At 36.8% G+C, this 72089-nt stretch overlaps 2 long non-coding RNA genes across 2 annotated transcripts; both read right to left on the minus strand.

The window, feature by feature from the left end:
• Positions 1-2029: 2029 nt before the first annotated feature.
• Positions 2030-7828, minus strand: LOC147917296 (uncharacterized). The gene is made up of 4 exons (XR_015552085.1): positions 7701-7828; positions 5853-6027; positions 3127-3211; positions 2030-2141 (listed from the first exon to the last, which is right to left on the minus strand). It is a non-coding gene; the product is annotated as an uncharacterized LOC147917296 (long non-coding RNA).
• A 5717-nt stretch (positions 7829-13545) lies between these two features.
• LOC147917297 (uncharacterized) lies at positions 13546-15898 on the minus strand. The gene is made up of 3 exons (XR_015552086.1): positions 15856-15898; positions 15665-15732; positions 13546-13731 (listed from the first exon to the last, which is right to left on the minus strand). It is a non-coding gene; the product is annotated as an uncharacterized LOC147917297 (long non-coding RNA).
• Between the last annotated feature and the right edge of the window lie 56191 nt (positions 15899-72089).

Consider the following 72089-nt stretch of genomic DNA (forward strand, 5'->3'; position numbering starts at 1 on the left):
GTTAAAAAAACATGAATTGGAGTAAAAAAGGGATCTAACAAAAATGAAAAAATAAAAATGATCCGTTATACAAATTCATCATGAACAGGGAGATTGAATGAGAGGGAAACCTTGGTTTAGAGATACAAAAGAATAGGAACTGAAAAGAATAGGAAAGATTTGCTTTACTGTCCTCAGCATAAATCACGGGCCTAGCTAAAAAATTGTGACAGTTTATCCATAACATACTATTATAAGGCTTTGCCTTGTTTTGACAAACAAGTAATTGCGACGTACCATATGTACGGCAATAATCAGTTCCTATAAATTAAAGTGAAATATTTGGCTTTAAACATTTTTTTAGATCGGTATGCATTAATGTTCATATATTTACTTTAAAAAACAATTTTCCAGATTAGTAGTTTTAACTCGGTTTCTCTAATATGTAAAAAACTTTAAGAAAAATTGGAAAAAATCCTAGCTAGATCTTTATTTTGTTTATATTTCTTCCCAGTCTAACGAATCAAAAAACCAAACAATAACAAGAAAACTCAAAGCTAATTGAAGATGTATGCCTGGGTTCTTATAAGTCTTATCTGGGAAAAACAATTCTGAGATTCCTTGACAACTCTGCAATGCCAGTTTAATAGAAAAACCTACAGTATCGGTTTCCTGTCCTAATGCTGCAGTATTTTTATTAAACTCTCTGGTGTACCTATTTGGGACCACTGAGTCACTATAACATATTATGTGAAGATTGTGTGCTTTTAAAGCACCTTAAAATCTATCCATTGGGGTTCATAATGTGCTTTGCAGCCAGTCTCCGAATACTTCTGGGTGCACAGCTTTCACAAGCTGTTGCCATCCACCATGTGCATTATTCTGACTGATCTTTGTTTTACTTACAGTTACCCCAACTTGTACTTTGCCTTGAATTTTTTTAAGCACAACAGAATTACCAATATGATTTCTGACTTTAATTTTTCCCTTTTCCTGCGGACCTAAATCAAATACCATGTTGTTTTTAACGTACTTAACAAAAGAGGCTTTCGAAGCTCAGAATAATGTATGGCAAATTATCTGTAACCAAAAAACTATTTTCCACATCTTTCTCCCCTTTCCTGCAAGGGGCATCCCCCCCTTGCGAGCACTCCTAATATCAGGACTTGAAAATCCTCCCACCATATGTCAGAGATATTTGATCTTTTTTTGTCTAAGCCTGTGGTAGGGCTTATAGTTCACGCTGTCTGCTATGTCTGATTCTTCCTCAGGGGAGTCTGATTTCACATTCTAACTGCCCTAAATAGACTTTAGAAATAGTTCCTCCTTGCTAGACTCAGAAAAGAACCACCATGAAGGAAAAGAAATATACAAGCAGTGTCCCCATAACTAAAAGACACAGACCTCAGCGTGGTCAGTCAGCTCTGCTATCTGACTGTCTGCAGCTCTGGCAGCCACCTGCTTCAGCTGTGTGATAACCAATCTTGAATACAAGCAGAAGTACAGTATCAGACTTGCCAAGCACAGACAGATGGGGCACAGAAGCAGGTATTTCCAGCCCTCTGCTCATTGTAGACAGAAATTTATCTGAAGCCTAAAATGCGAAGCTTTCCCAGCAAACGTAATAGGAAAAATGTTTTTAAGAATGTAATATAGTATGAAAAAACAGATTCCTTGAGTTTTGTAAATAGTGTGATCAGATTCAAAAGAAAGAAACTGTTCGTGCAACATGTCGCTTTCAAACACGGTGACAGTTTCCATTTTCCTCGCCACTTGCTCCTGAGTGCTGTCTCCTCCAGGAGGAACTGGCGGGGGGTACCCGTCCTGTTGCTACTTACAATGAATGACCTTGTGATGGCAGATGAGATCTTTGTGGATCCTGGCATGAGTTTTCTTGTTTTTAACCCTAGAAAAGGCTAATTTAACCACATATTGCCATCTTGAAATTGCAGGCAACTGGGACGTCTAGTGAATAAAATTCCTTTCATGCCAATTAGGCGGCCCAAATACCTCCCTGTGCAAATTGTGAAGAGTATATTTTAATCCCCAGGCAATAGAAACAGACTCACCAACAAGACTCACCAAACTCACTCACCAAGGCTATTCAGGAGGGAGCACTGATGTGGGAGAGAAAAGGACTCCGTTCAGACCAGGATTGCTTTCTGCCAGGATGGGGACGAGATCACGTCAGAGATATTAAAGAAAATAGCTGAATCTTAAGGACCCCCAGCTGAGTATAGTTGTGTTGGAGGGAAAACTAGAGAGGCTCGTCGGACCTGCGGTCAGTGAGGCTTTTGGAGTCAGGGGCGCTTTTCACCCTCCCTCCCTTTCCCCTCCGCCAGTCACCCCTTAAACTTCCAGCACTGTCAGGTGCGACATATAAGACCCAGCCTTTTTACAGAGAACAAGCTTCTGTTGTCCTACCAGAAAGAAAAGAGGACGAGTAAGAAAGTACACAATTGACCCTCACTCACAGAACATTTGCATGACGTATTTTTGACCAGTGTCTTAGAATTTATACATTTTTTAAAAATAATTTTTTCACAATAAACAAGAAGAAATGAAAAATTAACTGACTCTATGGCAAAGCGCACCTCCCTATTCACCCCGAGTGTGGCCTCTTGGGAGGAAAACATAACAAGAGTCCCACCAGTGTTCAGCGTTTTCTATTTGAATTGGTGTTTAACCTTCTACATTTGTCCAAGTTATTTCTCTTGGAGAAGTGATGGACATCAGAGTGTTTGTGAAGTTCCCTTAGAAACTGGGGTAAAAAGCTTCCTGGAAAATAAGAAATGATTTAGAAAAGCATAGGGAGAGAAAGAGGAAACAGAAAAGTAAGAGATTATATGCCTATTCTGTGCCACATGTATAAATAGACGAAACAAACCTTTACAGGGACTTCTCCAGAGGGATAAACCTTAAACCAGAATGCATTTGCATTATGGTCTGGCCTTTTTGTTTAACACATTTCTACCCTATGCCCTACTCAACCAGGTAGGGGAAGCGTAGTGATAATGAAGGGAATTTTGGTGGGGAAAAAAGATCACCTTATTGGGGCCGGACCGGTGGCGCAACGGTTAGGTTTGTGCTTTCCGCTTTGACACCCCTGGCTTTGCCAGTACGGATACTGGTCGTGGACCTACTTACCGCTCATCAAGCCATGCTGAGGCGATGTCCCACATAGAAGAACTAGAAGGACCTTCAACTAGGATATACAGCCACGTACTGGGGGCTTTGGGGAGAAAACAGAAAAAAAGAGGAAGATTACCAACAGATGTTAGCTCAGGGCCAATCTTCCTCCAAAAAAAACGATCACCTTATCATGTAACTTCACGTTTCCCAGTCAGCAACTGAAAATTATAAAGCAATAAATTGGCATTTTTAATGTGATGTGGATTCCCAAAGATCTCTAAGGAGAGAATGGGCTGTCCCATAACTGGAGTATTCTGGTTCCTCTGATAGTTTTATCTGTCATTATGTGTTAATCAGCTGAACCTGTTATGCACTAAACTCAAACTTTGGATAATGTAATGAAAATACTGATTTACACAATGTTATAAACCAACGTTACCACAATACACAAAAAATTTACAAAAAAAAGATAAAATTTACAAAAAAGATAAAAAAATAAATTATTAAATCTACATAACATGTAATTGTAAAAAAAAAAAGAAAATACTGAAGATCTATTTGCTCTCAGTTTGCTAGAAAATATTGTAGGACTCTGAGATTTCAAAGATAGAACCAAGTCATTTCAACCAAGTGGTCACTGTGCAGTCTCTTAGAAAACTTCCATCTGATCTTTCCCTTGGTAATCATTCCCTGTGAATGATTGTGATGGAACACGAGCATTCCTATATTCATATTTTTTGGCCTATTATTTGTCAAGTGTTTTCTTAATTATAGTCTTAATATGGAAAGTCCAAACAACGCTGAGACACAGAGCAAAGCTCAAACCAAAATGCCTTTGGAGGCCAGGCAGGCAACATAAATGTGTGAAGCAAGCCAGTTGATAAGGGCCTTTCCGTCCCTTGGAGAACATGCTCAGCCTCAGGCTTGGGATTTCAATTCACAAAGCTAAACAACAACAACGTCACTTCTGACTAAAGTGCGTCTAAGAACCCACAAGCTGTCAATTTCAGCAAAGTACAGTCATGCGTCGCTCAACTGCGGGGAAACATTCTGAGAAATGCGACATTAGGTGATTTCATTGTTGTGCGATCATAGAGTATACACAAACCTAGATGGTGTAGCCTACCACACACCTAGGCTATATGGTACTAATCTTATGGGACCACAGTCGTATATGTGATCTGTCATTGACCAAAACATCGTTATGCAGTGTGCAACTATAATGGAGGCCTTCTTCACATCCCTGCCCAGAATTGCACATTAAATCATTTAAGAACATTATTTATCCACTCTCCTGCATAGGTACATGTGTTTTGTGTGTCTATGCTAGTGTCTGTGTTTGCTAGGATGGTATCATACCATTTAAAAGGTATCAAGTATTAAAAAATAAATAGTGAGAGAGTATACAAGAAAATATATTCATGTGGCCACTGCGTGTTTCCTCGGATGCCTTGAAAAGGAGAGAGTGGACTGAATAAGATTTGTGTAGGCTTGCAAATATCACAGTGACTCAGTGCATTAAATATGGAAGTACGTAGGAACTAGAGCCTAAAGCAGAAGACTAGAAGATTAGATATGTGCCCCCAAAGGCAGTAGGAAATTGTTGGGGAAGATGGCTTAGATTCTGATGTGAGTATCAGAGGGGCAGAGAAATTCAAGTAGAGTTAGGTCAGTGAAAATGAATTGCCCCCATTTGTAAGAGAAAATCATAATGGCACAGAGGTCCATAAGATGAGATAGCATCACTGATTTTTTTTTTTTCAAGACAGTCCATCAAAGTACGAGAAGGAAAAAGCAAAGCAAATTCTGATGTTAAATGAAGAAGACAGAATTGAATTTATGAGCAAAAAAGATTGGAAACTTTAGAAGTGGAGGCTTTCAGAAAAGAAGTAAATCCTAAGGAACCACCAATTATTCTATAGCAGAAGAGCTGGGGGTTTCAGATAATCTTAGCTACTCTTTAAATCATATTCCTTATGAATATTCAGATATATATACTCCAATCCTGTATAAAAATGTTGAATCTTTTCATTCCCACAGTAAGTTCTTTTGCCCCTTTTCCTCCTAAAGAAATGCATGCTAATATCAACTAATAAAAAGAGTTAACTGTTCCCTAGGCATGGCAGCTATGAAGTCACAAGGCTGAATAGAGATCTTCCTAGTTGTTCCTTATTAGAAGGAAATAAATCACATAGGAAGATCTGAATCTGTCTCTTGGCACTGAGGAAATCCACTTAGCTCTTTTAAATGGTGTGCTCATTGTAACCCTCCCACCCGAGCTTTAGTCCTCCTATGGATTTGTGGAAATAAATATCATCTTCTAATTCACTTTTGTTCTAACACTCACAAGGTTAACCTGCCAAAATCTCCCCTGAAGCACAGCGCTGAGAAGGTTTTGTCTTCTTCAGTTCTTCCCGAGCAAGGCTGTTTCTGGTACACCTTAAAACTCAGGTTAATCTGTACTTTAGTCCATAGCCTTTCTGTAACTTTACAGGTTGGGCTGCCTTTAAAGTGATCCATGAATCCATGTTTAAACCATAAACTTTGAATGTTGTACATCTGCATTCTAATCTACAGCAGCCTTAAACACAGCAGCTGGCAGCAGGCTGCAGCTCACATTGCCTGCCAACGAATCTAGTCATTGGTAGGTGTGTTCACAGCCATGGAATTATTGCTGCTGTAACAACCGAATTCACGTTGGTTCTAACTTCAAGCTGATTGGTTTACTTGGATGCACTTACATTTATTTCTTTCGTAGGTTTTATTACATTTATTTGACAGCCTCTTATTTGGCATTTTCTCCAAGGAAGCAGCAAGCCAACATACATAATTTCATGGGCTCCTTTTGACTTTCTGTAGAGCATCAATACTCGAGGAAACTGCATCTGGGTAGTATACAGAGCTGTGATATGTCACCTAAGGACAGGAAGTTAAGTTACAGTAATCATTTAGTTCTAACATGCTTTGTTGTACTTAGAAATAGAAGCATATGATACTAGACTTTTTGGTCTTCACAACTGTCTCGCTCTTTATCTCTCCTTCTCATTACCTTATAATCAGTTAACCATGATTAACTTCATTCCATGTTTTCCTATTAGGCAAAACATCTTATAGATCTGTTCTTCTCTCTGTGTACAAATAGCTCCTTCCCTGCATTGTTGCTTCTCTAATCTATCCTACACAATTCTGTTAAATTAATTTTCCTGTACTCTGTTTTGAAATCCTGTACGTAAGAACTTCCATGGGGTCCTGACTTGTCACAAAAGAAGCTCCCTCCACAAACTTCCCAATCCAACCAAACAGGTATAATTACTCTCCCAAAACACTCCAGTCACAGCCTGACTCTGATTCTTTGCACTTTCTCCTCAATTCTTTTTTTGCTAAATAAATTCAGCCTTACTTCAAGGATAAGCTCAACTCATCTTATTTGGCAAAGCCTCCTCTGTCACCCCAGATCCTCAGAGATAAGCATATGAGCCAAGAGTCTGGCTCCTGTTCATGCTCAATAGTGTTATCTAAGCACATTATACACATTATCTCATATAATTCTCACAAAATATCCACAAGGGAAGCATTATCAGTCATCCCACTATACGGATGAGGAAACTGAGTCATCTGTATGATTAAGTCCCTTGTCCATTGATATACGACTGTTAAGTCATGGAGCCAGTTTTCAAGTCTAATCACATCATTGTAGCACCTCCTCCTCAGGACTTCTTGGAGATGCCCCTAAAGTTCACTAATTTAGCCAGCTTATATTTGCATATTATTTGCATATAATTTCCTTGTACAAGTCATAAGCCCTTTAAAGGCAGATACCACTTCCCAGTACCTTATATGCAATAAGCAAGTGGGATAATTAATTGTACCATACTCTCTGTCACATATTTCTAGTTTCCTTGAGCACACAGGACAATTGTACCTCACAGCGCCTGTGTATTTCGGCATGACCACATGGCTAGTTGTGACCAATGAAATATGAGCAGACGTGACTTTTTTTCCCAGATGAATGCTTTAAGAGGCAGATTGCAATTTGCCACTGTCTCTCCTTCCCTTTGCTATGGCTTTCCAACAAGATCCAGACAAATGACATTCTAGAGCTTGGGTCCTAGAGTGAAGCCCACATAGAGCAGAGTGCCCAGCAGACCTATGCTAGGCCTGAGAGAAAACATTCTTATGATTTCATCACTTAGATTTTTGTGGAGTTGTTTGTTACTGCAGTACAACTAGCTTATCTAACTAATAACCATGTATAACAGATATCTGTAGAGGATCATGATTGTGACTCACATGCATAAGCAAAAATCAGAAGAACTCACCAATTACATTTAAAATGACCAGAAAATATCTGCAAGAAAGGTAGTAAAGCAAAGAAGTTTTTCACCCAGGAGAATTTGATCCTTAAGAATTTTCAGCTCAAATGTGCTCACAGACAGGTGCTGAATCGTAAGAGGAGATTCCAGCAAGGCCAGTTTTGATTTCAAATTCCTTGGAGAAGTTTTGTGTGTATCACAATTCTCCTATTTAGAGCACCTATTACTTTTCTATTTTCCCTTCATTCAAACAACTATTCTCCAGTCCATTCTTACCCTCATTCTTTTTTCCTTTGATGTATTTTCGTCTTCAGTTTTTAAGAGTCTCCAAGTGTATACAATAAACTTTCTCATCATAGAAACTATACCCAGAGCAGCCTCCTCTATATATCACAGTTCAATTTCCAGTCTCTCCAGCTGTAAAAAAGATAGAAAAAGTGCAGGGTACTCAGCCCCATTTTAACCAAAGAGAGTAGGATGCTCTAGGTAACTGAATTTTCTCACTTACAGATGGAGATGACCTGCTCTCATTTCAACTTATGTTGAAAATACGTTGTTTTACTTCCATAGTTTGGCTTATAGTTTGTAGTTAATATAATGTAACCATTGTTTTCATGTGAAAGGTCTCCAGATCACTACTGTACATCACTGAATATGGCATGGTACTACAGCTATTGCTGAAAATAGTGTAGGAAATTATCTGAATATATATTTATTTCACGGCATTCCTAAAAGAATGAAGATAAAACCTTAAACATTAAATATTTATTATTTGTAATTTACAGATTAGAGAATGTGTAGAATCCATTATAAAAATATGATTGCAGAAGAGCTTTAATTTTAAAGTTCTAATAAATTGAGCTATCTTGTATTAGATAGGCATTCCCTAAACACAGGCCAATCAGAATGTTTATGGAACTCTTCCTATTAATGACTTACAAGGCCCCTCTAAAGGAAATGTGTATGCTGATTAGACATTTCAGAAGACCAGACAAATTCGTTCCATCATTAAACTGTTGCAGATTGCCAGTCTATGGGTGAGTGGCATGGTGAAGGAGGAGGGAGCCAGGAGAGATTCCTGGGGGAAAACAACAAATGACATTGAAAGTGCACTCCAGAGGCAAGAAGATGAGGGCCTTTGTCTTTCTATCGCTAAGGCCCACAGCTGATTTGAAACCTTCTGAGCTAAGGGTCACTACAAACTAGAAACAGTTGCACTTGCTACTAACCAATTTAATTTGGACCATCTCAGCCAGCCTTATTGAATTCTCTCCGAGCCCCCAGAGGCAAACAGGTACTGCTGTACTTAGTTGTTCAATAAAGCTTACTTGTAGGCGTCACTGCTGCAGCCTGGTTTTACCTTCAGCATCATCGAGTTTAAACATATTGAGCAATCAATTTAAACTTGTTATTGTCATTGGGGTTTGAAAATTTAATAAGCAATTACCTGAACACATTCCTTCATGTTTTTAATTTCTACTGAGATGTTGTTCCATTTTCAGGCTTAAAGCAATCATGCCCTCCGGAATGTCTAATTGAATGAGTCCATAATGCAAGCCTTTTTCTTGACTGTATTTTCCTAGTGTGATTTATGAATCTGAATGAATCAGTGTCTTCATAAAGAGGGAGCCACGAATAAGTGAAAATTTCAACAATGTGACATGGATGAATGATACAACTCATCTTTTTGATGTGGAAGGAAACAGCAGACCATCCTTAATACAGGAATGCCTTTCCTATAGGGTAAATCTGAAATGCTTTACCCTCCTCCTGTTTTCAGGGGCATTGCTGCAGAATCACATATATGTAGATACACAGACATATATATACACACACATATATATACACATTCATGATTACATATGTATTTATATTTATGTACGTATTACATCTATATATATTTTATTGTGTTGCAGATATATATTTATTTCTTGTGTGTATATATTTATATACACTTGTTTATACTTTTTTTATATATTTGTTTATATATATATATATGTGTATATATATATATATATTTGTTGTTGATCTTACCATACATGAAGTGGTGTTCTTTCATTTGTAGTAGTCTTTGCTCACAGAAGTATTATCGAAAATAATTCTGAAAATTTAAGTAGAAGGTTCATTTTATCTACTATTTGTTTTTCCTCTTGTTTTTATATCTAAAACAGGGGTCGGCATACTTTTTCTGCAAAAGGCCAGATGGTAAATATTTTAGGATTTGCAGCTACACAGTCCCTGTCTCAATTACTCGGCTCTGCTGTTTTAGTGCAAGAGCAGCCAGAGACAATACATAAACGAATGGGTGTGGCTTTGTTCCAATAAAACTCTATTTACAAAAACAGATGGCAGGCCAGATAGAGCTCACTGGGCATAGTTTGCTAACCTCTGGCCTAGAATATTTAATAGAACAGACATTTTTCTCTGCGTGGTTTTGTTTGTTTATTTCAGTAGTTGGTTGGTTTGGGTTTTTTGTTTTGTGTTTTTGCCAAAAACATGAAGTTCTTTCCAGGCTTCCTTAGCAGGTCTTCCTCCTTTATCTGCCCCACAAATGCTGATATGTCAAAGGATTTTTTGCCTTTGGCCTACTTTTTTGGGGATAAATTTTTTAACCCATCCCCATGACTTCAACTTATTTAAGAAATGTCTCTCAAAATTTACCTTTAGTCCAGATCTTTCTCCTAAATGCCAGAGCACCATACCCAGCTCTATACAATCTTCTACCCAATGGCCCATGTATAGACATCTTAAGGGTACATCAACCTAAATATGTCCAAATTGGAAATTGTTTTCTTTCCTACCAATTTGCCACATCTTCTATTTAACTATAGGAATATAGCTACTCCCTGAGGTATCCTAATTCTTTCCTTTCCTTCCTATCCCATGTCAACTTTTGGTGATTCCATCTTCTAAATGGCTCTCAACTCTTTAGCTTCTTCTCCATCTCCACCATCTCTACGCAAATTTTTCAAGTCTCATTGTCTCCTTCCCGAAATATTGTGAGAATATATTCATTGATCCCCCACTCTTCAGTGTTTTTCCTTCTACAGAAGTACATCATACCGCCCTCAGCTATTTTCCTAAAATGTTACCTTTCAACTGAAGATCGGCAATTACTTCCTTTTCCTACAAAAAGATCATTGTAGAATAAAAAACCTTCCCAGTAGCAATCTACCCACCCTGCCTTAATTCCCTTTGCCTCTATTCACTCCTACCCTACCTTCCCCGGAATTCTATGTTGGGATCATATTGGCTAGCACCTCTCCTTTCCCAGACAGCCCAACAACCATTTGATATTTTTGTATATTAGATTGCATCTTTCCTATTTTCCACAAGCTATGCCATATTCTGGGCATATAAACATGAAAAAGACAAAAAGCTTACAAGTCTACAGTATAACTGGGACAACCAAATCAAATAAATTATTATAAAGAGATTATTTGAGAAGCAGCACAGTATAGTAATTTAAACATGGACTATAGAATGACATTATCTGAATCGTGGTTGTGCCACTTAGCTGAGTGACCACTGGCAGGTTAGCTAGTCTCTCTGTGTTTCAGTAACCTCATCAGTAAAATAGTGATATAAAGCAATCTACCTTAGAGGATTGTTGAAAGGATTAAATGAGTGAATAGCTTATAAATCACTTAGAACAATATCTGGCATAGGAAGGACTATAAAATATATATGAATACATATATACACACATACATATATACCCATAAATATGTAAGCGTGTATGTATATATCAATATATAATTATTAATCAATTAAATCTGCAATAAGAAAACTGATGCGTAGGCCAATAATTATACATGCAGAAGTGAGAGAAAGTTAACGAAAGAAAGAAGACATTTCCATGGAACTTGGGAAATGAACTGATGATTAAGAAGCAGAACCAGGCTTTAAACTCAAGTTGGACTGTCTCCAAAGCCCGTGTTCTGTGCCAGTTGCTCTAAGGATCATCTTTATATTAAGGAGTAAATTATCTTTTATCACAGAATCCTTCTATATAAAAGGTCCATTGCAATGTTTCTTGGTTTCTATGTAACATCTAGACTTAAATGACTATAAGAATTCATGAAAACACATCTCTGGGCCTTTATGTTGTTACCCTTCCCTTTAAGCCATTCTTACATTGCAAGCGCCTCTGATGGAGAGGAAAGGAGGTTAGTCAGAAGTCTTGGGCTGCAGGTCCAAGTTTCTCTATGGTGTGGGGCAAGTTATTTTAACTCTGGTGAGAGTTTTCTCAAACGTACAATGGAGGTGGGAGTGCTTTCCTCACAGCACACAGGAGAGGATTAAAACAGACACTGCCTGTAAAACCAGCTGTAAAGTCTAAAGAGTTGTACGCACAGATGGTGTTGTTATTGGTCTCCAAATCCCACCTATCCTTTAAGACCCACCACAAGCTCCATAGCTTCCACAGAGCCTTTACTGCTCACTCAGTCTCAGGGATCACCTGTCATAAACTCTAACAGTTTACTGTCTGTACCACTGAGGCAATTCTTAATAATAAGCCTTTGATTTTCATTATATCACTGCTTTATTATTTAACAGTTTATGTGTGTATAATTGTTTACCCAAGTGGACTAAAACACCTATATGATATATATTATATGTATGTGTGTATTTGGGGTGGTGGGCGTGTCCCACTGTTTCAAAGACTGTGCCAAGCACATATTAAGGTTAATAAGTATTGATTAATAACAAATAAAAGGACTAATGGAGGACAGTCAGAATAGAACCAAATGTAACCTTAAAATAAATAATGGAACAGGTGTATCATGCCAAATTAATTTTTGATCTGCTCTTCATTATTGCAATACATATAACAAGCTAAATGATTTCCCTGTTTATAGAAACCATTAGTCACTGGGTTAATTCTAGAATAAAAACTGGATGAGCACCTACTGGGTGCCACTGCTTAGGCTTACAGAAGAGTACAAGACGATAGGCTATGGAAATCAGGAAGAAAATGCCTAGGATGACTCTAGCCTTAGTCCAAAGCTCATCTTTTTAAATTAAATATGCTATCTATAGGCAAGATTGAGGATCTGGAAGCCTAAAGAAATGCCTAAGACATAACAGATACTTGGCTAATAAAGGTGTTTAATAAAATATACATGTAGAAAAAGGACAATTACAAGTTTGAGGACAATAAAAGAATTACTGGATATAGAGTCTAAAGTTGAGTTGTGTAGGAAATTAAACTTAAGCAATATACTTTTAAAGAGTATGACGCAGAGAAAGGATATTGACACTGAAAAGACAGAAAAAATCAAAAGTGCAGAGCTAGGCAAGACTTTTCTAGCAAAAGTTTTCACCAAATGTTTTCCATGGCATTTCTCAAGTTGTACTTAAATACTATGACTATGCATTCAAGTTTTAGCTAAGCACACCCTCTCCTCCTTAACACTTCCTTATAAAACCAAGTCTTATTCTCACATTAGTATTTTGATAAAATAGGAATTTTCATTTTCTTCCCCTTGATGCACTCTAATTTTAATGAAAATAGAAACCACATGCCTTAATAGAAAATGTGAATATGTCGTGTCTTTAGAAGAAAAGAAGGGAAATGAAGATTTATTTGGTGTAATTATGAACCTAGTAAGTACACACTCTATTTGGGTAGACTGTTTATAGATGGGCTTTTAATTCATTCCATACATGGCTACATAGTCCACAAACTGACAGGTGACTAGGTTTCAGGGATCTTAAAACAGTGGTATTCTTTTGACATTAAGAATGCCAATACGACTTAAATATACAAAGAGCTTTAAAAATCTCAGGATCCTTTTCGTGTTAAAAAACAAGCAAGCCCTGTATGCTACTTATTTTTGAAATATTCACTAAAGAAATTTAAAATCTAAAATAAAATTAACTAAACTCTTCTTTTGCTCTTTACTCATTTGAGGCAGCAAACTGATCCTGATTGAGTTGAACATCTTTCATTTTCTGTAAGCAATACGAGTGTAAATGCTTCACAGTCTAAAGAAGTTCAATTTTATTGCTTGATTTTGTGGGGATGAGAAGGAATGGGAGATGGGATGTAAGCATCACAACAAAAAGTTGTGCAACGCATTCCTTATGCAAACAGACTTTATTTACTTACCTTCTTATAATTATAAAGCAACTACAATAAACTGTGTCTATGCAAATGCAGTGAAAATCCCAAAGGAGAAAGTTCCATGTTGATGCATGTCAGGTACTATACTTCTTTATTTCGCACAATTCTGTCTCTCTCCGAGTTAAAGAAACATGTGCTGAGAAGTCCTATGAGGAGGAAAGTATGGTATCTCCCAGACTTCAAAAGTAGAGAGAGAAAAAAAAAGCAATGAGTTGTCTTGAAGAAAACCTTTAATATCAACCCTTCTATCATTTTTTTAAATCTAAAAGTGTATGTTGCTTTAAAAAGCAAGTATCTTATTCACTGACTGATTTCAACAAGTGCAACAGCCCTACTAATCTTTCTCAGCTCTGTGTTCCTTCCATTACTTCACTGCTTTAGATATTTGTACTATGGAGGGGTGATCAATTAGATGAAAAGGTCCCATTACTTTCTGGTTAATAAAAGATTTTGTATTCTGAGATACACACAAAAATCAGTCAGAGTCAGCAGTGGATTTATGGGATGAGGAGCAGAAGGAAAATTGTTTATCTAACAGGTCACAGTCTTGAAAAAGCTTTTATAGTCTTGGCAGGCTTGATTCCATTGCCTTCTCCTCCTAAGCCAGAGAGAGAACCTGTCCAGGTTACAGATGTGAAAGACAAAAAGTACTTACAACCTAGGTCCACCTCCTCCCTGCAATGCTATTTTCGACAAGCTGGCATTCTGGAAATGTCTGTTTCAATTACAAGCAAGATGTTATCTGGAAAATAGAAGCTCCACTTAAAGCCATCTTTGTTTTCCTCGAGTTCTGAGTGATGTCGGGCAAGCAAATCTAGGCTCACCCACTGTTGGCTCCACCTATAGTCCATCTCCATGCCTGATTACCCATAATAAATCCTTTTCCTTCAACACAAAGCTCCAAAAAGACTGAAAGCCAATCTTTTTACTACTCCTTATGTGGTATTTATTTTTCTCAACTTGCCAGTTGAAATGGTTCTAATATACCCCAGAGGGCACTGTTCCCATTAAGCTCAGAGATGCATCAGTTCTGAAGCAGGCAGGTGAGCTCAGGAGCCCTGGAGACTCAGAGAGACCTGTAATGCAAGGGAGAGAGCCAAGCACACTTGGGAGGCAATTCTATTCAGAGGGAGCTAAAAAGCTTGAACTAACAGCAGAGGAACGAAGGAGGTGATCCAAAGGCAAAGATGGCAGCCAGGCTATGTGGCTGTACAATAGAGAGAAGATTCTCAGCACCCAACAAATTGCCTCCATTTGGAGACAAGGATGTGGTGAAGACACTCCCTGACTTACTCTTGCAATAACGTGGATTTGAATAAACATGACTTTTTGTTCAATAGCACTGGAGAAAATCTAAAGAGCAAATTCCTGTCCTGACTCTTGCAACACTTGTTCCAATTGCTTTCCAGGTAGTCCAAATTATACACTTGCACATCATAAAATATCTGCCTGCTGGTTTCCTCTCCAGACATGCCTTGTGATTGGGCTAATGATGCACATATAGTGGCATCCATTTAGAAGAATTATAATTCCTTTCATCTCCCCGCCCCCGACAGAAAAATCTTTTCTGACAAGAAACCAGAAAAAAAGCTCGAGGTCTCTCTGACTTGTGAGGACAAGCAGTACAGGGGGAGGCCAAGCATCTTTGTGTAGAGAGAACTTCCTGTAGTTAGAGCGAGGACCTCCCAAATGGGAAATCTCAAAACTAATTTAAAAAAGGAAAGAAAGGAAAAGAAAAGAGGGGAAAAAAATATGGTTATAGGGGGAAATACAGGAAAAAAGAAAACTTCCAGGAGCAGCCTCCAGACTGGTACTCTTTAAGGGCTTTTGAAGTTGTTCATTAGCTTTAAATGGCATGGATCTGTCAAGAAACAAAATAGGGTTTGGCTTTTTAGGCAATCAAAGTGTCACATGCATCCACATCCATCCGTGTCATTACATGAGTAAAGTCAGCAGATGAATCCAACTGTCTTGTAGTTAGTAGCATTTTATACTTGTCCACACAGGTCTCACCAGCTCAACCGACAATTAGCAGGTTCAAGTCTGTGAGGTGGCAATCAACTTCTTGTCAAAAGTATGCCACAAAACTAATGTCATACTTTCTACTTACATTTAATGCCTTCAGATCCCAGCATGTCTGTGGTAGTTTGCATGACTCATGTAAACATTCTTTCTGATCTGTTAAAGTAAACAGAAGTTACAAAGGGATAGAATTCCACAAATCTGTACTTCCTCTCAGTAATCTAATAGGCAGGTACTTTATCACTGCATGAATCCTCCAAAAGTAAAGTATTTCCTTACTGTGTACTCCTTTAAATGAATAACCATGAAGCAGTCCTTCATTCTGAAATATAACCAAAATAAATACCATAGTTAATGTTCACATATTAACATTCCACACTATCAGTCTTAACCATCTCTCATAGTTGAATGCTAAGCTGCTCCATTAAAATGTATCTAGCCCCGGGATTTTGTTTTGCAAGATTCTGAGCTGAGCCATGAAAAACTTTCTGGGAACATCAATATTTTCTTCTTCCTGTATAACTTCCAGCACTATGGGGAACTAACTGTAAATAACAAAAGAGGAAGCTTGCAGCCCATGGCACCTTCTCTCTGGGGCCTGGGATCCATATCTGTGAAAAAAATTAAGATAAGAAGGGGTGTCAAGTAAAAAGTTAATGACAAAAGGCAAGTAAGTCTTTATGAACAGTCTTTAGTGGCACAAACTCTCCTCCCTCTGGTTACTCTGGCCCTGAGTCTTTGAAGTATACTACAAGATTGCAAAAATGAGCAAAACACTTGCGGGAGTTCAAAAGGAATAAACTAAGCTAGACTCATCGCATTTTTCATCTTTTTCGTATACGTTAACAAGGACATTGTAGACATTATTAAGTAGTAGAAGGACTAAGGAGAATAAATTGATGCTCTGCTGCTCTAGCCCAGAACTGGAAAGAAATGAGAAATAAAAGAGATGGAGAGAGGTAAGGGGCTAATTCTGGCTCACCATAGAAACATGTTTTCTGACTACCATGGCCAACTATCCAAGAGTGAAATTAGCAACTTGGGGGAACTTGTCAGTAGAAAGTTTGATGCAGAGGCAGATGTCTGTCATTCAGGAATACCCTTGGAGAGATTCCTACCACAGTAAAGTGGGACAACCATAAGGTCTTGTGGGCTCGAAGCCAGAGTAGCAGAAGCCCCCCTGCCTCCCCTATATACCTTCAAAATGGCCTCCATTCCACCAGTCCAGCACCCACTCCCAAAACTCTTATAGTCATAGAATTACCTAAACTTATTCTGGTTTCCTCAGAATGTATATGTGAATCAGGAATGCAACATAACGACAACAGTTTCACTTATGTGAATGGGGAAAGAATAGCCAGCTCATGATATAACCTTGGATGTGGTGCTTTCCATTGAATAATATAAAAATATTTTTCTAAAGAAAAATTTGAGAAAGTAGAGCAGCCCTCCAGTTTGGAAATCAGTGGTAATGATGTGATACACTCAGAGCACCAGATGTCTCAGTGTGGTCTGGTTAATTGAAAGCCATAGACCCCATATCTACAATCAGCCTCACACATGGCCTGTTAATTTGATTGTCATATAAGTTTGTCCATTCATGTTCCTGGAGCTTTGTATATTCCCTTTTTCTTCACTCCAACTCTGCCTCTCCTTCAGTAATTAAACCAGATCTTTTTTTTCCTGTCTTAAAGGGCATGCAAACCTATAGTAAGCTGGGTCTTTGAATAAAGACTGACCTGAAAAGTCCCAGAATTTTCCATATTTAAGTTTCTTTAATTTGTGAAAGATGGAGCAGACTTGACGAATAATTGATATCATTTTATTGAGAATAGGTTCTTCCCACTTATAGAAGGTCATATTTCTAGCAACTTCAACGCAATCATTTATTTAAAAGTGCCTAGAAGAACAGAAAACACACACATATACACATATGCATGTGCACATTCACATACACACATGCACACGCATAGAGCTCTGAGTACCTGGAGTTTCTGTCATGAGGACTCACAAATAAGCCATTAATGTGATGCCACGGAAGAAAACTTATTCTCTCATCTAAATCATTGAAACTCCTAAACATACAATTCCAACACACTGGTTTATCCGGTTTCCCAACCCTAAGCAAATTAGAAGAAACAAACTAAGGAGGGTGGGATGACTTAGGAGAGACATTGGAGGCAAATAGGAAAAGAAAGAGAACAGAGAGAAGACAACTGATGCTGCCTGACTGAGCAGAAGAAAGAAAATCTGAACAGCAGGAGTAGAATTACAAGAATATTATAGTGCAGAAGAATCATGAATGTTCAACAACATTATAATAATTTTTTTGACAAGGATGACATTATTGAGCTTGTAAACCAACATTCTGTTCATCACAGTTGCCCCCTTGGCAACACTACCTTTTAAATCAATGACACCCATTGCTTCAAGGAGCAGCCATACTCAGCCAAGTTCAGGAGAGTCATTGCTTGGCTCGAAGTTTCAAAATAAAATTTTTAGGCCAATACGAGGCATAAGGTTGAAAAAAGCATTTATTGTTTTGCTTGAGCTAGGCTTTATTGAAAGAGAAAATCATTTTCTTAAAAATACAGAAATAGGTTTTTTGAAAATATGGTATCATGCCACAGGGGATTTAAAATCACAGAATTTCTTCTGTAAGTCATAGAATAAGGAAGAAGAAAGATGTGATAGAAGGACAGTTCCCTAAGAACAAATGTAAAAGCCCTTCTGATGCTGGGATAAACTGAAGAAGAGTAAGGAAAGGGCAAAGGGTTTGATATGAGTAATGTTGGCTGACTCTTGCCTCTCTCCAAACTCAGAGTTGAACTTCAGGGGGTGGGGAAATCCTAGAAACATCCAGATTGGTTTGGGGGAATCTAAAAACATTGTGTGATGGTATGTTGTTTCCCTGGGCTTCTTCAAGTCTCTCAGAGGATCTGCCGTGGCTATTCTCGGTGCCCCACTCAGATACTCTCAGATTCCTTTTACCACTGTATGTATCCCCCAGATTGTATGTGCTTTGCTGCAGTCAGTGGCCATTTGTCCTTCATAAGGCTGCCCAAATGGAGAACTAGAAGTGCCTGGAAGTTCACAATCCCTTCAAAATGGCTAGGAGCCAATGATGACAGTGGAGAAGTACTCAAGCCCAGTTCTCCTGCCTCAAGATAAAACAAACTCCAAGGTAAAATGTATACACCTCATGAGATCAGGCTGAACCTAGAACTTCACCCAAAATTGTAACCTGTCTTATCTGCTTCTCCTTCCATATTCTAATTCTCCCACTCTCTTATCGCTGTCTCCAGGGAACATTTTTTTAAATAAATAACTTGCATTCCAATCCTTTGTTCAGGATCTGCTTCTTGGAAAATTAAAACCCTTGGTACATAAAGTGGAATGAGAATGTTGACTCTACGGATGAGAGTCTAGAATTGGGTCACATACAGACCACATATCAATGAGGATCACATCACAGTGGTATGTGGAACGTTGATGAGCCCCAGCATGCTGCAATTATGTTGCTATTGTATAGGCACCTTTGGTGAACTAGGAAAGGGTATATACAGGTAGAAGGAGATATACTGGCTTTTGTAATATCCTTGGCATTTGAAAGGTATAAGGGAAATAGTACTCATAAGGACTTTGAAATTAGTTGGTTGTTGCTATGTGGTGCTGATGCATCGAAGAGAGAAAATGACAGGCTAAACATAGCCAATTACCAACTTAAAGCAAAATGTGACAGTCAGAGAGCCTCCAAGGCAGTATTTAAAGAAACCTGTATCCCCTATAGTCAAAGGAGAAACCAAACTGATGGCCAGGTACAGGACTTAACTGTAAAGTAGCAGAACTTCAGAGAAGAATAAATTTTCAAGCTGGCTAGTCTCCTATGCCAAAGTCAAGTGCCCAGTAGGGAAATAATGGGAGCTTGAGACTTGGGATAAGAATACCTGGTGGATACACATGACGTCCTAGTACCCACAGATTCACTGGAACCTTGTGGACGTGTTAGAGGATAGAACAAACTCCCTGAACCCCCATGCTTAAAGACCATGCAGATGCCTCAACCAAGACATAAATCTTGCAGGAAAATGCTATTCTTCTCAAAATCTGTACCCATTGCCCACCATGGACACCAAATCAAGAAATAAGGGCAAGGATGACCCAACTGGGGAAAGTTATCCAGTTAAAGGAGGAAAGGGATTATAAACTCAATGACCTTCAGGTGGTATTATGTATCAGCATAAACTGGAAAGATATGTCTTGGAATGAATCTGGAGGGTCTTAGATGGGGAAAGAGGGATAGTTAGAATATAGCGTTGGATAAGGGAAAGTTTGCTGATATGTGGGCAACCTCCTCTGACTCAGAATTTAACTTCCTAGAAAATCTGAAACTGGATCCAATATGTAGCTTGAATTGCTCTTGCAGGGTTGTAAAAAACAATAGGCCTCGAGCTAACACAATAAGACAAGAAGATAAAATATAACATACACAGATTGGGAAAAAAGAAAGAAAACTGTTTTTGTTTGCAGGTGACATGATTGTGTATGTAGAAAATCTGAAATAATTGACAAAAAACCCTCATAGAACAAATAAGTGATTGTAGCAAGGTTGCAAGATACAAGGTTAACATACAAAAGTCAATCGCTTTCCTGTATACCAGCAATGACCAAGAGGAACCTGAAATTAAAAACACAATGGCATTTACATTAGCATGCCAAAAATGAAATACTTAGATGTAAATCTAACAAAATATGTACAAAATCTATATAAGGAAAACTGTAAAATTCTGATGACCAAAATCAAAGAAGAATAAATAAATGGAGAGATATTCTATGTTCATGGCTAGGAAGACTCAGTATTGTCCAGACGTCAGTTCTTCCCAACTTGATCTACAGATTAATTGCAATCCCAATCAAAATCACAGCAAGTTATTTTGTGGATATAAACAAACTAATTCTCAAGTTAATATGGAGAGGCAAAAGATTCAGAATAGCCAACACCATATAGAAAAAGAACAAAGTTGGAGGACTGACACTGACTTCAAGACTTACTATAAAGCTACAGTAATCACGACAGTGTGGTATTGGCAAAAGAATAGATAAAGAGATCAATGCAATAGAATATAGAGCCCAGAAATAGATTCATATAAATATAGTCTATTAATCATTGACAAAGGAGGAAAGGCAATACAATGGAGCAAATGGAGTCTTTTCAACAAATGGCGTGGGAACAACTGGACATCCACATGCAAAAAATGACTACAGACCTTACAGTCCTCACGAAAATGAACTTGAAATGGTTCACAGACCTAAATGTAATATGCAAAACTATAAAATTCCTAGAAGATAACATAGGAGAAAACCTAAATGACCTTGGATATAGTGATGACTTTTTAGATATAACACCAAAGCATGACCCATGAAAGAAATCATTGATAAGCAGAACTTCATTAAAATTAAAAACTTCTGCTTTGTTAAACAGAACGTCAAGAAAATGAAAAGACAAGCCGCAGAATGGGAGAAAATATTTGCAAAAGACACATCTGAGAAAGGACTGCTATCTAAAATATACAAAGAACTCTTAAAGCTCAACAGTAAGAAAATAAAGAACCTGGTTAAAAAATGGGCCAAAGACCTTAAGAGACACCTCACCAAAGAATATATACAGATGGCAAATATGCATACGAAAAGATGCTCCACATCATATATCAGGGAAATGCAAATAAGAATAATGAGATCCCATTACACACTTATTACCATGGTTGAAATTGGGAACACTGACAACACCAAATGCTGGCGAGAACGTGGAGTAACAGGAACTTTCGTTCATTGCTGGTGGGAATGCAAAATGGTACAGCCACTTTCAAACACAGTTTGGCGTTTTTTTATAAAACTAAATTTGCTGTTACCATACAATCTAGCACATTCCTTAGTATTTACCCAAAGGAGTTGAAAACTTATGTCCACACAAACACCTGCATATGGATGTTTACAGCAGCTTTATTCATAATTGCCAAAACTTGGAGACAACCAAGATGTTCTTCAGTGGGTGAATAGATAAATAAACTGTAGTACATCCAGACAATGGAATATTATTCAGCACTAAAAATCAACCATCAGAGGCAAAGTAAATGGAATTACCATAATGGGTAGTAAGGTCAAAATGATAACCAGAAGCCCTAGCTCTCAGGGATTTATGTCAATGACTAACAGATAAGGTGTATCTAGGGCTTATAGTGACGATTAACTAAGAAGGATATATATACACAAAGAGATCAAGAATGCTGGTATTGACCACCACAATTAAAAGTTATCTTCGCTTGCTCAGTTTCCACACCTGAGTCAATTTTCACATCTAGAATCCAAAGATTAAAATAAATTAGGCCCCTGAGGAAGGAAGATGCAATGCCACAACATGTTTTAAAAGTAGTGATTCTGTGTCCTTTCCCAATTGGACCTGCAGCCATTTACCTCAGTAATTGTATATTCAAGACAGAAGATTATGCAGATCTTTAAGGGAGTTTGGGTCTGAACTGATCCATGAAAGGAAAGCATTATCCTGATTTCCCTATTAGAGTATGGGCATGTGGATATCCAGTCATAAATAGAGCCCTGGCCTATGTTCAACAGATAGCGTGTCCCAAGGATCTACAGACTCATCCAATGGTCATTATTCCAGTTCTTGAATGTATAAATGGAGTGTACACACTGAGGATCTGATAAAACCCTAACAATGTTTCTTTGATCTATGGAATAAGAGCAATCATAGTAGAAAAAAATATTTGTATCGCACTTTAACACTCACCATAGAGCACCCACTGCAGAAGTGGTCCTAAATAATTAGGTGACCATGATGACTCATCAAATTGATGTCAGTTGGCATTTGTCCTTGATTACTCAGTGCTTGCCCAATGGATTCATAAACAGAATAGCCATGGTGTCAGGGATAGAAAGTGTTCATGGGCTTCTCTCTCCTCAAGGATGATCTAGCTTTTGACACTAAATACTTTTGTCTAATATGCCAGCAAAAAAGATCAAGGTGGAGTCATTGATACACTACCATCTCTTGAAAAGAAGACATGCTACTTTGTGGCAAGTTGATTATAGTGGACTGCTTTCATCCTGGAAAGGGAAGCAATTTTTCTTTATCAGAATTGAAAGAGGAAAGGGATTGCCTCCCCTGACCACAGTGCCTTGGCATGAACCATATCTAAGGGCTCAGAAAATGTCTTATTTACTGACACAGGATCCTGAAAAATATCCCCTTGGACTAAAGGACCCACTCTATTGTGATGGTCGTACAGCAGTAGACATATGATCACAGAATCCCTTGGTCTTACCACATACCACACAATCCAGACACTGCTGCCCTGACAGGGTATTGGAATAACCTCTTAAAGGCACTGAGATATCGTCTTAGAGATGATCTCCTATGAAGGTAGGGGACTGTCCCTCAAGATACAATATAAACCTTAAAATGACAGCCATTATACAGCATGGGGTTCTCAACCAGTATAATACATGGGTCCCAGAACCAAGGGGTAGAGCCAGAGTTTCCCTGCTTACTGTTACATCCAATGATATATTTGTAGAATCTATGCTTCCCAACTTTGCATCTTAAACTCTGTGGGTCTAAAGGCTCTAGTTCACAGAGAGGAATGATTCCAGTAAGGCATACTAAGAGCTCTTTTAAATGTAAAGTTTTGGTTGCCACTGGGTCTCTTGAACTCTTCACCAATGCACCAGTAGGTAAAGGAAAAGATTTCCATCTTAACAGGGATAATTAATGCCTATCATCATAAAGATTTAGTGTTACTATTACATATTCAAGCTAGGGTTTGGTTCTCAGCATCTCTTAGTGTTCCAATGACCAGCTTTACTTCAGATATTGTACTGTAATCCTAGAATTTCCATTTGATCATTAGAGTTTCTAACCCTCTGCTGAGATTCCCTGTTTTTAATTCATCATGAGCATATTTTCCTATCATTATTATAATAGCTGCTGTAAAATTTTGTCTGCTAATTCCAAAATCTGTTTCATCTCAGGGTCAGTCTCCATTGATTTTCTTTTTTCTTGAGAATGGGTCACATTTTCCTGTTTTTCCATATGCCAAGTTGTTTTGGATTGTATCATGGACATTTTGAACATTATGCCGTGGACACTCTGAATTCTGTTATATTGTTCCAAAGAATGTTGATCTTCATTGTTTGTTTGTTTGTTTTATGAAGTAATTAACTTGATTGGACTAAGATTGGAAACTCTGTCTCCTGGGAAGCAGCTCAAATATTAATTCAGGTGTTTTTTGTCCCTAACATGGTAGCACATTCTTCTTCAAACATATATGGTTCAGGAGTTATCCAGAAATTTTTAGAGTTTATACACAAAATTTGCAGGGAACTTAGGGTTTCCTCTCTCTGGCTCCCCGCTTTCTGTGACTCCTCCATATATTACCAGTTGTTGTAGTTGCCTCAAACTTGGTCATATGGCTCTTCAGTCCAGAGAAAATGCAGGTTTTCCTATGGCAGTTTTCTATGCTTTACATAGTACATAAGCTAGAAGCTATGACAATGAGAAAACCCTTTCATCTATACTATTCCCTTCACCCCACTGCTGACTCCTCTCAAAAATCTTCCATCTTTCAAGTTTCCTCCAATGCCTTCAGGTAGTTGTTTTTTTGTTATTTTGTCTAAAGTATATACCTGTTACCTGTGGGGGTGTCACCTAATATCAGCTTACTTGGTTATAGAGGAAGTACATGGCAGTGACCCACATGACAAGTTTTAACTGTGAATGAACATTTACAGCAACCTTCAGTGCAGGTAACCAGAGCTCAGACTCCTCAAATAATGGTCTGGTTCACCCCACTAGGCTGTCTGCTAGAACAGCAGAAGTACTAGTTTAGGGTGAGTTTGAAATGTTTGATAGAGGAGGGAGATTCTGAAAGTCAGTTTTGGTCTTGGGACCAACTATAGCAGTGGGGATTAAAGCTTGTCACCAAGCCCTCTTATACATTTTTCTACAGATATTGTAACCAATCAGATTTTTAAAAAACTGTGAACTTAATGGAAAAATAGTACAAGGTAGACTGTAACAGACACTGCTGGCCCCCTGCGCAACTACCCTCAGACCCCAGCTCTATGCATCCACCCCTCAGCTTCTGCCGTTCTGCTAAACAGTTGCACCCATGATCTTTTACAGAGGATTGCCTCTGGGTTACAGAAGCAAGCTTGCTGGAAGTGCGAGTTTACCACCCCCTCCCACCCCGGCCTTACAGCTAATGAATAACTGATGCAGGAGTGAAAAAGCCCAGCTCCCTTGGTGCAAGATGAAACAAGACGTGAGGTATAATTTATGCTGCAGACTTGAGCTGATGCTAGAATTTCACCTGACCTCGTACCCTGCTTGCCTTTCCCCCTTCCATATCCTGCTTCCTCTACTTCTCTATCAGTTTCTTCTGGGAATACTTCCTTAAGAATTCACAGGCACTCAAATCTCTGGCTCCAGGTTTGGTTCTGAGACCTTGCCCTAAAACACTCCATATTCGGTGTGTTGCTGCCTCTAATAGGACATGAGCACAGTAGAGTACCAAAGGTTGAGGGAGGACCTGACGACAGCCCCACAGAGTCCTGCCCCTGCACCACAACAGGGGACATGTGCCAGCGTAATGCCCCAAATGACAAAGCGGGACCAGCCACACCTCAGCAGATACAGAAATCTGTCCAGCCCAGCAGACAGAGAAATCTGCCCAACTGTGGCAGAGACTAGCAATGAATGGTATGAAGTACAACTCAGAGAGGAAAGGTCCCTGACCAACTGCTCACTCTGCTCCAGAAGCTTCTTATTCAAGACACCCCTGGAAAAGAAAAGTAAAAAAGAGAAGGGGAGCAAACCCTGACAGTTGAGAATTTTCCCGAACGTGACTATGTTTTGAACTGCACAGTAGTATAATATATAAATATGAGTAGAAAATAGGCAGATCAGACTGAATACACTGGAAAGCAACAAAGAAGTTATTTATTCTTGGAAGATTTAACTCTTAAAAGCAAAGGCAAGTTCAGTTATATAAAATAGATTCATATTTTAGATTTTTGCACATCCATATCTTAGGGTTTACATTTTTGATCCACTTAAACTTCCATTAGAGTAAAATTTAAAATTTTCAAAGTAATTTCTCCTACCTAATGGGAAAGGCAGGAATTTGTATCCCATTAATAGAGGAGAAAAAAATGAGACTTAAACTGTTAAATGACTTGCCAAGGTCACAAATAAACTAGTTAGTGCAGAACAAATATTCAAAATAATTTTCTGACCTTTAAGTCCAATTCAGCTTATTCTCAAACCTGGGAAGCAGTGTAAGACATAGTAACTGAAGCCTAGGCAAGACAGTTCATCATTTTGACTCCCACACTTCTTTTATGTTTGTAGCTTGGTCCCCACAGTGTACAAACCCACACTATTCCTAGCAACGTTTAAAACCAAATTTTATTATCTGGATGGCCGTGGACACATTCATGAAAGGCACTGCTTGCTTCTTCAGAGAAATAACTTTAAAAAGTTACCTAATATACCTGAGAGGTCTGGATGCTCCAAACCAGTTTTTAACAAACTTCTCTGTGCATCAGAATTACCTAGAGGTTTTTAAAAACACCAACAACTGAAACTCATCTCATCCTGGAGGTTCAGATTTAGTGGATCAGAGGTAGGGTCTTGGCATCTGTATTTTTAACATTTTCTCTAAACGATTCTCGTGCAAAACAAAGTTTGAAAAATCCTGCTCCTACCTGACTTTGCCTCGTCCTGAACTCCTGTCTCACATTTTTCTCTTCTCTTCTTTGACCCTGGGAACCTTGTGTGGCGTCTCCCTCCCTTGACTCCCAGGATCCTGCCCCAGTTCATCACTGGATTTGACTCAGCAACTCCTCAGTGAGTCTTCCTTTTTAGTGCGATACCATGTGTGACTATGCACGCAATGTATGTTTCTCTTACTCCTTTTATCTACAAGCAACATACTCTTTCTATATTTGCGTAATGAAGGAAATGCTAAGCTATGCTCATAAATGAGTCGTAGAGTAAATCAAAAGTCCTTGCATATCCCCACTAGGAAGATGGCATCTGTGCAGGAGCCCTGACTCTGTTGTGGACCCTGGAAAAAGCACATCAATAGGCCCATAGTAGTAATTTCATTCCTGGTGTCAAATTTAAGCTACCAATGGCTGTAAAAGATTACCTCCAAAGTACATTTAAACAGTTCTTCATAAAAGATTCCCAAAACCATATGCAGATGAAATGAAGACGAATAGGCTCAGAATAACAACACTCAGTTTCTAGATGTAGTGATCAATGTCACAGATCTAGTAAAACTAGTAGTTCTAGCTAATTGAACAGAATTTGTTGAAGAGATCTACATGTACCCTTAAATTAGTCTAGATTCAAAGATTGAAAAAGAACTTCATAAATGCAGAGATCACTATCATAATTTTATCATAAGAAGCAGAAAAAGATAATTTAACAGACCTATTCCCCCTAGGAGGCCAGAAGCACGATACTACTAAATTGAAGCACAGTGTTAGAAATATTTTATTTTCAGACTTTATAAATTTCATTAAAAGTGACTTTCCAAAGAAGCAAGTTTAATGATTTTAGTTCCTGAAGTGCTCATTTTTAAAGGTGTTGGCTGGGCAGGTCATCTGACTAAACAATAGTGGATAGGGTCAGAGGTACCTGTACAGACAATTAAGGGAAGAGTCATTGGCTTTTGGAAGGATATCAGGGTATTTCACAGTTCTTCTCAGAAAACAGTTGTTCTGCCAGACTACCATTTCCAAATGAAGTGGGTTATGCTACAAGGTAGCTCTGTGACCTAGAGTCTTATGAGAATGATTTCAGAACATATCATTTACCTACTTCCTCTTCACTAGAAATGGAAAAATGTTACATCTCAAATGATGTTAAAAGCTCAATGTTACGTGAAATCTAAAATTGCCCCAAATACAATTCAGTAACGTTCCCATGTAATTGTACTACATCAAAGATAATTTGGGATCAAGTCAGGTTCTTTATAATTTTATCCAAGAAAATCCAGTCTTCACCATGTACCTTGTGGTATGATGAGAATGAGTCACAGAAACACACGTCTAGCTTGTCTGCTATAAATAGAGCTCAATGGGTTCTAAAAGGATGGTTGTCAATAACTAGGCCACTTGATGGTCAGGTGTTTATGACTTCCTATTTTGCACTTAACATTTTGAACTTGGAATAGCTCAAAAGACTAAGTACAGTTTTCTGGTCTAATTTGTTCATTCATGTTGCCTTGTGTCAAAATGCTTGGTAGTGTCTTTTAAAGAGGTAAGTTTTACCCAGTAGAGTCTCTGTGACATATTAGAAAGAAGTGGCAAAGTAATGACCTCTCATTCTGTGTCAAGATCTGTCTTTAGTTCTACAGTTTCAATGTTCCACTTCTTGTCTGACTCACTTGATAATATTAGCAACAAAGAATTCTGAGCAAGACAGCATAATGTGAAACTAAGCCAGCTCAGGAAAATCAAGTTGACAATTTACTCACTTTGAAGTTCCTGGTTCATATCTGTTGTGACATAGATTAGTGTCTGGATATACAGCTAGGAGGCAGACCTGAGAAGAAATAAAATTTTATAAAGAGAAAGATGCCTCTATTAGAATATTAAAGGGATCACTTAGACGTCTGAAAATTAAAATAAAGAATAAAAGTCGTCCAGGGGATTCTAAAGCTACCATTAGCACTCCAGGGTGGAAGAATTAAATGGGACGTGGGCAGTATGAAGAAGGATGAAGCATACAGTTCGAAGGACATCACTACCCAACTCAGTCTCCACATCCAAACAGAAATTTAGGATGTAGAATACCAGTCCACCAAACCAGGAGTTAAAGAAATAAAACTTTTGAAATTGCTCTATTAATACTTTCTATTTTTATGCCCCCATTACACCAAATAGCATAAATCAATCTATTTTGAGTTTCCTCGCCCATTTTTTCTGGGCTTTTGTCAAATTTCTTGGAGGACTTTGAGGTACCAAGGTATGAGGTCGGATGGGAGGACTTGTCCTCTTTTTCTCTTGTCTTTACAAGTACTACTCAAGACATATCTCACCTCTGTCCATAGAGCACCTTCAGGTCCTGTGGCTCTCTCTGCTACTTATCAATGCAACGGTTGCATTCTTTCCTCCCATACCATCCTAAAATCAGGAATTTCAATGAAGTTCTCTCTGTACTGTCTAGTCAGCTGACACAAAAACAGATGGTTGGCACCTCCTTCAAGTTTTGCTGCTGCCCTAAGAACAACCTGGAGTGCAAGCTCAATGCAGAGTTCAAGATGAATGTAGAAGACAATGCCTGGGGCAGATCTTGAAAGCCAGTGAGAATTGGCCAAGGGAAGAAGGAGACATGGAGAGCAGAGGCATTCTAAGCAGAGGGAACAACACAAGCACAGGCATGGGAGAGTAATGGAGGTTGGTGTGCATGGAGGAACTGTAAAAAGAAACGGGAGGTGAAGCTGAAAGATGAAGCAAAATCAACTCATGTGGAGCCCTGAAAGCCATCTAAGGAGTTTATACTTGCTTATCAACAGGGCACTGGGTACCTCAAGAATGGTGCACACAGTGGAGAGCAGGCTGACCATAAATGAGGAGGAGGCATGGCAAATCCAGGGGAATTGATTCCACTGTCTTCCCGTCATTGTCCTCAACACTAGCTGTGGCCATATAGCCAGAGTATTGCCTATGCAGCCTTAAGCTCTCTATTGGCGGCATTGCCCATGAGGACAGAGAAGGAAAATTTTCATAAAGCTTCTTCCTGCTTCTGCAGGGAAAATGAGCATATTCATCATCAATTTTTATAGTTGCCTTGCAACAATATCTTAAGTAACCATGGTCTACAATAGCCTCAGTAGCCTCTAAAAAGATTCCATTATATATTTTTTTACTAAATAAAAGCCACTTTGAGTATCCGAATATATATAATATACATTTTTTTTACTTTTATTTAAGTGAAAAAATCCACTTATAACACCATTACAATATATATTGGAGAAAAAATAAGTGTAATTTACAGAAATGAAAACTAAATGATAAAGTTAGATCTGACTGATATGAGAAAATGCAATGCTAAAGAGAATTATGAAATCATGAAATATGAAATATTTTTGTTACAAAATATTTCAAATGTAGAGGCAAATACAGAAAATAGAATGCTTATTTACTTACCATGCAGATTTAACAAATGTTTATATTTTATCATCTTTACTTTAGATGTTTTAAGAAGCTAAGTCTTCTAGATATACTTGAACCCTTTTTGTAGCCATCCTCCATTCCCAGAAGTGCTTCCTCGAGTTTAGGTGTTATCTTTATATTTCATGTTTTTCTGCAAATGTGAGTATCTAATAACCATATATAGAGAGTCCTTTTATTTACATATATAGCATCATACCTTGCCTTTTTCCCTAAAAATTATGTTTTGAAATTAATCCATGTCAATACAAGCAATCTGGTTAATTATTATCTAAATAACTCACGATGTATTCATCTACTCCCCTATTAGTGGATTTTGTTTCTAATTTTTTACCATTGCACATAATGCTGCAAAAAGCATCCATGTACATGTTTTTTTTAGCCTATATGCCAGAATTTCTCCTAGGTCTATACCTAAAACAGGAATTGTTAAGTCACTGCTGGTGCTTGGTCAATTTTACAAAAAATTACCAAATGGCTCTCCAAAATTGTTGCAGAATTCACTTTCTTGGATAGAATATATGAGACCCACTGTTTCTTCATGTTATCAGTCTTGATATTGTCAGTCTTATTTTTTCTTTTTTATTTTTTTGCCAATCTGATGGGTCAGAATACATATCACTGTGGTTTTAATTCACATTTCCCTGAGTACTGGTGAGGTTGAGCACCTTTACATGTGTTCATTGGTCATTCCTGTTTCTTCTGTGACCTGCCTGTTACACCCTCTGACCATATTTCAATAAGTTGTTTTCACTTTTCTTGTTTGCCTGCGTTAATTCTTTATCAATTTTGGATTTTATCTTTTGTTCAGTTGTATGTTTTAAAAATATTTTCTCCAGTCTGTGACTTGAATTTTTTTATGAAAAAATGTTGATGTAGTCATATTATCCAGATTTTTCTTTATCACTTGTGGTTTTTGTAACTTAAGAATCCCTTACTATCCCAGCATCATAAAGAAAATCTCTTACATTTTCTCTAAATTTTTTATAGTTATGTATTTCAAATCTATATCTTTACTTCTTTTGGAATTTATTTCTGTGTATAATGTCAGGTAGGGGTCAAATTTTATTTTTTTCCATATGTATAACTAATTGTCTCAGCACGGTTTACTGAATAGTTAGTCCTTTAGCTATTGCCTTGTGAAGGCATCTCTTCTATATTCCAAGCTCTCATTACATGCTTGTTTCTGGGCTCTGCTGTTTTATTGATACATTGTTCTCTCTATGAGTTAACAACACAGATGAGTTTTCTAAATAAAAACTTGAAGATTTTAAAAAATGTTTTATCCCAAATTCCCCAGATCAAAATTAAGTGGCCACTAGAAAAAATGTTCACTGCATTATTTTTTTAGTGGCAGCACATAATAGGGGGACACGCGTGGGCTTCAGACCCCAATAGTCCTGGACTAATCTCAGCTGGCCAGGGGCGATCAACATGGGGTTAACTATTCTCTGTTCCCATGTTCTCATCTGTAAAATGGAGAAAAAAAATCATCCCCCATCTGCTTATGATCTATTACTCAGCTTATCTCCTTTCTTTCACAGCTCTTGTCATGAGATATAATAATTTTCCTCATTTGTTTACTTATTCATCTCTCCATATAGAACAAGTTTCTCAATTTACTATTGCGTTTCCGATACCTATCATAGTGCCTGGTACATAAGATATGTAGTTCATAAGTGTATGTCAACTAGTGAATGAATGAGTGAATGACTAGATTTAAAGGAAGAAGTTTAAAGCAAAAAATTTGTAATTAGCTATGAATATCTATGTTGTAAAACATTTTAATAATACTATAAAACCTCATGATTATTTCTTGCTAAAATAACTGATACAGACTCTACCTCCTAAAGATATTGAGAGGTGGGAAATTGCAATATGGGTTGGAATGGACGTAAAAGATCACGTGCGGACTCTAAGCAAATCTCTGAAAAATGGATAGGATATAGACAAGCAGAGAGAAGCAGCAAAGATGCTACCAATAAAGGGAACAGCAAGACAAAAAGCTCACACCTGGGAACAAATACGAAATGGTTGATATGAGAATTTAACTAAAGGTCAGTAGATGTGGAAAGATATGAAGCGAAATTTTAACATTTTACCCACTAAAACACCTCCCCCTTTTGCTGTTATTAAAAAAAAGGCATGAATAATGTACTTAAAATATTTCTTTGTGGTAAGCAAATTAGGAGAGAGGTTAAAATTGTGTATTCCTCCAATATCAGGATTCATATGCAACTTAAAACCTCATTAACCTGAAATCTTAGAGAAACCAGCCCTTCTGTTGGATTTCCGGTACTTTCCGATTACTGGGAGGATATGTTTTGAGTATTCTAACAGTCCTATCAAAACAAAAGGATAATTAGATTTTTCATATTGTTTTAACACTGACTTTAATTATCAAAGTAAATAACACTGATTTTGAGTATCAAATTAAGTTAGCTTGAATGGGCAGAATTTTATGAGACCAAAAGTTTATTTCCAAGCATAAGGCTTTCTAAACTGAGTTTGATTTTCACAAAGTCCTATTCTAATTCAAAACTTGGCTCTTTATCCAGTGCAATATCAAAGTAAATTTTACTTGTTTTTAATATTAAGAACACTGTGGTATTTCATCAAAGTAAGTGGATGAAGATTATATAACAAACTGTCACCTGATTAATTAAGGATATCTCAATATCATTAGCATTTGCATTTTTGCTGACTACACACATCCAGCCACTTTTCAGTTGGCCTTTCTGGGTTCTTTTTCTCTTTCATTACTCTAGTGGCCCATTGACTAACGTCTCTTGCTTACACCAAAACATGAGTCTGGCTCAAGTTCAAGTTCTTAAAAAAAACAACTATGGGCAAAGACTCATCTAAGGAGACAAAGAAACTTGATTTTTTATTATGTATGGTTAAGAATTTTGATTCTAGCAATAATTTGGAGAACATTATGATGTAAATAAAAAGTCAATTCTTGAAAAGCCCATCTAACCCATCAAAAACACATTTAGGGGACAGCCCAGTGGCATAGTGGTTAAATTCGCACTGCCCGGCCAGCCTCAGTGGCACAGAGTTCAGAGATTGGGATCCTGGGCGCCAACCTACTGACCCCTCATCGGGCCATGCTGTGGCAGCGTCCCACATACAAAAAAATAGAGAAAGATTGGCACAGATGTTAGCTCAGGGACAATCTTCCTCAAGCAAAAAGAGGAAGATTGGCAAAAGATGTTAGCTCAGCGACAATCTTCCTCACACACCAAAAAACCATTTAACCATTCAAATGCCACTAGAGGGCAATGAAATAGACTTTTATTAAGCAGATGACCTAATCAGGCTAAAGTACTCATCTCTATACACTGAAAATATTTTCATTATTGGGCATATTTAAATAAAATTATTATGCAATAAATATCAATTTCCCTGTTTTAGGAAATGAGATTGAATAAAAATAAAAGACTAATTTTAAATGCTATCTAAGAATAGTATAGTTAAAGCAAATCCCAAACCAACAACTCAAGAAAGAACTTTCTGGAAGCAATTTTATTATTCTCAAATCGATCAATAAAATCAGTATGGTGACTCGGCTGTCAAATCAACTGATTTCATAGTGGCTTCTACCTTTCGCTGTAAAGATCTTTCACATATTTCTTTTCTGATGTCCTTACGTGTTTGTCAATCATATTATTAATATGATTATTAATCATATTATTAATAAGCAGAGCACTTCTACCACTCAGCTCATACAAAGTGTGTTCTAGAATCCTGAGAAGTGGCATGCCACTGGACGGGTTTGGAGCGGAGATAGGAAGAGAAGAGGAGGAAAATATTTTGTATAATATTGCTAGAGACAGGACTCTGTTTGAAGTGGAGATAAAACTCCCGTCATGGCTACTTTTCCTCCCCACTCTCCTATTAAGGCTATAGCAAGGACTAGAACCCACCTGTCCTCACTGAATTCAATGTTCTTTCCACTATATCAGAAAGAATTCAGTATTTCTGACTGGAGCTGTCACTTGGTTTTCCATTAATATATCTAGAGTGGTCAAAGTCAAAAAGTAGTTGGGACTATGACTCAAAGATTTTGGGATGAGAGAAGTATGACATTACATAGTCCATAATCAATTGGAGTGAAAAATCTAAAATGCATTGGCATCAAATTTTGGAAGGCACTATGTGATCTTTCTTAGCATCAGGTTTAGTATTCTAATTAGTTTTCTATGCCCAAACCAGAAAAATTAGGTGAAATTTCAAGAAATACACTGAACAAAAGAACCCAGTTTTTTCCATTTCAATGTAAAAAGAAACATGTATAAAAATACCTACTCTATGAAAATACTTGAAATATTTCCAGAATTAGCCAAAAATGAATGATTGACAGTTGTGAACTCTAAAATTTGTTCTCTTTAGGAATCTATAGCTTTTAAGTTTCAGTTATCAAAGAGGTATTCAGAGATAAAGTTACATGTAATGTCTTCAGTTGAGTAAGGTTATTAATTAACAAAGTGATTTCACATTTATTAAGTCATTTTGATTTTTGGATTACAGACAGCAGTGTGCTCATACAGCCTCTCTGAAAACAGCAAGGACAACAACAAAAATACTCTGAATCGTAGCATGTGTCACTTTCCATGGTGTATAAACTCCCACCACGACCAATTTCAAGCTACCACAACCATAAGGTCACCGAATGTGAAGTTGGAGGAAATGCTCACAATCAGCTCTGTCTTAAGGGCAGGCTCCATCCAGCACACCATGGCCTTAGAGAGAGGAAGATCAGAGAGCCTAAGTGACTTGTGCAAAGTCACAAAACTAGTGACAGATCAGGACTCAAAACCCAAGTATTCTTGATTCAACATCAGAAGTTGTTCCATCATGGCAAATTGACCTTGGGTGTCTTAATTCTACTGTCATACAGAGTATAAAGGAAGATTTCAAACTGAGGGTGCATTTTTTCCTAAGCTATCAGGTAGCAGTGCTCTGCCCAGCTAAGTCTATCTGGTCTCAACATCAAATTTCTACCTTTTTCCTAAACCAAGATTATAATTTTCTTTAAAAATTTAAACTTTAGTATGGTTTTAAGGATAATTTTAGAACAACTTGGAAAATGAAAAATGACTAAGATATACTTTGTGACATATGCCTCATTCATTATTAACAATTTATTATTATCCAATTCTGAATCCTGCTAGCTCATTCTCAACATTCAGGATTGTGATTGTCAAACTGTCCTAGTCTGCTTATCTCTTATTGATTAGGTGTTCCCTCTCAGTCTCACAGGGGTTTTCTTTCTTCTTAATAATAATTGTCTGAACTAACCTCAGATTAGTCATGGTTAGCCTTTGGAAAACCTTATTGTTGTCCAAGATCCTGATTTCTCTAAATTTAAACAAAAAGAAGGAAATGGAGAAAGGGAAAAATAAAAAGAAAGAAAGGAAAATGTCAGACAAGTTCCATCATATAGAAGCACAAAAATTTTCATGACATGTTTTTCCTTCATAACTGAAGAAAGTAAGAAGTCCGTTCTGTGAGAGGTGTGCAAACTGTTCAACAAATCTCTCATATTCTGAAAGAAGACACTAATGAGCAACAACATGCCTTATCATATGATGAAATATATCATAAAGATACATGAATTAAAAGATTGTGGCACTGGCGTATGCATAGACAGATCAATAAAAAAGAATAGATCAGGTTTCCCAAAATATGTGCAATTGAAATGCTTCCCAAAAAGTTTTCCATCGACAAATACTCATCAAAAATACTACCATCTTTATCCACCTTTTAGAGATTTACAATCCATTTTAGCATAATAAAGAATCTGGGGAGTACTCTTCTATAGAAACCTTTTAAACTTATATAACCCTAAATTTCCCAAACTTACATGACCATGAAATCCTTCTAAAGAAAATTCCTAAAATTATCTTCCAAAGAACACTATTTGGAAGATGCTGGAATAGAAAATCTACTAATAGACCCAAGAATGTATGAGAATATAGAATGTGAAAAAAATTTGAGAGAAAAATTAATTAGTCATTAAAGGATGGTGGGAAGAAAATGATACTAGAAACACTGACCTAATTTTTAAATTTTTTTTAAAAGAATGAAGCCAGTTCTCTACCTCACTTCTTATACCAAAATTAATTTCAGGCAAATAAAAATTTTAAATATAAATACATAAAAATATATAAAAAAACAAAATATTAATCAATATGTTTAAAATATTTGAAAGGGAAGAACTTTCTAGATCTAACACTGAAGAAAGAAACTAAAGAAAACTTTATAAATATCTTAAAAATTAAAGCTTTATACAGCATAACATTAATAAGGTAAAATAAAAATTAAAAGTGGTTAAAACTATTTGCAATACATATAAGGGCTTTCACATATCAATAGTAAAAGGAAACAGAAAAATAGTCATCATAATATAATAGGGAATTCATAAAAGAAAAATGGTTAATGGTATTTAAATTCCAAAATGAAGTTCAATTTAATGATAAAATAAATGCAAATTTAAACAATACTAAAATACCATTTTTCACTTTTCAGATTAGCAAAAATTAGAAAAAAAAGTAAGAATACTCAATATTTATGAGAGCATAGAGGAATGGAAAGACTTATCCACTGTTAGTAAACACTGATACAAATTTCTGAGAGACAATTCTGCAATATCTAACAAAATTTTAAATATGGCTACCTTTTGACTCAATTCCACACCTGGAAGTACATTTCCGGGGCCGGCCCGGTGGCGTAGCAGTTAAGTGCGCGTGCTCTGCTGCTGCGGCCCGGGACTGGGATCCCGGGCTCACACCGACGCACCCCTTGTCGGGCCGTGTTGTGGTGGCATCCCATATAAAGTGGAGGAAGATGGACATGGATGTTAGCCCAGGGCCAGTCTTCCTCAGCAAAAAGAAGAGGATTGGCGACAGATGTTAGCTCAGGGCTAATCTTCCTCACAAAAAAATAAATAAATAAAAAATAAATAGAAGTATATTTCTAAGAAAATATGCAAAGATGCATACAGCTGACAATAGGGCATATTGATTAAACAATTGGATTTTAGAGTGTGATGACATGAAATTTTCCTGTTTGGATGTGTGCGTTTTTTACAAATATTCATTAAGTACCTATGAGCACAGATATAACCAAGATGGGCAAGGTGCTTGACTCATGGAACCTCTATTGTAGTGAAAAAAGGAAAAATAAGGAAATGTTTAAGAAAAATTCTCAGGGGATGTAGTGATCTGCAAGTAACAGGGTTACTACTGTCACATTGGATGGTCAGGACCAGAGTCCCTGAATAAGTGTCATTTAAGCTAAGATCGAATGATAACAAGAGTAATTCAGACAAGAAGGTAATGAATAAGTTTTTATTTTATCCTAAGCATACTGGAATCCACTGTAGAGATGTTTTATAATGTAATTTCCGTTCTGGAAACATCACTGTAAATTTGCATTGAGAGTAGGCTATACGGGGGCAGTAGTAGAAACAAGGAGACCTGTGTGAAGACTCCTGCTCTAGACCAGGTGAAACACAATGAAATCCTGGACTAGGGTGGCAATATGAAATATACAGAAATGTAAGGGGATTTGGAACATATTGTAGGGGTAAAATGGCTAGTGCTTGCTGATCGATTAAATATGGGGATGAGAAAAGGACAGGAATGAAAAAGAAAAAAGACCAATAATTTTGATTTGAGCAACTGGGAGGAAGATTGTGATATCAAGTTAGACGGGAAAGACTGAGAGAGAAGTTCATTGTGGTGTATGGGGTATTAGTAAACAAAGCCTCTGCTTTGACTAGTTATGCTTGAGATGCCTACTCCGTATCCAAGTAGAGATACCAAACAGGCAAGTGCATATGTGATGTTGGAATTCCAGGAGAGGTTAGGTCTGGAAAAATATTTTTTGGAATCAGATAATTAATATTTAGAGCAAAAAACTAGTATGTGATGACCAAGGAAGCAGGGAGGGGGGACAGAACAATCTTGGGCACACCAACATTAAGGACTGACCAAGAGGAGAGAAGAGAATCTGAATCCTAGTTCTACAATCTTCCAGCTGTACAATTTTACTCATGTTAGCATCTCTGCTCCTCAGTTTATCATCTGTAAAATGGGGATAATCAAAATAAAAATTCCCAAGGCCTGTTGGAGGATTAATGGAGATAACTATAAGTAATGTGTATAGCATCATCTCCAACATATAGTAATTGCTCGACAATCATTTGTTATTTGTTTCATTGCAAAGATGTCCACAGTTTTAACAGCATAAAAGTAGAAACAACGTAAATTATTGATAAGGAATAAAGTTATTTTTAACAATCAGAGAAAACAGTTACCTGAAAATTGAGGCAAAGCAAAAACAGAAATAATTCTAAATAGGTATGAAATTAGTAGTAAGAAACAGAAAGCTACTAGAAGAAATAGAATCAGATTGGTTTGGTTCAAACTAAAGAATTAAAGAAAATTATAAAGGAGAAAATCCAAAGACAGTTCAGTGAAAAAGGACCTCAGAATGTAACTGGATGGTGTCTTAAAGGCTTCTAATCTTTGGACAATAGAGATGTTAGAATCTCTGCCATAGCCCAGCCCTCTACGTTAATTATTATACCTCCATGTAACAATTAGCCCGCAATATATGCTTCCCATGTAGCTCTAAAGTTCAGATATGAGGCTTATTTTACAATTTCCATTGAATTCTTTTTGAATTAAAGCATCCTTCTACTACAGCTTAATTTTTAACACGGACTGCAGGAAATAAAACAGTGATTATCTTAAATAAAGGGAAAAAAATCTTACTACATTTTCATTAGGTCACTAGAGGGAAAAATAAGCACTCACAACGGAATATTTTCTTCAAAGTCTGCATGGCTTAAGGCAATTAAAAATTCAAGACTTGGAATAGTCTACGTGGTGTTATTGAGACAGGTATAATTAATTACACTTTGAATCAATATTTCAACAAAATGCTGTCAAGATAGAGTTGAATACTCTTGTTTCTTTGATTTGTCTAAATCTCTTAAAAAAAACATTGTTTTTCCTCCTTCCATTCAAGGGTAAAATAATATCCCTCACTACCCAGAGTCACATAAGATCGAAAGAAAAGACAAAAAACTCCGAATCTGTGTAGTCACTTATGTGCAGCTGCTGAACTCGCCGCACAACAGCTGGGCAACTATGACTACCATCTTTGTATTCTAGAATAGTCTGAAAATCATTTGTATTTAAGTTAAAGCTTCAATGCTTCCGCTATGTGTTAATTCTCTCTACTCTTTATCATTCCTTTCCCCTTTGCACTCTCCCCACCCAGTTCCCTGCTTCCCTACTTCTCAATACAAAATTATACCAAACCCACTCAGCGTAATTTTCTCTTAGGGGAAAACAAGGCTAAAGTTTATTGTCTGTACAGTTATTTTGGCAACTTAGGAAAACTTTCAGTTTGGATTTTTCTACGAATAATGGATTTTGAAGGCAGTTAATACAAATCTTAATGTGTTTCTAGGAATATTGGAGATCCTATTCTCACTCTTTATTTTCAAACTTCCATACGTATTTCTAATAAATATTAAAGTGAATGAACATAGAATCTTGAATTGTGAATAACCAGGGAAATTGCAAACTTCTTTAGGAATTATTTGAAAACTATATATGACAACATTCATGAATTTATTCATATGGATTTTATACTCTTCTCACTTGAAATAAATTTTTAATCTGTGTCATTGAAACGACATCCTTACAGATTAAATGGGACAAATCTCCTCTTTCTGTACACCTCTCTAATCATTACACGCCATCAAAACAAGAAACCCCCAAAGGCCCTGACTCCAGTCAAGGCATGGAAAGTTTTGTGTCTAGGGCCCATCAAGTGTAGGCAATTGACTATTATAAATAGCTACAGCACGATGGTCTTCTCACTCTCCTCCTGGCATCCTCCCAATCATTTCATTTACCCATACATCCAAATACCTTTCTATTTCTACTCCCCAACAACAGAAAGAAAGAAACAGAGAGAGAGAAAGAGAGGAAGCGAGAGAGAGAGGGAGGGAGGTAGGAAAAGGAAGGGAAGGAAGGAAGAAGGAGAGAGAAAGAAAAAACAGGAGAAAGGAGGAGAAAAAAGAAAAGAAAAAGGAAAAACAGGCTGCAGGCCTTTTTGTAGAATAAGCAAGGAGATGGAAGAAGGAAGCCATAGACATATATTGGAATACCATATATCGTTTAATCGTAAATCAATCCTCTGGTCTTTCTTATTCACATGTTACAGATAAGGAGTTCAGGAAACTGATTGTCAGTGGGTTTGTGCAATATACTAGAGGTCACGTACCTAGAAAGTACAAAGTGGAAGGGCCAGGGCTGAAAGTTAAATCTGATAGATTTCAAGCCCCAAACATTTTCGGTCTGTCTTCCTTGGGATATTTCCGTTTGCAACCGGAGCAGTGAAGACTTCCCTCATTTGCACAACTATACAGGCTATACCTTTGCAAGTTTGTGTGTCATTGCCATCCACAAGAGGAGCAACCAGGACTATTATTTTGGGGTAACATTGATCAAGGAACACCACAGAAGTTATCTACTTAGTGTCTTCTCAATACCTTCCCATCCACCTCCACCAAGAGTCCTGTCCACCAGGCAAGGGAATCTCATAGCAAGAAATTATCAAGAGTCAGCTATTGGTGGAAGGTAAAAGAGGAGAAAAGAAGTTGAACTGGAGTCAGAGACAAACTGTGCAGTGGGAAAATCCTGTAGACACAGAGAGAACTGTGCATAAGCACCCATTAAGAAAGCAAGTGTTTGCTTTAGCATTGCAACGTGGGCATTGATGGTGGTCAATTGGTCTTAGCCACAGAAAGAGCATGAGAAGACTGTTCCAAAGCCAAGATAAGTAAAATGACTTGTGTTCTTTGCCCTAATCCTTTCTCCCCACTCCCAGACTGGATTAGCAGAAATATAGACCATTTCTCATTATTTGCAAGCCTGAACTTGTGGGGAAAAAAGTTAAGATCGAAGTTTTAAACTGAACGATGCTGACATTTTAACAGGTGAAAATAACCACAGAGTAGTGAAAACTGCCTCCAATGTTAAGGAGACAGAAAGATTCAGCCTAGCAATAGTTGGGAATAGAGAATAAAGAAAAATTAAACCTTATGTTCGTACCCATGAAACGTTTGTTTCCATAGGACACAAACATTTTATTTTTGAATTCTCAGAAAAAAACCAGTGAAGTGGATACAGCATTGTTGCCACTTTTCAGGCCGGCTGGTTGACATTCAGAGACATAGAAGAACTTGGCAAATTAACAATTAGTAAGTGACAACCTGGAGGGACTTTCTAACTGCAGACCCTGCTGCAAACCATTATGGTACACTGCTTTAAGACAGGTCAACAACACACATCCCAGTTTTCCAATTTACACTGTGTTTACATTAAGTGAGCTCAATTATGTACTATTATGCAAACACGAGAGAAGATATTTACCAAGGATTTTCTATTTTATTGGAAAATATGTATGATGTAAAAAAGAAAAGAAATATATATCATAACATCAGCCATAAAAAAGCACACAAACAAAATGAATTGAAGGAACTATACCATTATGTCAAAATGTTTAACAATGGGAGGTGGAGTAGGAAATAGAGTTAAGGTTGACTTTTTTCTGCTTCTTTACATTACGTTTTACAAATTCCCTAAAATGATCTTGAACGACTTTATAATTATAAAAAACTAAGAGAATTGGGGAAAAAAAACTTTTCTGCTGCACATTTTATACATATTGTATAAGAATTTTATTTATTTAGCTTATTTGGAAATTACTAAAAGTAGCCAAAAAGTTTTAAAACTTTGATGTTTATAAAACAAGTAACTTCATCCAATAAGGAAAATTTAAAAGGGCAGCTGAGTGATTTTCAATTGTTTGAGAGTTTATAACTTCCATTCCACCTCTTAAACCATAATGCCATTTTTAAACATTGCCATAATACCAAATTCTGATTACATATGTTTATTTCAATTAGTGATAAAGAATGTTCAGTAAATAATCTTACTGTATAGAGTTCTATGAGAGTTCAAAAAAGTGTAAATTATATCAGCAGCTTTTCTACAGTTACAAAACATGAAAGCCAAACTTAGAAATTCTCCAATATAACACAATAGAAGTGTAGCCTTCAGTGGGCACCGAGCGAGCACACATGTCAAGCACAGAATTACATGGAATCCATTCACACACGTCACAGCCACACAGTAAAGCTACTGGGGCCTCTTGCAGCTGTCTGGAAGCCACTGAAAAGTGATTACAAGTCAGAAAGCAGTGAAAGGCACTGAAGTCCTTTTGTTTTAACGCCACATTCCTTTCCAGTGCCTCTCAGATTCATTCTCCCTCACATGGTATTTTTGGTAAAGATCCCTCTGTGTACAATACTTCTCTGCGGTCAGAAAAGCAATATAATAATAACCATTTGGGCAATTGTCTTATTACAAATTCCCCATGTAATTCTGCCAACAGACAGACCAGAATGTCTGGCGAAATCATTTTAATTAGAATGAATTTAACCTGAGAAGCATACTTCAGGAAGGCAACAGGCCTTGAGGTCTATGCGTATTCGGACAGCGCCAGGAAGGGGAGTGCTCATTCCACTGGCTTCTCCTCTCAGCTCCAGTTCATTCCATTGTGCCTCGGTTTTCTTATTTGCAAAATAAGAAAACATTCCTCTCCTGAGGAATGTGGAAGGATCTGCACAGTATTTTCCTGAGCATTCTTGAAAGACTTGACATCACAGGATTAATGGATAGAGAAGGTTCTGAAAATTATAAGTTCTCTATAATGGAGATAATAGTATTATTAATATTGTTATATGCTGTGGCCTCCCCAGTACTGGATCTTATATGAAACAATAATAAAGGTTAACTTTAAGCATATGCCCAGAAGTGGTTTTATTCAAAAAGCAGTTGTCTGAAATATGATTCTTTGGGGAATTTTCTCTCCATGACCCATGCTCTATTTCCCTTGACCTCTATATAGTCATTGCTCCTTGCAGTTTCATGGTTTCATTGATGACAGTATTTAGGGTTTTTTTTCCTTCTACTGAAGAATTTCTAATTTAATTATTCTATGTTTTTACATAACCTCTGTGTTTAAAGATAGGAAATATAAAAGCTAGCTACAGAAATTTGTAGCACTATGCTTAAAATTATCCAATATAATTTAGCTTTGGGGGACTCAGTTTACTAATGGATAATACATCATATATTTTTTCCTTTCTTTAATATATAGCTTTTAGGGGCCGGCCCCATGGCGTAGTGGTTAAGTTTGCGCTTTCTGCTTCACCAGCCCAGTTTGGATCCTGGGCGTAGAACTACTCACCGCTCATCAAGCCATGCTGAAGCAGCATCCCACATAAAAGAGCTACAACTCTACAACTATGACACATAACTATGTACTGGGGCTTTGGGGAGAAAAAAAAAAAAAGAAGAGGAAGATTGCCAACAGACGTGCAGGGCCAATCTTCCTCAAAAAAAAAAACAACTATAAAAAAATTTAAAAAGTAAAAAAATATATATATATATAGCTTTTGTTGAATTTCAGGTTTAAAAATTGTTCAGGAAAACAAAAGCCAGAGAATAGTGCTTATTTAGAGAAAGATAAAGGAAAGATTTGGGGAAGAGAAAGTATTAAGTAAAAGAGAGGTAACCCATAGTTTGTGAGTAGAGAACTTAAGAGCATTGTGGAATCTTTGTTCTACAAGGTGTGATAGCAAATGCTACCTCATCCAACATGTGATTAAGGGTAAGAAGGAATCGGACTAAAATTTTGTATATTGGAATTTAGAGGAAAAATGTGAAGCAGCTCACAGGATGAAAAGTCAGTAGTAAAATTGTTCTAACAGGATACATTAAACGTATGACTACAATTTTTTAGACACTAAACTCTCATACTGCTCACCAAATAAAAATAAATACTCATGCAATTTACAGTCATCAACAGTTCAATTTTCTGTCATAAGAAAGACAAAGAAAAGCCAGTTGACCTGGTATGATGACAACTTTTTCTACATGATTAAAGAAACAAATACCCGCCAAACATAAAACATTTCTCAGAACAGCTGGCTAACTTTATAGCCTTCTGTAACTCACAGCTTTTAACACCATGACTTAGTGTCTGAAGACTTATAAAAAACGATAAATAGGCAAAATATACAATAGTGAACATAGCCTAGTCTTGTAGCAGATCAGACCATTCATGCATAAAGCACTTTATGATCCATATAAACAGTTTAGGCTCATCCAGGCTCTTAGATTTTAGCTAAAAGCAACTAACTGAAACCTCTAAGACTCTCTAATATTCTGGCTCTGAAACTTTCAAGGTTCAGTTAAGGGCCATGTAGTATTTTAACCTTAAAATGAAATCTTAAATTATTATCTGTTGAATATTTTCATCCTCTAAATATTGCCTAGTTCCTTGAATTTTTTTGTTTTCTAGCCATCCTTTCACCAATGAAGTAAAACCCATTCAAGACTTTCCTTCTTTATTCTTCCTTTGTAAAAGTAATTCCAATTGGGTCACGTTAAATTTCCTGATGGAGGATTTCTGAAAAGTTTGTGTGCTCATTCCTGCTCTGTTTTAGAACCATCTGCTTTCCTCACAAATATTTTCTTTCCTCTGTAGGGCAGACCTATTGGCATGGATTCTGCATAATAAGGGGGACACTCTATAGCCTGTAATGAAGAAATTAAATCAATTCAACTTACAGTCCAATGTTTATTGTTTAGAAGTTCAACATTGAAAAGCCCAGAGGAAAAAAAAAAGACTTGACATATGGCATAAAAACTCCATAAACAAACAAGGCAGAAGTATCAATGTCAAAAGATGGCCTAGCATTTAGTTTACGAAGGATTAGCTGATTCTTCCGTAAAAGGATATTTTTTATGTACCTGAAAAATAAGATGCTGAGGAAGGAGGGAGGTGAGTGATGACAGAGTTACTGTCTGGACGCTGAAAAGCATGGGGATGGGAATTTAAGTGCCAAAATACCTCTGGACCACCCACTGCGCCTTCCATCCACCAAAAATAAAGCAGCCTCTGAGGAGGACACAAAGCCCATGGAGAACTAGGAGCTAAGAAGAGAAGTCTGTTGGATGACCCAGACTTGAACTTAGAGGAGATAAAAGGAGAGCTGTGATAGCTACATTCAGTCCATTCAGCAATACAACTCTAGAGAACATAGCTGACAGAAAGAATCCTCAAGGTCAGGTTTCCTGAAGAGTTTTTATAACCATGTCCCTACGAACATAGAGTGATCTTCAGAACGAATGGTGGTCACCGGCTGGTTAGCTGGGTAGTGTCACCATATGCTTGTGTAAACTGAAAGAGAAGACAATGGTGAATGAGGGAACAGATGAGAAATGGAAAGGAAAGTATGAAGAATGGAAGTGTAAGAAATAAGGGGAAAAAAAGAAAAAAATAGGAGAGAAAATAAGGATGAAAGATGGAGAATGATACAGTCCAAATGGAAGATCAACTACAGAAATATGAGGAAATTGAAAACTTTTTCTTAAAATAAAGCAAGTTAAGAAAAAAATGTCATCTTTAGTCAATTGTAACGGCATTCTAATTTAATCTAATCTCAAATATTTAATGAAAAGTAATGTCTAAAACCATTTCTCCTAATTTAACCTGCTCCTGTTAGTATTTCATAGTCTCAATCTGCAGTTCTACTGGTTGGGGAATTTCACGATTCTTATCTACATTGCTTGAGTTTCTTAAGGAGAAGCACAATGGAAATCCAAGCTTCTTTTATACATAAATATGTCTGAAAAGAAAAGGTGTGCATTTCCTAATGTAACAAGAACTCCATATATTTTTTAAAGCAATTGCTTCAGAGCTTGTTGGTTTTCTTACTCAGACAAAAACAAAGAATGAGGCGCTTCCACGTTGCTGTTGCTTTCCTTAAGTTTTGTAGTTGTATGATGGTTTTAACTATGTCATCATCACCAAAATTAGTGTGAGTAGGTCTGAACTCAGAGGCTCAATGGTGTGTCTTGTGATCTAAAAAGTAAGCGATTGACTTTCATCAACTATCCACTTTCCAGACTTAATTGCCTGTCAATTGAAGACATGGCTGAAACTCGTCCAATCAAAGGAATCCCTGAGCTGCTTGTTAAAGTTCAGATTCTTGGTCCCATTCAAGAATTAATGATTCTGAATCTAGAGTGAAGGGAAATTGGACTTTTTAGTAAAGGTCCCAGGTGACTCTAAATTCAGGAACATTTAAGAGCCATTGCAATAAGAAGCAGTCCTTAGAGTATAAATCATGTGTGATTTTGTTTTTCCATTTCGAGTGATCTATGACAAGAAATATCATGCCATGGGAATTATTGCAATAGACTTATAAAACTTTCACTAAGAGATTTTTAAAAATTGTGTATCAAACTGTCATTTGATCACCTTCAAGAAATCTATATAGGAGCCAAACAGTATCCTACGGGAACAAGTAGACTTGGGGAAAAAACGCCAACTCTGATTGCTTATTAATGGAACTAAAAGCAAATGTTCACTCCAACCACCTGTGAACAATCCATGTTTGACATGTGACATGGAAAGTGGTCATTTGTTTTAGACTCTGTGACCAGCACCTCTGTAGATTTATGGTGATAGAGATAGAAATTCATTTCCTTCGCTTTTAGTCCAAAAGAAGTTAAATGCTCAATTTATTACTTTATGACCTTAGCCACAGAAACTACTTGAATGCTATAAACAGAGAATTCTTTCTTTGGTGTGGCAATATGCAGCCACAGAAGATGAAGGACATTAAGAAACAAGAAGTGTTTTCAGTGTGGTGTCTCATGTGGCATGAGGAAATAAAATAAAATCTTGGATAACCTAAGAATTGATTACAGTGTTTTCTAAATTCTTCCAGAGCTGTATGCTACTCCCTAAAGCTTTTTAGATTGGCACCATAAGAACTAATTGGCTTAATTCTTTTTAGAGTTCATCACCTATAATTAACGGACTAAAAGACTGAGAGCATGAAGATTTTCAGGTCTGAAGTTTATAATCCCTTGGATTTTAAATGTACCTGACCTCTATCATTTCTTTCCCTTTAAACATCACATTCATGCTGCAGTGGAAGATAATTTGCTGCTCATTGTATTGATTAGCTCTGAATCACAGTAAATAGTTGAAATGTTGTATCCTTAGACATTTTGAGCCTCTGTGTCCTGGGATTCATTAATTCCTACATAGCACTAGCATCGTCCTCTTCAATGAAAATTAATTCTCATCTTCATTTTGCTGTGATTCCCCAAGACAGTAAAGATTGACTAAGGTCCTCCATCTTAATATCCTCATAAAAATTATCTGCTACATCTGACACTGACCTAGACACTGAAAGACAGTCTTAGGTAGAAGATTTATCTTTATTTTTACAATATAAATAATCTTATGATATACATTCAAATTTTAGTAGAAAATAAAATCCGGGGTTAAGGAGTAATTTTTAGAACACCATGATAGTCTTAACAAATATTATGTCAACTATAATCCATTAATATTAATATTAATATCTGGCAACAGTAATATTAATGTAAACTAGTTTTGGATTACTCTTTTAATAATGAATAAAATTTAAATAATGAATTTATTATAAAAATAAGATCATTTATTGAGCACATGCTACCTGTCAGAGAGTGTCCTACAACTTTATATGCATGACCTCACTTTATACTCACTTTACAGATGGAACACTTGCTTTGAGAGGTTAGTTTGCCCAACGTTATCATGCTGCTTGGTAGTGAAATTCAAATTTAGGTCTTCTTGACTGCAAAGTTCACCTTTTTAAATATTACACAAACTTTTCTCTTCCTTAACTTTGAATGATTTTGTTAAGCATGTCTTATTGGATTAGAATGATCTTTCTCAAGAATTAATGCCAGCTTATCTCCATCTGTGGCAAAGGGAAAAGATGCTATATTTGTAGTTGGAGTCCTTTCCTATTTGGACACTGCCATTTGCTCTTGTTTATGACCTGATAAGTCACTTGAGTTCTCTCAGCTTCAGTTCCCTCTTTTACAAGGTGATGAGAGTGGGCAGGGGATGGTACGAATCATCTCACCTGAATTGGCTGATTCATCCAGAGGAATGTCCATCCAAAGGCATCCGAAGCCAAACTCAATTGCTATAACCACCCCTATCCTACATGAAGTACATGCAGAACAAGCTTAACTGCTGACTTCATATTTTATAGAAAAGGCGATGGATTTGAGTGTATCACCCCCTGGAATGCAAGCTGATGTCATGGTGTAGAATGATGATTGATACCAGGGAAACTAACACTCTAGAAATTTTCACACTGAGAAGAAACCAACCTAACTATTCCTGAGATTTAAGAGATTTCCTATTACTCAGTCATAGAATACAAAATTTCAAAATTAATACAATTTTTATTTATCATTGGAAATAAATTTTAAGCAATTCTGATTGTGTTTGGCATAATTTTGCTTGTATCCCTGCAGATCCACTCAGTCAAATTCATATTTGTCTGTTGGTACCATGCAATTGAGGTGGTATGTGTCTATTCTGAAATTTTGGTATGATTACAGCTATGTAAAATTTAGCTCGGGCTACCACTTGGACCTTAAAACATATCCTCAGTATACGACATACATGCACACCCTAATCTGACATTAAATGAAGCCTTGAAATCTGGCTGGCTGAATTTGCTATCAAAAGTGTCTCCAAAGGGAGAGATTGCTCTTATTTATCAGAGCTGTTAGGTTAAGCTATCAATTAGTAAATGTCTCCAAAAGACCAAGTTTTCAAGTTTTCTATAAAAGAAAATGTTTGCTTCAGCTTGTCTGTGACAAGGTACATTTTTCTTTAAAAAATGTTACTACTCTTTGACCCAATAATGCCACTTCTCAGAAAGTAGCCTAAGAAAATGATAAGATACAAAGAAAGAAAAAGAGAGAGAGAGAGAGAAAGAGGGGGCAGCGAGGGAGAGAGGGAAGGAGATAGGGAGAGAAAGTGAAAGATAGCTCAAGATACAATGGGTGTTCTGGGGTTTTTTTGCCTTACTTGCAATATAAAAAGAAAAACATGAAAACAACCTAAATATTCACAGGAGGACAATAGCTATCTAATCTATGGCATAGGCACTCAAAAGACTTATTAGGCAGTCACTAAAAGTGACTCTATAAAAAGTTTTGATAACATGATAAAATATTGGCTACAAAATTTTGAAAACAAGATATCAAATCAAATCAAATCTAAAGAAGATATGCATAAAAATGAGTTGGAAAAGTAGACATTAGTAGTCATTATCCTTGTAAATTAGCTAGAATAATTTTTTTTATTTCTCTGAAATAATCCAAAATAATGATGTATTACTTTTTAAAAAATTGTGCATACAGGTTAATGTTTGGTTTTTTTAAATGTTAGCAATTTTCCAAATTTTAAATGTACACTATCCAGTTATATCACCTTTTCAGGGTTAAGGAGAAAAGCAGGACATTTTTTTCTCCTTAATTTTAATTCTGAAATTTAGATGAACTTTAAAATAGTGAATTTTATTTCTTTATCTAATGATAAATCTTTGGTAAAAAATAGACAGAAATACAGAAAAGTAGTAGAAAGAAGGAAAAAACTTGATAATACCGTCAGTGAGACATTAATCTTATATTATTATATTTTATATTGATATATTAACATATCCTTCTGGGGTTTTGTTCTGTGCATTTCTTCTCTTACTTGTTTTATATAGTTATAATCATACTATAGATGCAATTTAATTTTTTGTGTTTTCTCTATAAAATCATTTTTAAAGGTACCTAAATTCAATAACACAACAATCTGAAATTAACATAGTTCCTGGAACTGAAAACTAAAAAAAGAACTTGAATCATGCTGAATCCAATGGAAGTTGCTCTCTGAAAACATGACATTACTAATTAGGAGGAGGAGATTTTTATAGAACATGTTTTCACACACAATGGAGTATTCCACAGCTTAACAAAGTATCAACTAATTTATAAGAAAACAAGCAATTACATGATAAGAAGGCTGGAATATGTTTCTACTGTCTATGGAATCCTGGATGGACAGAGTTGGGCCTGGCAGTTATCTTATCTTCGTTTTAACTCAAGTTTGTGAATGTAGACACAAAAGCATGTTGTAAAAGTAAACAGAGAGAGAGAGAGGGAGGGAGGGAGGAGGAGGAGGAGGAAGAAGAGGAGGGGGAGGAAGGGAAACAAGTTGGCTGTCTAAATGGTGTAGCAGAATGGGATTTAGTTTTCTGCAGGAAAACATAATGACTGGTTCTCAAACTTTGTTGGGCGCAGTAATCACCTGGGGAAGTTGTTAAAATACAGGTTCCTGGGCCTTGTCACCAACAATTAATGCTCAGTTGTTCTGGGGTGGGCTCCTTGTGAAAACTCAGGATGATATCCAAGGCAGTAACTGGTACTCAGACAATTTTTTGGTAAACACTGACTTAAGACTAAAGGATAATCTTCTATCACACAAAATGCACTTCTATGGATATAAAGCATGTTTAAGAGGGGTCTGACCAGCCTAAGCAAAAGATTTAAAATGAAAATTGAGGAAGAAGAAAAATGACTAAATGTAATTGTAAACCAAGATCGTGTAAACAATAATAGATATTAACCATAGAAAGCAGGAGGAGGGGTAGAGGTAGAGGAGGAAGGCGAGGGGGAGAGAAAGAAAGAGGGGAAAAGGAAAAAGAAGGGTAGATAATCTAGAAATTCTTTTGAGAATGCAAGATAGAGACCCAGAAACAATTGTTTCAGCATCACATACTTACATTCATGTTTCTCAGAGAGTGTGAGTAATAAGCTCAAGGAACATAAAATTTCAACATATTAATAATAACATCCCATACATATCATTCAGATATGTTTTGAGAGGCCTGGGGCATATAATTAGAATATGGCTCTGGAACTTTGCACTTTGTGAAAATAATAAATATCTGATAGAAAAAGTGGAGCATTGGTACTGTGTTCATATAAGTATTTATCTGTCTATCTGTATCAGTTTATATCACTTAGAGAGAGAGAGAGATGGACAGACGGAGAAAGAGACAGAGAGGGAAAGAGAGACAGAGGGAGAGAGAGAAAGACAGAGAGAGACAGACACAGAGACAGAAAGAGAGAGAGCCTGTACACAAAAATAAACAATGTCAGAAGTAATGTGTTCAGGAAAATATAAACAACCAAATTTGACCTGAGAGATGGTAGAAAACTTGAATAGAGCAACAAACATAGGCAAATGGAAAATTTCATTTAAAACTCCACCTCTTAAAATGTTAATCATAGTTACCTACATTGGCATTGATTGGACTAAGAGTAAGGGGTAATTATAATAAAGAGATTTTCATGGTTTAATACATATAATTTTGATTATATCATTTACAATGATAATATATTTACTTCATTGCTTCTGTGGTAATACTAAAAAAATCAAGTAATCCTATGTTATGGCAATACGGATAAGAACATATAAATCACTCCTGATCCCTCAGCGCTATATAAACACACCCAATAAACATTTTAGTGCCTTATTCTCTTTCAATTATATCACTTTATATAATTTTCATTCATTTTATTTTATTACAGTATTCAAATGCTTTTGTAAATATTTTAATGCTTGCATAACATTATATCACGTATATATACTCAATATTTAAGATCTCTCTCCTTCATTTTGAGATTTTATAAATTATTAAATTTCTTTTCTAACAATTTGCTCTTTCACAAGGTGGGGGAAATCACTAGAGCAACTTGTATTGTTGTACAAGCTAAAACAGAAAAAAAGATAATGCAGAGAAATAAAAAAATGAATTTAGTATCATAGAAATTAAAAACAATGATCGGACAGTTCTAGGTACAATCTGAATTTTGTCAAAATTTTATAAAAGTTCATGTTAAATTAAATAAGTGATTAATATAATCCCATTTATGGAGATCCTGAAAGGCAATATGATTTAGTAGGGATAGGAAGTTGAATAAAATAATAATATATTACTGTCAATATAATCACAATTATCTATCAAAGAAAAATTTGGTAACACGGCAAATGCTCTAAAAACTTTTTGTGTTTTTGTTTTGTTTGTCTTGGTTTGGTTTGGTGTGATGGATGGTAATGGTGATAGAACACCCAGGACAAGTAAAGACAAGAGCGGCACAAATATTGTATGAAAATCAAAGGCAAATAAGAAAAAAATTGCTTTTTTTCTTAAACTAAATTTAAGGATAATCACCAGAGAGATTTTCCATCTATGTGTTAAGAGGCTGGACATAAGAAAGAAAGGTTTGGCCCATTGCTTGGGGTAAATGGTAAAATGCTAACAGGAAGCAGAATTACTTTTTTCCAAGTGGGCTATCAAAGAGAATAATCTTTGCACCGGAAAGTACAGAAGAGATAGGGTTAAAAGAAAATTTCTAAGATAAGGAAAATGATAGTAGGTAAATACCCAAAGTCTTATTGAAACTGAATCTCTTGGCCCATATAAATTACTTCTTAGCATATGGAGAAAACTATGAAGATGCGACTGGCTGTTCTACTCTTGCTTATCTTGGAGGAATCAAGTGAGAGACTTTTCATGGGCAAGTGTTCCATTGTTCAAAGGGTAGATTTTAGACCTACAAATTGGCTTAATGTGGAATCCTTACAAAGATCTAGAATTATTCTTGAACATTTAGAAAAAGATGTAATACACACTAGGGGATTGAACAGGTATACTATGAATAAGGAATAGGATTTTTAAAATAAGATTACTATACTGACATAGCAAGGCAAAGCTGTAGACACACTGTATCTTCATCAACGTTTATATTAAATGGCACAAAAAGAAGCTTGCATAGTAAGCTCATCAAATCGATAAGTGACAAAACTCTTGGTGGGATACCTAACTGATTCAATTATAGAAGACTAATTCAAAAAGACAATCAGGTTGGAAAAATAGGAATATATTTTTAAAAGGAAAACCTAAGTATACATAAAATCATGTATTAGGTTTATAAAATGATTTGCCTAATTAACAGATGAAGGAAAAAAATGTTAAGGAAACTTGGTTTAAGAGCAGTCAGGGTGAAAAAGAACTAGGGGAATAGGGTGACTATTAGTTCACCATCTAGACAAATGAAGGAAGCTTCAGGAAGCCCATTTTAGGGTCTGTGCTATCTGTGCTCTCTAGCTCAGCTTTACCAGCAATAAAGCTGATATTTTTATCCCTGGTTTATACCTGCATCTGATTGGCTCTAAAGCCCTTGCCATTAACCACACATCTCGACCCCTCCTGGAAGTCGGAGGTTAGGCTTCCTTGCCTTCCCACACTTGGTAGAACTCTTCTTAAGAGGAACATGGACTAGCTGAAGTGGCCAAAGAAGGAGGTGGGGAGAGGTGGGGCAAGGATGATGGGGATTTGAAAACTGAGCAATACGAGTAACGGCAAAAGGAAGTAGAAAAGGTTTACTCTGAAAGGAGGAGACACAGAAAGGACGAGGACACGGCCAACGATCAATTCAAGGGACGGAAAGTGGAAGAGAGATTAGATGCATTCAATGTGTAAACAGAAAGCTGACCTCTGCTGGGGGAATGAATGAAAACCATGGGAGGCTGATTTCACTAATATTTAAACAAACATTATAATTAAAATTATTCATAAGTGTTCCTGGATTTTTTGGATTTCATCTCAAATAGTAGCTGGATTGTCAACTTTTGGGAATCTGTAGAAGATATATCTGTCCTGGATTTATTCATTTATGTAATATAGATGAATTGAGCATCTACTGTGAGCCAGGCACTCTTCTAAATGCTGAAAATGCAATGTTGAACAAGAGACAAGGAACATATTCATAAAATAAGTTATAATTATAAAATAAAAAACAATGTTGAGCAAGAGACAGGACCCTTCTCTCATAAAGTTCCATTCTGGTTAGAAGGTGAAAAAATAAACAAAATAAGCAAATAGTGAACAACAATTTGTGATATTGATAAATGCTAAGAAACAAACAAATGGTGATGTGCTCGAGTATGACCAAGGGTGGGGGAGTACTTCAGACAGTTGTTCAAGAAAGTCTTCTTTGAGAAGATGACACCTGACAACCGAACTGAGGCCTGAGGACAAAACAGAGCTCATGAAATCCAGATGAAAAGAATTTCCGTTGGGGTAATACCAGGGACAAAAGTCCTTAGGCTTGAGTGGGCTTGTTGTATAGAAGGAAATTCACTAGGAATAGAAAATCGCAAGCTTAACTGAGTAGGTAAGTTCACGTCCTACACTAATATTCTTGACTTGAAAATGTCATTTTCCAATCTAAATCTTTTAAAAACTTAGATGAATTTAGATGCAGCAGAATTCACTGTATATATATGAAAAATTCATGACATCAGCCGTCAATGGGAGACTAATACATTTTGTGGCAAGTTTTTAAGTTCTACTGATAAACACTTTGTCACATGTAAACCTGTAGAGGTTAGTAACCTCATCTTTCCCATCATTTTCCCTAAGTAAGAGAAAATCCTACATGCATTTATTGATTATGATGATGAAACAGCTTTTCCAAAGTGTATTTTCAAGACAGAGGAAAACAGTGCTTCCATCACCTCTCCAAGTCATGGCTCATGGGCATAGCATGATACAGGAGTTGGGAGCCCCTAGCTCTTGCCTTCATGCTGTCACCGACACAGTGTGGTGTGATTTTAATTAGGTTGTAATGTCTCAGATCCCCAAGTTGCTCCACTTGTGAAGAGAGAGGATTACAACATCTGTCTAATCAACTTGATGTAATCAAGGAGGATAATTTAGACAATGATGTAAAAATGCTCTGAAAATTTTAAATTATTAGACCAGACAAAGATCTTAATAGAAACTTTAGCATTATTCTTCATTGGAAGAGAAAGAGATCTTTGTAATTTTTCCACAACTTGCAGAGGATTTGAAGCCCAAAGCATACTTCTAACAAAGAAGAAATAGGATCCAAAGCAAAATGGAACGTAAGGGAAATACTGAAAGGAAAGGGGGTAGTGAATGACAGTTATCTGGAGGAGGAGGGAGGAGAGAGATTTGTAGCTTAGAGACAACACAGTGGCAAAGAAATTATGATTGAGAACTTTGTGAAATAAAGTGGAAAATGGGTAAAACTCCAGCCAAACATGAGAAAGGAAAGGTCCTCAGCACTGGATCCCTTAGCAATTTTTCCATTTTTATTAAAAGGCAAAAGTGATCTTGACACATATACTTTAGGTACAACTCTTCCACGGTTTGCTTTTTATCTGTAGAAACAGAAAATTTATGAATTCTTATAGGTTTCCTCATATTTATTCCTTGCTAGAATATTACTATTAAACTTCTTTTCCCTAAAGAATTTAGTATTGTGATGTTGCAGTTATAGCAGGGGACCCTCATTACTGAAAAAAAAAATAGCTTTGTTTCACAGAGAACAGGATGGCTATGCAGTTTATGAAGGTATTTTGTCATTTTCCAGGCTCTCTATGTACAGAAAAGTGAAAATTATAAATTGAGGGGTGTCAGGAGACAGACAAACACATAAACCAATGAAAGATCAATACTTTAGAGGGTAACAGAGACTTAAGAAGGTTGAATGCAAACAAGACTGAAATGCAACAAGTTTCCAAAGGCTGGATAGTGAAGATTAATGACCGAATTTATGTAGCTCACATTTATCTGACGTTACTAAAGTCCTCACACACTTACGTCCCCTCAACATGTATCTCAAAGCCTAGGTGGAAAATTAGATCAGAAAACACTTATCTACACCAAATTTTCTACCCCTCTCTCCCTCTCATCACTCCCATCCCTTGAAACTGCCTGAAATTCTATCATTTAAGAGTCTTTTTGGCTCAACCTTTGTAGACTTTTAAGAATATACTATCACACAAGAGAAAATAAGGAGAGGATCAAAGTTTAGGATGTGCCATTAAAACAATGGCTAGGACTAACTGAAGACTATGTGCCAGGCAGTAGACAAATTGCCGTACGTACATTGTCTTTTTAATGCTTAAAACAATCTTTTGATGTAGGTACTATTCTCATTTTAGAGATTAATTAATTGAGATTCAGAGAGGTTAAATGAGTTGCCCAAGGTCATACAGCTTAATGAATTGTAGAAACAGGATACAACCCACTATCTATAAAACAAATTGACCAGAAAGAAGCAAAGAACTGCTGTGTGGCAGTAAGGGCCATCTTCAGTTTAACATCTATGAATTTACTGTAATACAAACTTGCAAAACTAAGCCATTTTTTCCAGCAAGGCTTGGCAACTCGAGAAAAAGAAACAAGAAAGCTAATTGTTGAAGTCATCTAGGATTGACTGAGGACTGATCTGGCTGTTGTGGCTAGAGCATAACCATGGCGAAAGAATTGGAAAAAATAAAATAAAATATACATATATACCATCATGGGACAAATACTGTGTTTTGGAAAGTCTAACTCATAAGATTCTTCATCAACTCAGTTTCCTGTAAAACAAATGAAAATGAGATTTTCATTCAGGGCAGGTTGTGTGTTGTTGTTGTTGTTTTGAGGGGGTGCTCAGAGAAGAAAAGGATTAGCTTGGCAGAGTCAAGGCTCCAGGAAAAGTGAGACTGAAGAAGGATGCGTTGTGGCTTCTTTGTGAGCTTTAAGAGGATCTTGGATGACAGTGAGCCAACAAAAAGAGAGGAGGTGTATGTGTGTCAAAGCATAACTTGTTCAATGTCATAATTATTCTCCAGGCAAGGTTACCATAGCCTCATACTATAAAGAAAGAATAATTACAGAATTCTCATCATACAGTATTGATGATAGATCTGAAATATTTGAATTTGAATAATGAGATTCAGAATTAAGAAAAATGTATGATACATCATGTGTCTCTAAATGTCAGAAAAAATTATCCTATATGCTCCCTGATTAACTTACCAGTCATCATTTAGGAGCGGAAAAGGGGAGAGAACATTAGGGCAATTATTTCTTTCTTCAGTCTTGAATGAATTTTTAAAAATTGTTACTTTTAAGATAAAAGAGGGAGAAGAAAAATAAAGAATAAACAGAATGTCAAGTTGGGGGGAGTTGGTAGAGAGGGGAGGCCCTAGGAAAGGAAAGACTAAGTGTAAGGTAAGAAGCAGCAGAGCGTCCGTGGAGACAAGAGGTGTACCCAGACACCAGTCCAGGGTTGTTTAACAAATTATATGTAAGGGCCTAGGGTGGTTTAATGGCTCTGGCAACTTCCACTGGAGCATTCCAAACTCCTCTCCCAATATCTGTGCTTTCTCCTCACCCCAATCTTCATTAACCTGCTTTCGGGCTTTTTTTCCTAAGCAATAGAATATGAGTTCATAATAGTGAAGGGATGAGAAAGAATAAACGCAGACCAAATTTTTAAAAATTAGATTGCAAAATAACTAACCTTGAAAATCTACACAGGGTGAAGTTTGGGAGTAGAGCCTGGGATTCCCAGTAGAGCTGTTGACATTCATAATGTAGGAAGCCAGTGAGCATCATTACCTTTATAAAGAAGATTCAGAAATGAGTGGTGAGATTTGAGTCCCAACTCTACAATTCTATGAAAATTTGATAAACATATTTTTAAGTGATTTTCCAGCTTTCTCGGACTAATTTCTTAAAACTAATTACCACATTCTTAATTTAAATATGCAAGTTCATTTTCTTCAAATCTTAGATACATGTATGTGAAACTACTTTTCACCCCCAGATATTAAAGTGTTAAAATAACTTTCTAGGCCCAAAATGGAGCTGTTCCTGCCTGGGCTGTCACATCAGCAAATTGAAACTCATAAGTTTCTGTCCCTGTAAATGGTCCACTTGACCAGAAATGCAGTGCATGCCGTCAGCCAAGCCAACTCTGGGCCTTTTCACTCAAACAAGGTTGACTATGTGGTCCCAGCCAATCAGATGTTTTCTATTTTTCTCTTCCTTCTTCTTTATTCTTTATCCTATAAAAGCTTCCTGCCTCCTACCTCATTTTGCAGTTCTCCAAAAGGAAGCTGTCCACTTCACAAGGTGTTAAATAAGTTTGTTTGTATCACTTAATTTGTCTTCTTTAATCATTTTTTAACAAAAGCTTTGGGAAACAAGTTGCTGGATTTTTTCATGTAATCCCTATCACATTGCTATATTTTAAAAACTGAAAGTAGTATTCAATAATGATGTTTCTATGACTTTGCACATTATAAATATGGTATTTTATGTTCCTAGTCTCATTTCCCCAGTCTACTGTAACAAACAACACTTTAAAAAAAATAAATCATGGTATCTTCTCACTTTGATTTATAAAAAAACTTCCCTTTACTCAATTCAAATAGGGAAATAAACTTCTAATGGCATCCATTACACTGTTGCTAATGATAACTACCAAACTTTTAAGGACATACAGGATTACTACATATTTCAACAAATTTAATATGCTCCAGAGAATTCCTAAAGTATTTCTGTTTGGAGATCTCCATTACTTTCATATCACATATTTATGATTTCTCTTCTTCTTTTTTTTTTTCTCTCTCAAGCTGTTTTCCCACAGCATTTTTATATCAGAACATCTCTGTTAGCTATAAACTTTTAGAATTTTATTTTTAACCCTTGCATTTGTACCCTATTGCATTTATAGAACAGAAATCTGTCTTATATAACAAACCCCCCTCTTTGAAGTTCCACACTGGCAATTCAGACTGACCAGTTGGACAGACACTTCATTCAGTCACTGACAGGCCATTCTGGCCACACGAGTGCAGCTGGGGGATTAATTTTTTCAGTCATTGAGTACTTTTTATTGGAGAAAGATCCCCAGTCTTCAAAAATGGGCTAATTTATTCTATATATCCTTAAAGTGCCATAAACGATCTAAGAATTGCCCAATCAGTACTTTGTTCTTGCTACATAGGAAAAAAATTAGTGGGAAGAACAAAGAAGAGTAAGAAAAGAACTTGGGAAAAAATATCCACAGTGATTTACGCATGCCACATTTTCTGAAAACACTTGCACAACTTCTCCTCTGGGATAACTTCTTTCAGACAAGTCAAATACGCTTTATATGGCTAGAATTCACATAACTTCAACACTTATTTATGCTGGAACTAATCAATGGGAATACACATAGAAAAGATAATGTTCCCATTCTCAATATCCTTGTGAGAAATCAGTAGACAATAGATAATGCTAATTGCAGTTTCCACAGAGTGCTATGGAAGCATAGAAAAGGACTTGATCCAGTTTGGGATATGTGGGGTAGGAGGGCAGGTCAGGGAACTATCTCCTGAAATAACTCCTGAACTGAGTCCTGAAGAATGAATAGATTTTACAAGGTAAAAAAAAAATGGGGAAAGAGTATTCCAGAAAAAGAATAGCTGGCACAAAACACTGAGTTTTGAAACAGCATAACGTTTACAGAGAACTTTATGTTGGTCAGTGTTTCTGGAATTTAGAGCTGTGGAGTATAAATTTCAGGCAGGCAATGGAACTGAAGACATGAGCACGGCCTGGTAGCGAAGGGCCAAGGACCTCATGCTAAGGAATTGGAAATTTAACCAGTAGATTAAGGGAAATCATAGTATAATTAGATATGCATTTTGGATAGACCACATCAGTGACAAGGACAAGACTGAAGGCAAAAATATGGAGGGGAGAAAAAAATCTTTTTCCTCTACCCATCTTTGATTTATCTGCTGAGGCCTTGCAAATTAGACTGACAAAAGACAGATTAACAAAAGAAAAACAAACAGAAGTTTATTAACATGTGCATTGCTCATACACACAGGAGTACTCAGTGATGACTAACTCAAAAGAGTGGTTAGAACTTGGGTTTATATAGCATCTTAGCAAACAACAACAATTTTGTAGAGAATTGACAAGACAAATGAAAGGACTTTGATCTTGTAGGGGTGTAAAATGTGGAAAGGCAAATATATGGGGAAACTAATGTTAGATAAGGGCTAGTTATAAAGGTTTGTTTGTGTAAACTCTTTCTCAGTGCCATCTCTGGGCTGATAAGAGTCTAGAGCTGTCTCTTGTGATTAAATTCTGTCCTTCCTGGTAGAGGGGAGGCGGGCCACGTTTACAAATTTATGTCCCGCTTTTAGGCAAGCAGGGGGAGGGCAGAGAGATTTTCTTGTATCTGCTTCTTCTCAGTTGCCTTCAGCTTAAAATAATCCTTATGCCAAAGAAGCGTATTTTGGAATGGGGTATTCTGTCACTCTTCAGATGCTAGTGTGGAGAATATTGCAAATAACAGGTGAAAGATGATGGGGATCTAAATAAGGTAGAGGCAGTAGGGATGAACAGAGGAGGACATAGTCAATGTAAATTTAGAAAACAAACAAAAAAACAGCATAATTGTACTGATTAATTCTACAGCAAAGGGAGGAAGGTTTTTGGTGTGTATGACTAGATGCATAGCAGTTCTATCAACTCAGGAGAATATGAAAAAAAAAAAAAAAAGATACAGTCTTGAAGAAGATGACTCCACCTTTAGATTAGAGATGCCCAGAAGGAAGTTGAATTTCTTGACATAAATCTCATGGAATGAAGCCAAGTCTAAATTAGGAGTCAATTATGTAGATGGTTAAAATGACGTGTGATATTGAGATCAAAGAAGAGGTGTTGAGTAGAACTGACACTAGAAAGGTCACAGACAAGAGACTTAGAGACTAGCTAGGTTAAAGGACACCAAGGAAGACTGTCTCAGAGGTGAGGAGGGACACCAGGAGGGAGAAAGTGATAGAAGCCAAGGGAAAGTGGGAGTTTCAAGGATGGAGTAGGTAAAATTATTGCTGGAGTGGCTCTCTTCTGTCAAGTAAAAACTAGAACCTTTTTTTACTGATTTAGAGGTCACTGGGGATCTTTGGGGTCGAGTAGGGGGGCACTTTCATCATAGTATAATGGATAAATAGAAGTAGAGAAAAACAAGTAACAGATACTACATATAGATACTAAATATAGATATTAAAAATATATATGATATATAAAATATATATTCTCCAGTCAGAATATATAATCGAAGAATTCCACTGCCACCCTCCCCATGAAGGTGGTTTTTTGCTTTGGTTTTGAATGGGAGGAATGGAGTGTGCTCACAAGCTGAGGCGAAAGAGCTGGTAGAGAAAGACACACTGATGGTACAGAGAAACTAGGATAATTAAGAACCAATGGGAAGAGAGGCAATCAGTTCAAGGGCAAATGTAGAGGAATTTTGCCTTACACGGGAGGACGGGCACCACAGCCTTTCCAAAACTGTAGGGAATGGCAGACTGATGTGTGCTTAGGTGGATGCATTTATTGGATTATCTATTAAGATTTAGTTTGCAACTGTTGCTATGTACCTTCAAATGAATGAAAGCTACAAATCTTGATTTTACCATTTTCCAGGCTTCTCTCAAGAGCTTAAGCATAGACATGTGAAATGCTGAGGTAAAACCATGCTAACGGAATAGAACTGCACAAGCAAGCTAAAATTATAGACTTAGAGACAGCATTAAGATAAAGCAGTCTACTAATAAATATTAAGTACCTACTATGTTCAAGACACTATGATAAGCATTTTACAGGCACAAAGTAAGTATCTTCATTTATTATTCACAATAATCAAATTAATTTAGTCCTATTATTATTCCCATATCATAGATGAGGCAACTGAGTCTTAGAGAAATTAAATGACTTGTCCAATGTTTTCACAGCTAATAAAAGCATAAAGTGAGGATTACTGCTCTGATCTGTCTGATTCCAAACATGTGTTCTTAACCACTCAGTCATATCACCATCTAGGGCTCAACTCAACTTCCCATCCCCTCCTTCTCAACATGTAACCCCTCTGCAATGGACCTAATGTTTCTGTCCCCTCAAAATTCCTATGTTAAATTCCTAACTCCGGATGTGATGGTATTAGGAGGTAGGGCTTCTGAGAGCTAATTAGGTCATGAGAGTGGAGACCTCATGAATAGGATTATCGCCCTTATAAAAGGGACCCAGAGAGCTCTCTCATTCTCTCTCTGCCATGTGAGGTACAAGAAGACAGTAGTCTATAACCCAGAAGAGGGATCTCACTAGAACCCAAGCATGCTGGCACCCTGATCTTGGACTTTCAGCTTCCAGAACTGTGAGAAATAAATTTCCGTTGTGTTTAAGCTACCCAGTCTATAGTATTTTGTTATGGCAGCCTGAACTACGACACTCTCCTTGTGGCTATCAGGTGCAAACTCCTTAAAAGTGCTGACTTTCTTTCCTTTAGATGTATCTATATATGCACCCATCATTCTCGCCTTCAATCCAAAGCCAGCCTCCATCTACCCATTGCCCCAGTGACATGAGGAATAATGAACGTCAACTTGGTCAAGTGGTCATCACAGCATTCGACGACTTATTAGTTACTCATAATGAGAAAAGACTCAGACATAGCTGAATTGAACAAAGAACTAAGAAGCTATACAAATTAAAATATGAGGAGCTCAGATTAAAAGAGAAAAATATGTGTTAAAGTGATCCATACATTTGGAAATAAAAAATGTTGTCTTCTATCCAGTGATCTGCGAATTGCCTATGTATACAGAAAAAAAAAAACAATCAATTTAGTACCTAAAATCAAAATTATCTTTTATATTCCTTCACTTCAGGTGAAAAATAGTAAATTAAGAAATAATTTAGGGGCCGGCCCTGTGGCGTAGCAGTTAAGTGCGCGTGCTCTGCTGCTGGCAGCCTGGGTTCGGATCCCGGGTGCACACCGATGCACCGCTTCTCATGCCATGCTGTGGCAGCATCCCATATAAAGTAGAGGAAGATGGGCACAGACGTTAGCCCAGAGCCAGTCTTCCTCAGCAAAAAAAGAGGAGGATTGGCAAATGTTAGCTCAGGGCTGATCTTCCTCACCAAAAAAAAAAAAAGAAAGAAAGAAAGAATTTAGTTTTTAAATCTCAGTGTTATTTAGTTGCCACTGAATGAAATATTACTTAAAGAATGAAAGGATTTTATTCCACAAAACTGCAAGAAGATTTATTTGTTGTTTTAATTCCACAAAGCAGAGCAGTTAATTTCATTGATTCTTTAAATTCCTGAGAGTATTTTTTTCTCTACATTTGCTGCTTCTCTTTATGAACTGCTGATAGGTTGGTCTAACTACAAAGAGGTCAATTTCAGCATTTGGAGATATATATATATACACACACACACACACACACAATTTCTTCAGCTATAAAGTCATACAATAATGTGTATAGACTCACACAATGGAAAAAATATACGATTGAAACCTGAATATTAGCTGAGGATGATAATGGAGAGAAACAGTATGATGTCTAGAATGGGCCATTCAAGCCATGCTACATAGAAAGAGCGTCACAGAATACTTACTTGATAAAGAGAAAAAGGGGATCCGTGCATTAGGAAACACTGTTCTAGTTTAGAACCTGAGAACATGGATTTAAAAAGAAAAATCTTCACCACCAATACATTTCTTTTTATTCACTATTATTGCTGGAACTTTTTTTTTTTTTTTAATTTTCTCCATCTAGCTGGTTAACTTGACACTGTTGAATTTCTAGCAAGTCTAATTGGAGAGGCCTCTGTCAAAACCTCTCTGCTCCATTTCCAGAGTAAGTAAAAGAAAGAGCTTTATATCTTCAACAACAGGAGGTGTTAGATGCTCCAGTTGGTTCTGAAGGGCTCTATGACATCTCCTTCTTAATCTGAAAGGATAGATTCTTTTCCTGGTTCAACTTGAGTCTTCTCTGATGAGAAAGAGTTGGGAAAAAATGAGCTCTCAGGATCTTTTGATTTTTATAAATGTAAATAGTCACTCAATTTGAAGAATTTGTTATTCTCAGCATCTTGAAAATAATTTTCCAGTGAGCATCATGCCTCTGTAAATTTTAGCTAATACACTATGTTTTTAAATATAGCCTTTTTATTAACTCTCTAAATTAAGGAAAAGAAAACAACTATGTCTTTTGAAGCTGTTGAAATTTCCTCCCTCTTCAGTTTTTACCATTATTTTTAAACTCACAATTCTATGGATCTACTTTTCTTCTTCTTCTTCTTCTTCTTTTTTTTTTGTGTGTGAGGAAGATTAGCCATGAGCTAACACCCATTGCCAACCCTCCTCTTTTTTTGCTGAGGAAGACTGGCCCTGGGCTAACATCTGTGCCCATCTCCCTCTACTTTATATGGGATGCTGCCACAGCATGCTTGATAAGTGGTGCATAGGTCCATACCCAGGCTCTGAACCCATGAAACCCAGGCTTCTGAAGCGGAGCAGACAAACTTAACCACTATGCCACCGGGCTGGCCTCATCTATGGATCTACTTTGAGAGTAAGCTTCAAATTTTAGTAGGTAACTTTTGTAGTTACATTTAATCCAAATGCCTAATCCTTTTGTGTGTCATTGGGAGGGGGTGGTTCTGCCAAACTAAATGATTGCAATCTCTTATCAGATCAACTCAATTTGAAACTTGCCCAGTGAGGGAATTTTGTAAGTTAAACTATGTAGTTCCAATAAAAGTCTTGACCACAAATTTCAAAAGATAGCAAACATTTATTAAATTGTAACTCACCAGATCAACTACATGCACTTATCTGAGATAATCTTATTTACATATCAAGAAAGGGTCACTGTACTTATGATATAAACACGGGTAATAATCCTTCTTGGAATTAGATGCTAAATGATTCTGGTTTTATTGGTTTCCAGACACAATTACATTTAGTTTAGAGTCATGTGTACACTTTCGCAGTGCATGAACATTAAAAAATAATGAGAGTAAATTGATTGGTTCCTATTAAATTTATGTGAGGCAATATTGTGGTTTATGAAGGGATTTCTAGCATAGCTGCACATTTGGCTATATTTATTTTCTTGATAATTGTCCTACATAGATTGATGTTTGCTATCTATTCATTTATTTCTTTTCTTTTATGCTTTTAATAAAGCAATTTTCAAAAACTTGTTTCAATCCTAAAAGATAACACCACAGGAAAATGAACAAAAGAAATTATTAAAAGGCAGAAATTATTGATTTAAGATACTAGATTAAAAGAATTAAATTTCTACCACCTGACTACGTAATAAGTAAGCTACTCTCTGCATTCAATGTAAAATAAAGGATTAGGGCAAATTTATTTGCATAATAAAAGCCAAAAATGTCACTTTTACCTAAAATATTCAGATTATTAATGGTAAGATGTTTCTATATTGCATTATGCAAATAATTACTCCAAGTCTGTCATTTATAATGAATCTCTAAATTACCTTCCAGCTCCATAACTCCATGACATTATTTGAAAACAGACATAGAGCCTGTTTTTGAGAGGGGAAACATGGTAGCCCTAGTTGTCTAAATATAAACATAAAAGTTAGTTTATAAGGTAAGATGTTGCAAAATTAGAAGTAAGATTGTTAGCTAACAAAAAATTTAGTATAGTAAATTGGTTTCTAAGAGACTAGTTAAGAGACAAGAAAGATAATCCACCCATCTTTACTATGAATAAAACAGGGACTACTATGATTGCTAAAATTATATTATATGATCTTTTTGTAGGCTCTGAGGCAAATGAACTTGGGAGTATCTCCTGTCCTGACAAGAGGCCTTAAAGGTCATTTGCCTGGATTGGTACAAATCACGGTCTTCTTTCTGCTGGTACCTTGATTCTCTACACCTAATTCTTCAACTCCTGCTGGTCTCCTGGTTCCAAAATTGTTGCTACTCTTTGGACTATTAAGATTATTGATTTCCTTAAGAAAAACAGAGAGAGAAAAATACCATATGATTTCACTCATATGTGGAAGCTAAACAAACACATAGATAAGGCAAACAGATTAGTGGTTACCAGAGAAGAAAGGGGTGGGGGGAGGGCGAAAGGGGTAAATGGGCACATACATATGGTAATGGATAAACACAGGACTGTTGGTGGTGAACATGATGCAGTCTATACAGGAACTAAAATATAAGTGATGAACACCTAAAATTTACATAGTGTTGTTAAACCAATATGACGTCAATAAAATAAAAAAATAAATAGATTATTCATTTCTTATGGGCAAGAGCTCTATCTTGAACCTCTTGGTCTCCTCCACGTTGACTACATAACTCAGTAGATATAGGCCCTCGGGTATTATTTGCCAACATGTATATCTTTGAGTGATAGCTCCAAAGGGCTGCTAACAGCACTTTATGTACTGACCGTCACCTAGATACAGTCTTCTTACTATTTAGAATAGGGTGTGCCAATAGCTACATTTGGTATACTTTCTTCCCCCAAAAAAGTGTTGTTTTGAATGTTTATATCTGACTTCAATCAGCTATTCTTGAGATGTTCTCATACGGATTGAAAAACATGGTGTCTTGTGCCCAAAACTATTCGTAGATATTTATCAGAATTCATGAACCAGCATTTGTGTGACTTTGAGTTGTTAGATGCTCAGGCCAGAGAATGCTTATTTAATGATGCTTAACAACTAAAATTGTAACTAATGGGAGTTCAAATAGGCAGTGTAGTGATGGTCCACCTCATTGCACTAGTAATACTTATTGATCTCACTGTGTAAAAAAGCTTGGGTTTGAATCCTTGAGCTTCTAGAAAGGTCAGGGGAAAAAAGAAAATCATTCAAGATTCCAGAAAATTACCCAGGTGGACTCGAATAAGCAAAATATGAGAAAGCAATGATTATCTCCCCCTCTCATAGAATATGGAAACCAAAACAAAACAAAACTAGAGATGATAGACAAAAGATTATGGAACATTTTATAGATTTGAACATGCTCCATCACTGGTTCTTAAGACCACGTACTAAACAAGGTGTCCTGATTCCTGCCAGTAGCAGAGGAACTTAGCACAGGGCTGTGACGCTGGTATAGACATTGAGAGACATTACCTTAACTAGATCCCACACTTAGAGCCAGCAGAGAATCTAACTCTGAAGTATTGTTTCTTTAAAAAGTGATATTTTGAAGAAGCATTACTTCCCCAATGAAGGAAGGCTGACTAATGCTATGAATGCTTTTCTTAAAGAGTTTTTAGACTATGAAAACATAAGAAAATCACACAGCAAGCATGCTAACACTATCAGCACTTTTAGTCTTGAAACTTAATCAATGCTTTTGATAAAAAAAATGTCAATTTTTAAAAGCTTTCAGTTTCTAATGTGTTTCATAGATAATAAAGGAAACACCATTATGACATATATAATTATCCTATGCAACATATATTAAAAGTTAAGATACCACAGATATATGTGTTTGCTTATACGTGTGTGTGTGTGTAGATATATAAATTTTTAATTAATTCTCTTATATTTTGCTATCTCATCTTTAGTAGCTATATCTACATCAGCATCTGCAGCATTATTTATGATGAGACTCTTCTAGCCCTTGTATGAAATGAGCAAAGGGACTTCTGGGACAAGCTTGCTGTAGCCTGAGGGGCCACTCTTTCCTGACATTTGCCATTGTCCAGTCACTCTAGTCGTTAAGCCCCTCTAATTCAGTGCATACAATGCCCTACTGTGATGGCCACTTGCAGACAAGATACAAAGGTACAGGGAGGAGTCACTTTGTGTGCCCTTCCTGCAATCTATTTGTGTATCATACTCCTGCTTCCTTCCCCACCGACACTAGAATCATTCCCGCATAGCACAGAATGGGGTTGAGGGGAACTATTCTAAGGACAACATCCTAAAATGGAAAGGAACAGATGCAGCAGCATTTCTCAAGTGACAGCATTCCACAATGAACACTTCTGATCCAACCAGAATCTGTGTAGGCAGTTTCACATATGTATTTATAAGTTATATGAATGAGTGTTCTATTCCAAACTGCTTGTTCTTTTAGTATCTCTCTTTCTCCCTGAGGAGACAGAGTTGCTTGGGCCTAAGAGTTGACCAGATGGACCACACAATGGTGTGCTGATACCATTTGTGCAGTGAATGGAAGAGAGGGTTTCAAAGCTCTCCCTATTCTCAAAGGATCCAGGCTTCCATCTGTTGGGAATGGCCAAATTCAATCCTAATAGTCCAGTTCAGACACTAAATTCACTCAATTATTTAGAGAATTCCCTCAGTGGCGCCAGTCTCTCACTAGTTTTCAGTTTTATGTCACAATTTAGAGCCCCATGTTTGCAAGGCAGTTAAGGTCACAATGGGAAACATGCGACAGAGATGTCCAAATAAGAACACTTTTGCTCTCTTAGAAAAAGGAAGGAAAAGAGGCGCACTGTGGTTAAATGCTGTGCTTAGGTGATAAATCAGAGGTAGAGCCAGGAAGAGGACACAAGCTTTCTAGTTCTCACCTATGACAATACCAAGCAGTCACACAAAAGAAAAGTTGTATTGCTTATGACAGCAGCCAAGTAAAATAAGACAGAGCAAGAAACAGCGGTTTATGTTTTTACCATTAGCAACACCCTTCCCACCATTGTTTTAAGCAATATCATTTGGTTTTAATCAACTCCTTAAAAGCCACCCATCTTTTTCTATAGAGGTGATTGTTTATTATCCTCTACAACAAGTCCTTGCACAGTCTATCTAGGCTGGAATTAAGGAGGAGCAGTAGATCTCTTCGCCAAAACCCCAATTGTGAAAGCTGTCATTGAGAAGAGCCAGCAGTGAACTCAGGGCCCTGCCAGCTCATTGGAAAGAGAATCTTTGTGTTGGCTGATGCACTCGTAAGGAAATGAGGTTGAGGATGGAAAAAAGACCGGTTGGAATACACATCATGGTAAAAGAGGTTTACTCTCTGACAGCTGGGATTTATCCACCACAATAACTGGGGTGGGGTACTTAATGTTTTTTTCTCACTTCTCAAATTTAGAGGAGTGTGCTGGAAAGACAGAAAATTAGACTTTGAGAGAAGCTGTTCTCTGATTCTGCTAAACACAGATCCTTTTGGAAAATGGAGTCTGGTGGAGAGAAATTCTCCTAGCTGGAGTCAACACCACGGTGATTCATATTCTTAATAGGAATGAAGCCAGTACGGCTGGGGAGAGATACACTATACAAACAGAGGGAGAGAATAAGGAATATCTTCCCTGCCTACCTGAGCTGCAGGGAACTTACTTTTATGCCCCTTCAAGTGGACACAAATAGACTTTCTTCTATTTATAGTTCCATTTAACTACTAATGAGGGCATATATTGGGATTATTACAGCAAATCATCTGTTGATTTAGTGCCCTTCAGTCAAATGGAACAATGTGTTCGAAGGACAGAATATATACCACATAGTTAAGAGCACAGATTGTGGAGCCAGGCTGCCTGAGTGCAGATCCCTGGTTCACCAGTTGAAGTCCTGTAACCTTGGTGCGTTACTCCATCCCTCTGTATCAGCCACCACATAGGACTCTTCTGAGGCACCAGTGCGTTAATATGTGCAAAGGGCTGATAATTGTGACTTTGTGCCTATCTCCACCCTGCTCCTATTACCAGCAGAAAAATGTTTTTTTTAAAAGAGGCCTTCAACATGTATCTCATACAACTCTATTCACACTGATTGAAAATTTACTGTAGTCTGAATCCTAGAAATTAGGATGACAGAGCGGCTTTGGAGTCAGACAGCCTGGATTCAAATCCTGACTTGACCACTTGCTGTACATAATTTTTCTAAGTTTCAGTTCTTTTACATGTAAAATAGGGACAAAATGCCTAACTCTTCATTCAGCTAGTTCATATTCTCCCTATCCCTCAAGACCTGGGTAAGATTGGTTCAATAGCCCATTTCCACACCCCTAGACTTCATGACTATTGCCAAGATGACAGGGAAGTGAAGAGAAGAAAATTTTCCTTCTCATGGTCTCTTCTGCCTCTGAAACAGTTGTTCCTAAATGTGAGTTCTCACAGTTGCATAAAACAAATGAGCAAAACTCTGACGGTAGAGTGTTTGTATTTTAGAATTTACTAAGAGCTGCTTGTTATCAGGTGGGGGCTACATGTCATATTCTCAAAGCAAGCAAAATCAAAATGCACATCATACATTCCTGTTCTCTGAATTTCTTGTTTGTTTGGGTTTTGGCTTGTCTGTTGGTTTGTTCATTTTTATCTCCACTGGTCCTCTCCTGACCCTTCTCTCCCCCATGCAGATTTCAGTCTTACATCCTATAATTGATAGCTCCCTCCTCCCTCCCACATTTCCCGTCAAACACCAAATTCAGCAGAACAATTTAGGTCTCCCCACTGTGACTCCTAAACTGGCATAGCCTAATCCATCAAGCACTGAACATACAAATGCCTTTCCATTCAACAACACCCTTCCTGCTCAGAAAACAATTATCATTATAAGTGGAATTTTCAGATAATTTTTAGTGTAATGTTTGTCACATATTAAACACTTACTTTATAATAGCTCTATAGAAAAGAATAAGGTTAGATATAGAAAGCTGAATAAATAAAATCTCCTGCCCACAAACAGGTCTTGTCTAGTAAGTCACAGTATGTCAGCACCATGTTCAAGAGTTCATGAAACTATGCATCCATGTATATAAATGGGTGGCCATACGTGACAAGTAATCCTCTTTAATTCTATTGATGCCAGATGCTATTACTTCTTTGCAGAGGGCATGGACTTAAAAGAAACAAAACGTTCTACATTTTTACAGTGCATACATTTCCTCCTCAATTAAGGAGAACTCAGTCTTCAAAAAATGCAATAAAAAGCACACCTAGGGTTTAACTTGACTTTTCATAACATACGCAATATTGATTAATGCTGTTCATTTCTTAAGCAGCTTCACGGAAGGGATGCAATAGGTTTGCAAACAATCCCCTGTTCTTAATGAAGTTATTGCTAGTATATATCTATTCACGAATTGAATCGAAAATGAAGCTGGCAAAAGCCGTCCACAAATGCATTTACTCAAAAAATTTAGATGAGAATTGGCTCTTTTTGGTTTAATCCTCAAGCAAACATTTACTCAGATGCACTTACTCCACCCTGTCACAGGAAGGAACTAGCAATTGTTTCTGTGTACTGATATGCTCTTATAATTAAGGCTTTGGGAATGTGGGTAAAAATCTGCTTGGTATATTTAATTAAAATTAGTAGGAAATTTAAAACCAAGCAAGTATTGTCAGTAGTACTTACTTTTTAATACAAAGAAGCCCAGGTGCTTAGAAATTTATGCCAGAAGAAAATAGAGACTTGCTATATTCAGAAAGGAACGTTATACATTCAGTTTTCACATTCCTTAAAAAGATCTACAGAATCTTGGATTCTGAGTGAATAGAACCATGATTTCATAAATCAATAGACTAATCAATCAAGCTGAAATAATCTGAGTGCCTACTATGTGCTTAATCCTGAGATTCAATTTTTAATCTTGAAAGTAAAGAGAAAATTGAAAAAATATAAGAAACCATTTCTATTCTGAGAGATGAGACTAGAGAATAAAAAATCGTTAAGTGAAAGAAAAAATATACAAACCAAGTGCTAGAATGTGATACTAACTTCAAAGGACAATAAGAATTCAGAAAGGGACAGCAAAATCAGGAGCAGAGTCATCAAGGAAAGCTTCATCGATCAGCACGAAACAAGACTTCAAGAATGAGAGCCAGCTTGAAGGAGTTCCCAGTAACCAAATCTGGGATAATTTGAGAAAAAAAAAAATAATGATGATAGTAATAGACTGTAACCCATAGAACAAAATAGGAATCCATGAGTCCATGCTAATATAAATAAATAATTAAAAAAATAAATGCATAAGAGAGAATGGATAGCTTTTTTTATGGTAGAATTCTAATTGATAAATGTAGAAGTACTGGTAGAAATTGAAATTCATCATTTTCACAGTAGTAATGGTTGCAGGCAAGAACCATTTTGAATTCTAAAATTAGTGGGCAAAATATAAGGAGAAACAGGATATTTGCATAATCTCAAAGTAACTCCCCACAAGTACTTAAGGTACAAAAAGAGAAATAGTATCTCTACTGACTGGATAGTGTTCTCGCAAATTCATGTCCTTCCTGACCCCAGAATTCAGCCTTATCTGGACTGGAGTTGTTGCAGATGTAAATAGTAAAATTACGCTGAAGTCACACTGGAGTAGGGTGGGCCCTTAACCTGATATAACTGGTGTCCTTATAAGAAGAGAAAGACACGGACAGACACAGGGACAATGCCCTGTGTCTGTGGAGGCAGAGATTTGAGTTATGCTGCCAAAAGCCAAGAAATGTTCAGGGCTGCCAGAATCTGGAATAGGCAAGGAAGGATCCTCCCCTAGAGGCTCTGGTGGGAGCATGACCCTAAGAAAACTTTGATTTTAGATTTCC

The sequence above is a fragment of the Ceratotherium simum genome, chromosome 4, assembly GCF_057802395.1.
Source record: "Ceratotherium simum simum isolate JZ-2026a chromosome 4, ASM5780239v1, whole genome shotgun sequence".
In the NCBI taxonomy this organism is placed as follows: Eukaryota; Metazoa; Chordata; class Mammalia; order Perissodactyla; family Rhinocerotidae; genus Ceratotherium; species Ceratotherium simum.